This window comes from Triticum aestivum, chromosome 4B (genome assembly GCF_018294505.1).
Source record: "Triticum aestivum cultivar Chinese Spring chromosome 4B, IWGSC CS RefSeq v2.1, whole genome shotgun sequence".
Taxonomy (NCBI): Eukaryota; Viridiplantae; Streptophyta; class Magnoliopsida; order Poales; family Poaceae; genus Triticum; species Triticum aestivum.
This window is the reverse complement of record NC_057804.1, coordinates 159583372-159655460: the sequence shown is the minus strand read 5'-3', so window position 1 is coordinate 159655460 and position 72089 is coordinate 159583372. Positions and strand designations below refer to the sequence as shown.

At 44.3% G+C, this 72089-nt stretch overlaps 1 pseudogene; it reads left to right on the top strand.

The window, feature by feature from the left end:
* The first annotated feature begins 71923 nt into the window (after positions 1-71923).
* The window catches only part of LOC123091591 (sodium/hydrogen exchanger 2-like), a 6993-nt pseudogene continuing 6827 nt past the window's right edge, over positions 71924-72089 (top strand).

The window sequence follows — 72089 nt, the reverse complement described above, 5'->3', positions numbered from 1 at the left end:
CGGCTGGCTCTGCACTCTCACGAACGACACACCATACTCGATCGATTCGTTATCCTCTGGGTGCTCGACCTTCGACCTGTATGCCCACCACCTCCGCCTGACTGTCGCCTTGGGCGAATCTATCTGCCCCATCACCCAGAGGAGATACACGATGAACTCGGAGGTCTGCGGCGTGACTGCCGCCGAGGAGTACATGTACATCGCCGCCCTCATCGCTACCGTCTCGCTCTTTCGCATACATTTCCACATGGCCCGCACCGTCCCCAAAATCTCCCACTCATTGTCAAACCAAGTAAGGCCTTCAACCTGGCTAACTTTGCCTGATCGCCGCCCGCGATCTGCCTGATTCGCTGATGCATCCTCTCCATAGATGTCCTTCTGAGTGGTCCGGTGCTAGCTCTAGAAGATGGAAGGAGAGATGGTGGTCTTGCAATAGAGAAGAGGGAGAGGCGAGATGGTGGTTTTGGAATGACGATGATGGAGAGGAGAGGAGGTGGTTTTGCAATGGAGAAGATCAGAAGAGGGAGAGGCGAGACGGTGGTTTTGGAATGGAGATGATGGACAGCAGAGGAGGTTGTTTTCCAATGGACAAGAGGGAGAGGAGTGTGCGGCAGCGCTTTAGGATTGGACGAGAGGGCCGGCGCACTGTGACTAGATCAAAATCAAAATCAATTTACCCTTCAATTAAGAAAGTGACCCCACATTAACTAGTCTCCCTTTTATTTTGGGTCATAATTGACCATGATTTTCGCACATAAAATATACGTTATACGCTGCAAAAATAATATAATTTGAAAGTACATTCAGATACGAACCAAACGATACAATTTTTGGTGACATGCATTCACATTTTGCTTGTCAAATATAGTACGTGGTCAAACTTTGACCCAAAATACGCAAAACAAAAAAATACATCCAAGACCAGCACCGCTCTTCCGCTCTTCTCCTCTTAAACCACCGCCGCTCCTCTCCTATTCCAATCTAAATCCAGCGCTGCTCCTCTCCTCTTCAATTTCAAAACCACCGCCCCTCCTCTCCTGTTCCAGCCCAAAACCAGCGTCCCTCCTCTCCCGTTCTAATCCAAAACCAGCGCTGCTCCTCTCCTCTTCCATTCAAAAACCACCGCCGGCGAGTGAAGGTGCTGTGGAGAAATAGATCGATGGAGGAGTACAACCGATACGTGAGGATCGCGGACGGCGACCCTGTGAAGCTAGCTAGGATGTTGGAGATACCGTTTTGGTTTGACAACAAGGACGAACTAGCGGCGACGGTGACATCCATGGCCAAATATCTGCAACAGAGCGAAAAGGCGGCGATACTCCCGGAGGGAGTCGCGCTGGAGTACATAGAGCTGCTCCTCTGGGCCATGGAGCAAACAGATTCACCGAATCCGATCATGAGGGAGTGGTGGTGGGAGTATCGATCCCAGATGGAGCATCCACCAGAGATTGAAGGATCGAGCATCTACAAGGTGCCGTTTGTGAGGGTGTCCTGCCAGAGCAAGCCGGTGGAGTCTTCGTCAACCGAACCCAACTACAAGAGGAGAAAAGCAGTTTGCCCGACGACGCTTCCACGCCATCGTCTCCCTCGCCGTTCACATCGTCTCACGGGGCGGCTGTCTGCCGCTGAGGAATAGGAGGGGACTGCCCCCCTAGCCCAATAGTCGGGCAGGTTGTGAATTGTCAGAAGGAGCTTAGGGTTGTCAGTATTTGCAGGTTGTGAATTGTGTTTTGTGTTGTGTATTTTGAGAGTACTTTTAGATATGAATGTCTTTTGAATTTCAGATTTGCAGTATTGAGCATATGAAGTATTTTATGAATTCTAAAGATCTATTTTTAGCACTTAAAAAAATGTAGTTTCATAGGAGTATAAAAGTGCAGACAATGTGATTCTCAGAGAAGAAACTGCAAGTTTCAGTTTGAAACTGCAAGTTCAGTTTCAGATAAGAAACTGCAAGTTTCAGTTTCAGATAAGAAACTACAAGTTCAGTTTCAGATAAGAAACTACAACTTTCAGAGGCGGAGCATTTATATTAACATGGCCTTTCCAAACAGGGTTAACATCATGTTGGAAGTTTTATTCATGGTCGAAAATGGAACTAACAGCTAGTTAACATCATGCTGATCAACATTCATGCATAGCACGTCTTCATATGATGCACAGACAAAATGCCCACACAATGTCGAGTGTGCGAAACACAGGGAAAACGAGGGACGAAGTTTTGGCAAGTGTTCGACGTGGTTTTGGGCTGCCCCGTCTAGGCTTTCATTTTTAACATGCGCAGCCCATGACCTCAGATGGGAGGTCGATAGGCATGTTTGTATTTTCTTGAGGGCCGTCATGTATCGGCCGGCCTATGGACCACCCATCCGAGGTTTCATTTTTCCTGAATATCGGCAGCCCAATTTATGTAATTTTTTTGAAGAAAACGCAGAGGTCTGTTCTATTTTTCTAAATAAGAATAGGAACACCAGGTCCAACTTATGTTTCCCTTATAACTATATTATATATATTTAAATTATTTTATATGTTATTATATATTTTTTTTTGTCATCATATATTTAACAGATACTTACATATCTAAGAAAACAATATCCCACATCTTATTAACTTATAAAAATAATTTCTTAACAATAAAATCCTGGATTGTTTTGGCACGAAAATCCTAGTGATTGTGTACAAAAGCTTGGTAAGATTTAAGGATGAATGTAATAATATCACTTATTATTTAAATATATTTATAACAAAATGCTCAGCTCCTTTTTATTTTTTGATAACATTGCTGGCCCAACCCAACATTATAATTAGAATCAGCCCAGCAAAATCGTGTATTTCGAGAAAGTGCAAATGGCCTGTAATTTTTTAGGAAATAAAATAAATGGGCCGCAAGGACGCTACATAATTTGTTCACCCAGCCCGGCTAATGGCTGTAATTCAAAAAAAAGATCAAATTGACTGTAATTCTACCGTGCAAAAAAGACTATGAATTCTGAAAAAAAATGGGTTGAATACGTGCCACATTTTTGGAGGATGAAATGTGGGCCAATAGGTCAAAGCCAATGCAATTCGTTGTCAATTTAGTCAACAAATGATTCTGACATATTGGCCATTGGATTTACATCCAACGACCGGCATCCATCTTCAATCTCTCGTCTTCTTCCTCCAGCACCGTCGGGACCACCTCCCGCCTCCTACTGCTAGCAGCTCTGCTTGGCACGCCTCGCTATGAAGCACTACTCCACCGTTGGCCAGGCCATCCCTCCACCCCTCCACACCTCCTGTTCTTCTCCACCGACTGCCGAATCACACCGCACTAGAACCAATTAACCCTCGTACACCTCTCCGTCTGTGACTCTACTCCCGCATCTTCCCATCTCCGGCTTGTTATTGTGCGAGGCCTCGCCGTCGTCCACCACCTTGGATGCGCCCGGCGTGGCGTGGTCAACGTGGTCAACGAACGACACCATCGGAAGTAGATTGTGCATGGAGAGGCCGACAGCTGGGTCCACGGCCGCACACAAGGAAATGCCTCCTTATTACGCGCAAAATAATGATTCCTCCACCTGACATCTGGGACCCACCGGAAGGGTCTCTGTATTTCGCGAAAAAACATGCCCCCACTGACAGGTCGGACCCACCAGCTATCTTCGCACGCAAGGAAGTGCCACCTTATTACGCACAAAAAATGAATACTCCCCCTGCCAGCTGGAACCCAGCATAGTGGGAGGCTGACTTGTGGGCCTACATAGTTGACGGGGACAGAGGGCTTTGTCAACTTAGTCAATATAAACGATTCTAGCTCTAGTGACCGTACGATGTCCATCCAACGGCCGTAGTACTTCTTCAACCTCTGGTCTTCTTGCTCCAGCCGCCCAAAGCAGCGTCGGTCGTGTCGCATGCTCGTGCCTCCCGTGGCCGAATGTGCTGCCGAGGAGGCCTCACCGCCCCCTACTATTCCCACCGCTGGCCAGGCCCTGCGGCGATGGCAGCCTCACACCATAGTTGAACCAGTGAACCCTCGTACTCCTCTCCGCGCGGGCTTCCTCTGTCGCGTCTTCCTCGGCTCCCTGTCGTCCCCTTCCAAGGCCTCGCCTTCGTCCATCACCCTGGTGCTCTCAGCGCGGTGTGGTCAACCTGGTCAAGGAACTGCTTCCATCGGACGTGGACTGTACGTGGAGAGGCTAACAGCTGGGTCCACGGCCGCAGCAAGGAAGTGCCTCCTTATTACGCGCAAAACAATTATTCCTCCACCTCACAGCAGGGACCCACCGGACGGGCCACCGTATTTTGCGGAAAAAACGTTTCCCCTTACTGCTGGGACCCACCATCTTCGCACGCAAGGAAGTGCGTCCGGGCAAAAAAAACGATTCGCCCCCCTGACTGCTAGGACCCACCAGCTACATCTTCACACGCAAGGAAGTGCGTCCGGGCAAAAAAAACGATTCACCCCCCTGAGTGTTGGGACCCACCCGCTACATCTTCGCACGCAAGGAAGTGTCTGACAGTCGGGACCCACCTGGTCGAAGCGTACGTAGCATTGTCATTCTGGTCACAAACGTGTACATACATACTAGTCATTGTAGAGGCGCGCACGTAGCATGTACACGTACGTACGACGGCCAGGGTGCAAGAAAGAAATTAGGCAACGTATGTGTACATACGGGCGGGGTCTCGAACGCCTACTCGCGCATACGTACGGCCAGGGCTCGTGTACATGGCTGGGTCAGAACGGAGAAACAGCAACGTCGTCGTGTTCATGGGGAGCCAACCGGCTGGGTCGGAACGGAATGCGTCGTCGTGTTCATCGGGAGGGCTTGGACGAAACAGGCGATGGAAACGAGGCCTGGCGTACCGCGGAACAGAGTAAACGGCCTTGTGTTCGACCGACCACGTTCGAAACGGGATCCTGTTCATCGGGAGGGGTCTGGCGTACCGCAAAACAGAGGAAACGGACCTCCTACGGTCGAAACGGGGGTCCTGTTGATCGGGAGGGGTGTGGCGTACCGCAAAACGGAGGAAAAAGACCTCCTATGGTCAAAACGAGGGTCCTGTTGATCGGGAGGGGTGTGTCGTACCGCAAAACGGACAAAACGGACCTCCTACGGTCGAAACGGGGGTCCTGGTGATCGGGAGGGGTGTGGCGTACCGCAAAACGGATGAAACGGACTTGTGTTGGAGCGCTACGGTCGAAACAGGGGTCCTTTTCATCGGGAGGGGTGTGGCGTACCGCAAAACCGGACTCCACGGGATATTGTTCATCTCCACCATCGACCTCCTCCAGCCTCCACGGGCTACCGTCGACCTCCTCCGGCGTCCACGGGCTCCTGTTCATCCAGCCTCCACCGCACGCTACTCCACCGGCTACTGTTCAACCACCCCTCCACCATCTACTGTTCATCCAGCCCTCCACACCACGGGGTCCTGTTCACCCAGAGGCAACGCCACCGCTCACTGTTCATCCACCCCCCCCCCCCGCAACGCTCACTGTTCATCCAATCGATCGGTTTCAGTTAGCAGTAGTAGTCAAGGAATCGCTCGATCGGGTTCAGTTAACAGCCATCGATCGATCGTTCAGGTTTAGTAACGCGTAGCCTGCAGTGCAATCGCTCGGGTTCAGTTAGATCCCAACGCCTCACTCGGTTTCAGTTAGAGCCAACGCCTCGTACACACTGAAAGTGCTAATTATCGACTAGAGGGGGGGTGAATAGGCAATTTTTATCAAAGTCTTCAAAACATGGAAGTTTTGAAGAAAAACAATAGAAATAACCTAATTGATATGCAGCGGAAGATAAACTACAAGAAGCAAGCCATAGTCAAGTATGCAATAGCGTTAACGTACGAAGACTAATAGCAGCTAGGTAGTAGGATCAGGATGGAAGATAGTATGAAGGCAATCAACAATAGTAGTCAAGCGTGAAGTCAATCAGATAAGACAGATAAGCAACGACTTCACGATGACAAACTCAAGGTAAAGGAGGGAAGAGATAGAACCAGTCACTTGTTGAAGACACGGGATTTGTTGGACCAGTTCCAGTTGCTATGACAACTGTACGTCTGGTTAGGGAGGCTGAGATTCAACTCAGAAGACCGTGTCTTCACCTTATTCCCCTTGAGCTAAGGTCACTTAGTCCTCGCCCAATCACTCTGGTAAGTCTTCAAGGTAGACTTCCAAACCTTCACAGACTTTGTTCACCCGGCAATCCACAATGACTCTTGGATGCTCAGAACGCGACGCCTAACCGGCTGGAGGATACACAGTCCTCAAGTGTAATAAGTCTTCAGGTCACACAGACAGAAAGACTTCAGTGATGCCTAACACTCTTTGGCTCTGGATGTTTGGGCTTTGTCCTCGCAAGGATTTCTCTCTCTCAAATGCTTCGAGGTGGGTTGCTCTCAAACGACAAAAGCCGTATACTAACTCTGAGCAGCCACCAATTTATGGTGTAGGGGGTGGGCTATTTATAGCCACTAGGCAACCCGACCTGATTTGTCCAAAATGACCCTGGGTCACTAAGGAACTGACACGTGTTCCAACGGTCAGATTTCAAACACACGCGGCAACTTTACTTGGGCTACAAGCAAAGCTGACTCATCCAGCTCTGGATAAGGTTTGCTCTCATTGTCTTCGCTCGAAGACATAGGATTTGAGTTGAGCATCACTTCAGTCACTCTGACTTAGTTCACTTGGACCCCACTTAACAGTACGGTGGTTCCTATGACTCAACAAAGAAGAAAAGGAAGCAACGAATCCACACAGTCTTCGCGCTCCATAGTCTTCACGCAATGTCTTCTCATGTCATAGTCTTCAATATGAATATCTTCTCATACCACCATTGTCTTCAATGTCTTCATACATTTTTAGGGTCATCTCCGTAGGTAAACCGAATCAATGAGGGACACTACCTGCGTTATCCTGCAATTCTCACAAACGCATTAGTCCCTCAACCAACTTTGTCGTCAATACTCCAAAACCAACTAGGGGTGGCACTAGATGCACTTACAATCTCCCCCTTTTTGGTGATTGATGACAAACTGGTTGAAGTTTTCAACGGGGATAAATATGTGAAATTGTAAGGATAGGAAATAGTCTTCATAAGTTGCAAGGGCTCCCCCTCAAGATGTGCATGTAAGTAATTTGCTTTTGGAATGCAAATGCACATGGCAGGTTGTACTTGTGGAGATCCACTTCAACTTATGAAGATAATTTATCATGCATGAACTGATATAGCAAGTAGAATGACATGCATAATGAAAAATGGACGTCTGCAGAATGATCTAAGTGCGGAAGTTATCATCGCACATGCTCATGAACTGTCAGGCAAATAAGTAGCAGACGACCATCAAGTTTAGGTGTTACAACTCAGAGAACCAAATGTTTCAAAAGGCAAGAGTTGTAAGCACGCAACAAAATATAATGCAACCGCCCATATGAACCCGCTTGAAGACTATCAACTCATACGCTTCTCCCCCTTTTGTCAGTAAGGACCAAAAAGGTTTGAAGACATATAGCATCTACTCGTCAACATGAGTAGGTGAAGCAGCAGGGTTGTCGTCATTGGATGGCGGTGCAGATGAACTTGGTGAAGTGTCGATGCACGCAGTAGTAGGAGGTGGTGAAGTAGCATCATCTTCATCATCGATCACTCTGGCATTTACCGTTGCCGCGGAGGAAGAATATTCAGAGTCTTCAAGAGATGGAGTACGACGTAGGACAGCAGTCCATGGAGGAGTGGAGTCAAACTGGAATCTTTCATTGAAGCCATTGTCTTGAAGATCAGCTTCAGCACTGAGCAGGGTCAAACTCTTCCATGATCGTCGGCATGTTTCATGAGCAACACAGGCATTCTTGGTGGCAAGGTTGCGAATGCGATTGACATCCACCAAGAGGCTTTGCATCTGTCTGTTGAGCTAGAAATGATGCTTATCATGTTTCTGATGAAGGGCCACAAGAAGTTCTCGGTCATTGAGAACGCGAGAACGCTTCCGAGGCCTTTGTGCAATGGTGCTTTCAGTGGCTTCAGTGGGTGCTCGATGAGGCAGACGAGTGTTTCCAGCCAAAGGATAGATTCGTGTCGCTGCTTGAACACCTTCAATAGGCTGAGTGAAGCTTTGGTGCTCGGCATTCTGAAGACAAAGAGGCTTCTTGGCAGGTTCAGGGTATATAGCTTCAACTGACATATCAACCTCTGGTAGAAAAATCACATGATTGCGAGCAGAAGGTTGATAGTTGACAGATGAGTGTCGCTTGATGAGGCGCATGACCCATGGAGCATAAAACTTCAGACCAAACAGATCAGATCCAGATGCAGCCAGTTGCCTGATGAAGAAATCTTGCGCATTGAAGCTGATGCCATTGAGAATGTAGAAGACCAAAGTCTTCATAGCTCCTTCAAGCTTTGCCGCTGATGAGTGTCCTTTGATAGGCCATAGAGTTCGTCTGATGATGTGATATATGGTGCGTGGCAGATACTCAAGGTCTTCAACAAAGAACTCTGTTGGATATTCAGCATCACGTGGCAAAGGCTTCATCATGCTCAACATCTGACTCATATTGGGTTCAGGCTTATGAAAGATGCTTTCCAGAGCATTGCGGTGATTTTGACAACCAGGTTCATAGAGTTCTCCTGGAGTGGATAGGCCTGTAAGCTCAATGATGTCGAGAGCTTTGGCTTCATGATGAACATTTCCTGTCATCCACTCGAGAACCCATGTCTTGATATCTCTGTTGTAGCCGCGAATGTGTAGAGTAGCATAGAATTGAAGCAATAGCTCTTCATTCCAGTGTTCTTTATCTGTGACAAAACTGAGCAGCCCAGCATCACGAAAGCAGTCAAGTGCTTCTTCTAAGCAGGGCAGTCCAGTAATGGCTTCAGTGTCGAGACGCATATGAGGGAAAATGCGCCCTTGATCATACAGAACACAGGAGTAATAGCTTCGCTGCTGATGACTCCAGAACCGATCTGATGAAATTCTTGGCTTCGTGTAGGGGTTCTTTGAGCTGTCAAAGAATGTGTTGTGGCTCTTGAAGCCATTTGCATTGAAAGACCCTGGTGAGTTTGCAGTACCTGGAAACCTTGGCAGTCTTGGCTTGGGCTTCTGGACCAGAGGCCTATGCTCAATGTGATAGTCAAATTGAGGACCAGAGACATTAGGCGGAGGGACCAGAACGGGCCATCTTACTGTGATTAGCTCGCCATGGTTGTATGCTTGCTCGATTGTATAGGGCCGTGGTGGCGGAACAGGAGCAGTGGCAGCAACTGAGGCTTCAGGCTGCACAACAGGTGCTTCAGGAGCAGTTGCCTCATTAGCTTCAGGTGCAGTGGCCTCATTAGCTTCAGGCACACTGGTTGGTTCAAGCTCCACATTAGCTTCAGCCATGACAACGTCATTGGCTTCACTTGCGTTGGTTGTGGCAGCTTCAGGATTTTCAACCTCCACTTGAGGAGCTGGAGGGTCAGGCACAGACACGTTCACTTCATGAACTGTTTCTTCAGGCATGGGGGGAGTTTGGACACGTTCTTCTTGACGTTCCTCATCGGCTGATGCAGCCGGATTGTCTTCAGCAGCTTGTGCTTCAGACACAGAGACATTCACAGTTGGAGTGGCTTCAGAGAACACTTGACGTGCAACAGGTTGACGGTGCACTTCTCCTTCTGGAACGCTCGGAAGAGGGACTTGAGGCCTTGGTCCTTTGCGAAGCCTTTGTAGTACAGGCGACGCCTTTGGAGATGGAGTGGGCAGGTCCTCATCCTCTTCAACTTGTACGGATGGTGTGGTTTGTTGTTGTTGGGGAGTACTGGGGGAGTCTTGTTGCTGTGGGTGATCAGCCCACGATGCATCCTGAGCAATTGGCGTCAGAGGACGACCAATGCTGATGTTTTCGCTGTTCGTACGAACAGGCGATGATACCACATTATATTCGATCTGAGGAAGAACTTCATCATCTTCAACATTGTCATCATGACCAATGTCTTCAGCAGCGGTGGGTTCAGCTGCTGGTATATCTTCAGCTTCAGGAGCCTCTGTGGAAGCAGGCTCATGAACAGTCATGCGAAGTTCTTGGGATGCAGATGCAGGACGAACCACTGAGATGGGTTCAACAACAAGGGGCTCTGTGGGAGCAGCCCGACTCTTCTTGGTCTTGCGCTTCTTCTTGGAGGGAGCGGCATCAGAGGCTTCGGTGTTCTTCCTCTTTCTGGCTTCAGCCTCGGCAGCCCTCGTCTTCTTCTGTTCAGAAGCGGTTGTGGTGACCTTTGGCTTCGAGCCAGTCATGCTGCTCGGGAAGATAATGCGTGGGGCTTCTTGGCTTGAAGGTGCAGGCTGGTCAGCAGAAAGCTTCTTCTTTTTCTTTGCAGCCATCCTGGGGTCAATGCCAGGACGGCCAAGTGACTTGCGCTTCTCAGCCTCATTGTAGGCAAGCACACACTTATCAGCCAAACGCTTCATGCGCTCACGAGAGCCTTGAGCTTCTTGGCGCTTCTTCAGAAAAGCTTCTTTAAGCTCATGCAGCATGACTTTGAAGTTTCGGACGTCTTGAACACTTAGCTTGGCCACATGCTTCTTGAATTGAGCCTTCTCATAATCAATCTTGTTCTTGAGCTCAACGATTCGCTGAGCGAGAGCCAGCTCAGAAGCAATGGCACCATTGAAGGCGACACTGAGGCCAATGGGAAGCTGTAAATCTTCAAAGCTGACATTGGGGGTGTCGAACCACTCATCAATGAAATTGTGGATGATGGCCACATCAAAGAGAGGCAAGTTGTTGAAGATTTCTGCTTCTTCCTTGCTCTTTATCAGCTGCTCAAGAGCATCATCAGCAAGATCTTCATCACTTGACAGATCAATGGGTTCTTCACGCAGAATGGCGGCAGGAGTCAAGGCTTGATCAGTATGCCTGACAAGTTGCTTTTTCTTCTCCGTCTTCTTGGAGATACGGGATTGATCTTCAGACTGCACACTGGCTTCAGGAGGTGCAGTGGCCAGAGGCTTCGCGTGTAAAGCTTTTGGAGGTGCTGATTTAGAAGCCTTTAGCTTCTTTTGCTTCTGTGACTTCGAAGGAGGAGCTGGGGCTTCATCAGTGTCAGCATCATTATCAGAATGATCTACCTTGGCACCTTGGACCAAGATGTAAGTGATGAGGCCATGAAGGTTTGCAAAGGGGCCAATTCTGTTTTCTTTAGCTTCACGTGTGCCATCATCACGGGGAGCAGAGGGACCATGATTGAAGTCTAATCCCCGTGACTTCTTGTTTTCCTTTGCTGAAGCCTTAGCAAACTGGAAGTTGCGCTTGAAGAGATTGTCGTCACGACACCAGAGCAATGATGATGGGTCGGCTTCTTCAGGCTGTGGCCCATGGACCATGCAAGGATAGAATTCTTGCGCAATGGCTTCAGCTTTGTTCTTGGGGGGAAGGCCTCGATAGAGAATATCACCCCAAGGGCTCTTGATAGCATTTTTCTCTGCGTACTCCTGGGTGACGAACTTGTACTTGTACCACTGTTCAGCCCAATAGCGTCGAATCCATTGGATTCGAGTCTTGCGCTGATTGTAATCTTCTTCAGGATCTGTTTTATACATTTCTGCCAGATCATCAGGCAGATCCCTTGATGTTCCCCCACGATGATGTCTGCCACCCTTCCTTGCTGATTTTTCTGCAGCCATGAACTTCAAGCTGAATGGCTTCAATAGTTCAGAGGCTTCAGAGATTTACGCTTGCTAGTCAAGCAGGAACTGGCTTCAGGAGAATTGATATGATGCTATAAGTATTCTGCAAACGAATGCAGACTATGAGAACCAAGGGATTCTCCCACGGACATGTACCTGTGACAGCATTAGAGATGCGAGGGAAGGGGAAGAGGTCATATGCATTCTCAGAAGATTTTGAAGATAAATCAGTTTGAAGATATTGAGCTCATGATGCGAAGACATTCACTTATATAGGTGAGTTGGTTCTAGATTTGTACCAATCCGTGAATGAGTACAAGTGAGGAATCAAACTAGACAGGAAATCTAAGTGAATTGACTCGGCAGTATGAGATGCAGACAGAATGGATCTAACATTGAATAGGCAGAAACTACTTTTGGTAAACAGGATGAATCTTGAAGATCAAAAAGGTGGTAAAAAATAGAGTTATAATTACCGCACGAAGAACTGCTAGATGGGAAGAATAGGAGACCGAGCAGTTCAGCCCACTGTGCCCTAACTTGGCGACGGAGGACACCTACGGCAACGGCGGAGAGGATGATGTCCGCGACCGGCGTGAGGACGGCATCGGAGAAGTCGCGGCAGCTAAGCGCTTCGTCGCCGGCGTCGTCGCAAGCTAGCGGTGGCGCTAGGGTTTTGACGGAGGTGGAGAGGTGGAAGAAGGATTTCTTTACTGCAGGGGACAAGTATTTATAAGTAGGTGAGAGACACGGCGCAATTACGCTGGTGCCCCTGGCGGTTCACATCTGAGGGGTACGTGGCAAGCATGCAACATACTTAGAATTGTCCCACGTTCCCACGCCCGCCAGGCATGTCGGAGAGTTGTTTTGGCTTCACCAGATTTCAACAATAAAGATAAGTCATTTAAAACAGATTTAATGTTTGTCTCTTTGCCTTCTGCTGACTAGGACGCAGAGAAGACATTCGACAGTTTCAATAGAATGCATATGATTTGGACAAATAGAGTTTGAGATAGGAAGCATAGAGAGGTTAGGGTCTGATCACATTCACTTAGTTCAAAAGATCCAATCTTGAAGACATAGCTATAAGTGAATGTTGTAGAGGACAGAACACTAGTATATATATATATATATCAGAAAGCAATCAAATCATCATAGTGTAGAAGATCATGAAGACAAATTGAAATAGAAGACAAACCAAATGCGAAGTTATTGCAATATAACGCCATGAGTGAAACACTTCAAACAGAGAAAGTTGGTGGTGGTGTTACCCACCGTATAGGAAGTATTAGACCCAGACACGGCGCACAATTATTGTGGCGCTCCGAAGTCAAATTCCATGTTAATGTATTCACACTCAGAGTGTAAATCTTCATTGATTGAAGATATGCATTACTTTGTGTGTTGCACATCTAAGTCATCAACATGCATAAGTGTTAGGATGTGTGCCTGATCACAGGACATTCGAGGATTCCAAGTGTCGGTGTACTAGAGTAGGGGTACCCTAGTATCCCGAACTTGTGCACGGGCAGTTGCAGCGCCCCGCGACAAGGCTTGCCGGGTGACCGCCAAGGTCCTCCATGGTTCCTTTGGAGCCATTCAAGAACAAAGTATTTAAACCAAGGAGACAAGGCCCCGGCAAGAGGAGCTTGCCGGGAAGGCCAATCAAGACATCACAAGGAACTTGCCGCGACGCGCCGCGCGTCCCGGCAAGGCCCGGTGAGCGACAAGCTTCCGGGCGCGGCAAGACAACAACCGCGGCAAGGCGCTTGCCGCGGCAAGCGGCCACTCTGTACCCACGTTCTAGCACATCCACCAATGTGTCGCCCTGGGGGCCTTTCCAGGCACGCGTGGCGAGAGGCTGTGCAGCCAGCGGTGCGCGGTGGCATGCGACGCTGACAAGATCGCCAATGTGGCGAGCGGTGGCGTCCCTAACGGTCCCTTTTTTGCACTGTTTGGGCGACGCAGACGGGCATTTAATGCCTTTGTCCCCTGCCGTCAGGGTTAGGTAGGATACACTATGCAGCTAGCTGTACCAACCGCAACTCCTTTTCCATTTTTACCCTCGTCTGCGTTGCCACCTGTCGGTGACCCCTTGAGCGTGTAAAAGGAGGCCCATGCGCAACGTAGAAGAGGTTCGAACCCAGAAAATCACACACGCTCGGTCTCGTTAGCGGCTAGAGTGTACTGTAGCACTCAGCGCTCCCGAGCAAGAACACAATATAATCAGACAAGCAGCAGTAGGAGTGTTATCTCTCCGGAGAGCTCCGAAGCTGGGTAAATTGCTCGTGTGTTTCGCCTCGATCTTCTCTTCGTGCGATCTCCGCCCCCCATCGAACCGAAAGGGGCCCGGTCCGCCGGCCCCATAGGTGTTCGTGGATCAGTTTCCCCGACACCAAGATATTTAGCTCACACCATAACTTGCAAAACCTTTTCTCATCCAAGGGCTTTGTGAAGATATCTGCCAGTTGCTCTTCAGTGTTGACATGCATGATATCTATATCTTTGTTCATAACATGATCTCTGAGAAAGTGATGACGTATTTCAATGTGCTTTGTCTTCGAGTGCTGGACTGGATTGTTGGCTATCTTGATGGCACTTTCGTTGTCGCAGAAGAGAGGTACTTGTATCAGGTTGATGCCATAATCCTTGAGAGTTTGCTTCATCCATAGAAGCTGAGCACAACAGGATCCAGCAGCAATGTATTCAGATTCAGCAGTTGAGAGTGATACACAGTTCTGCTTCTTTGAAGACCAACAGACAAGTGATCGACCAAGAAAATGACATGTGTCTGATGTAGACTTGTGATCCACCTTGTCACCAGCATAATCAGCATCCGAGAATCCAACCAAATCAAATTTTGAGCCCTTGGGATACCATAATCCGAGTGTTGGGGTGTAAGCCAAATATCGAAGAATTCGCTTGACAGCTAAGTGATGTGATTCCTTTGGTGCCGCTTGGAATCGAGCACACATGCAAACACTAAGCATAATATCTGGCCTAGATGCACATAAATAAAGCAAAGAACCAATCATGGAGCGGTATACCTTTTGATCGAACTCTTTACCATTGTCGTCGGGACCAAGATGGTGTTTGGCTGGCATTGGCGTCATGTAGCCTTTGCAGTCTTCCATTCCAAACTTCTTCAGACAATCTTTGAGGTATTTTTCTTGAGATATGAAGATGCCATTTCGTTGCTGACGAATTTGAAGACCAAGGAAGAACTTCAGTTCACCCATCATGAACATTTGATATTGCTCTTGCATCATGTAACCAAACTCATCACTGTACTTCTGGTTGGTGCAGCCGAAGATTATGTCATCCACATATATTTGGCACACAAACAGTTCACCATCATATGTCTTCGTGAAGAGTGTGGGATCGAGGGATCCAGGTTTGAAGCCTTTGCTCTTCAGGAAGTCTTTGATTGTATCATACCAGGCACGAGGAGCTTGTCTAAGGCCATACAGTGCTTTGTTCAGCTTGTACACCATATCAGGATGTTTTGAATCTTCAAAGCCAGGTGGTTGAGCGACATATACTTCTTCTTCAATCTTGCCATTGAGAAATGCACTCTTCACATCCATTTGATATAGCAAGATGTTGTGATGATTAGCATAGGCTAGCAGTATGTGAATAGCTTCAAGCCTAGTAACAGGAGCAAATGTTTCATCGAAGTCAATTCCTTCAACTTGAGTATATCCTTGAGCCACAAGACGTGCTTTGTTTTTGACGACTTGACCATGCTCATCTTGCTTGTTTCCATATATCCATTTTGTTCCTATAATGTTATGCTTGCGAGGGTCAGGTCGCTTGACAAGTTCCCAAACATTGTTCAGCTTGAACTATTGAAGTTCTTCTTGCATGGCTTGAATCCATTCAGGTTCCATAAAAGCTTCAGCAACTTTCTTGTGTTCTGATATTGACACAAATGAAAAGTGCCCACAAAAGTTTGCTAACTGTGTTGCTCTTAAGCGAGTAAGCGGACCAGGCGCATTGATGCTGTCAATTATCTTCTCAATTTGTACTTCATTTGCAACACGAGGATGAACTAGACGAAGACCTTGCTCATGCTAATCATTGGCATCATTGGAAGTATTGTCTTCGCTCTGAGCATTGTCTTCAGGTTGGTTTGGTGCAGAAATGATAAGTTCCTCTTCAGGCTGTGCTTCAGAGGGCATGATCTCACCAGTTCCCATCAGCTTGATAGATTCACAGGAAGGAGCTTCATCAAGTGTGCTTGGCAGGAGCTCTCGTTGTGAACCATTGGTTTCATCAAATCGCACATCCACTGTTTCAATGATTTTGTAGTGGAAGAGGTTGAAGACTCCGTAAGAGTGCGAATCCTTTCCATAGCCAAGCATGAAGCCTTCGTGAGCTTTGGGTTCAAATTTTGACTTGTGATGGGGATCCTTGATCCAGCATCTAGCACCAAAGACTCTGAAGTAACTGACATTTGGCTTCTTGCCAGTAAGGAGCTCATAGGATGTTTTGCCCAGAAGCTTATGGATGTAGACACGGTTGATGATGTGACAAGCTATATCAATGGCTTCAGGCCAGAACTTTCTTGGTGTCTTGTACTCGTCAAGCATTGTTCGAGCCATCTCGATGAGGGTTCTGTTCTTGCGCTCTACAATGCCGTTTTGTTGAGGTGTGTACGGAGCAGAAAATTCATGAGTGATTCCCATTGTATCCAGATAAAGATCAAGCCCGGTGTTCTTGAATTCAGTGCCGTTATCACTTCTGATATGCTTGATCTTAATGCCATAATTGTTCATTGCTCGATTGGCGAATCGTCTGAAGACATCTTGTACTTCAGTCTTATAGAGAATTATGTGCACCCATGTATATCTTGAGTAGTCATCAACAATGACGAAGCCATAGAGACATGCCGTTGTTGTGAGGGTGGAGTAATGAGTAGGTCCAAATAAGTCCATGTGTAGCAGCTCGAAGGGTTGAGACGTTGTCATGATTGTCTTTGAGGGGTGCTTGGCCCTTGTCATCTTCCCAGCTTCGCAAGCACCACACAAATGATCTTTCTTGAACTTGACACCTTCGATGCCTATGACATGCTTCTTCTTGACGAGAGTGTGCAAGTTCCTCATGCCAGCGTGCCCCAGCCTTCGATGCCAGAGCCAGCATTCTGAAGCTTTTGCAAGAAGACATACGGCAAGCTGTGGACCTGCTGAGAAATCTACCATGTATAGATCACCTTTCCTATACCCTTCAAAGACTAGAGACTTGTCAGATTCCATTAGTACAAGGCAATGATATTTTCCAAATATCACAATCATGTTTAAGTCACAAAGCATTGAGACAGACATTAAGTTGAATCCAAGGGATTCAACAAGCATCACTTTATCCATGTGTTGATCCTTTGAGATTGCAACTCTACCTAGACCCAATACCTTGCCTTTACCAGTGTCAGCAAATGTGATTTGACTCTTGTCGGATGGACGTAAGGTTGAGTCCATGAGAAGACTTAGATCACCAGTCATATGATTAGTGCATCCGCTGTCAATAATCCATTCTGAAGCTTTTGGTGACATGCCCTACAGTGCAGTTAGGAGGATAGGCTTCACAAGGTATGTTGTGAAGCATAAGCAGTTGATGCATACTTGGATTATCACAGCATAGATGAAAGTTAGCACATAGTATGACAGGTAAGCGATTCATATGTGGAATACATAGTAAGTCATTTTATCATGCATCCCTTTGTGTTTTAGGTCCCCAGCAATTATATCGGACGCCATTGATTGCTGGCTGGAGACCACATTTTGCAAAAGAGAGTTAATTCTTCTTCACCACCCACATTTTAGGGGTGGCTTAGAAGCAATGAGTCTAAGTGCAGCATCTGAGAATTTCGGCTTTGAAGCCCTAGCAAATAGCCTTGCAGGAAATGAATGATACTCATGTGAATAAGCAGAAAAGTTCTTAGTTCTATGAACATAGCGGTTTGAAGACACATGCTCATATTCATGAGTCTGAGTATGATTTCCCTGCAAAACATTGGCGTTAGGGTGACTCAAGTGAGTCATGTGTTCGTAAGTAGCCGTTGGACCATCTGATGCCTTTGGTCTAGGGTTTGTCTTCTTTCCTGGTGGTGTCATGATGGCATTCACTGGAAGATTCTCAAGGCAGCTTTTGGGAACCCAGATCTTCTTCATAGGAGGTCCATTCCTGCAGTTAGTACCAATATACCTGGCAAACACTTTACCATTCTGTTTTTTGAACAGTTTATAGTTTGCATCAAAGGATTCATCAATGATAATAGGATTAGCACAGGTAAATCCAGATAAAGTGCATGGATCCACTGAAGCTTCCTTTGCAGCAACCCATGTGGTTTTGGGATACTGCTCAGGCTTCCAATAGGAACCATCAGCATTCATTTTCCTCTCGAACCCAACACCCTGTTTCCTAGGGTTTCGGTTCAGAATCTGCTTTTTGAGGACATCATAGAGTGTCTGATGTCCCTTCAAACTTTTGTACATCCCTGTTTCAAGCAATGTCTTCAACCTAGCATTTTCATCAGCAATACTAGTGGTATCCTCCACAGAGGGGTTAGTAACCACATCAGTAGTTGAAGACACTGAAACAGCAGGAGCAGTGGAACATTCAGCAACAGATGTAGCGTTATGACGCTCAATGCATTTTAAACATGGTGGTTCAAATCCATCCTGAGCGGGACTGATCTGTTGAGCACGAAGTGACTCATTCTCTGTTTGAAGGTCTTCATGAGTCGCTTTCAATTTCTCAAGCTCTTGCTTCCTTTGAAGATAATCATAGGAGAGCTTTTCATATGTGGTTGAGAGCGTCTCATGAAGACTTTCAAGTTCTTGGTACTTAGCATGAAGATTTTTTATGTCTTCTACTAAGGACTATGAACGTGTCATTTCCGCGTCCAACAGGTCATCGCTTTTGTCTAACAGTTTTTGAGTATGTTCCATAGCCCTTTGTTGTTCAGTAGCAATTTTAGCAAGTGTTTTGTAGCTGGGTTTAGATTCACAATCAGAGTCATCTTCACTTGATGTTTGAAAGTAAGCATCGCGCGATTTTACCTTGGCACCGCGTGCCATGAAGCAGTAGGTGGGAGCAGGATCGTCCTTGTCATCATCAGCGTTGGTGTGGGAGTCATTGTCTTCAGAGTTGAAGATGGACTTTGCGGCGTAGGCTGTGGCCAGAGCCAGACTTGCAACGCCAGAGTCGGACTCAGCTTCAGATTCCACCTCTGCCTCCTCAGAAGCAGACTCCTCCTCTGAATCCATTTCCTTGCAAACAAAAGCACGAGCCTTGCCAGATGAGCTCTTCTTATGAGATGAGGATTTTGATGTGGACTTGGAAGAAGGCTTTGATGATTTCTTCTTCTTCTTGTCATCAGAGTCATATTCCTTGCTCTTCTTCTTTTTCTTCTCGTTGTCCCACTGAGGACACTCAGAGATGTAGTGCCCAGGCTTCTTACACTTGTGACATGTTCTCTTCTTGTTGTCTTGAGTGGAAGCTTCATCATTTCTTGAACTGGATCGTGAAGACTTTCTGAAGCCCTTCTTCTTGGTGAATTTCTGAACTTCTTCACAAGCATAGCAAGCTCCCTTCCAATGTCTTCAGGATCGTCAGAACCGCAGTCAGATTCTTCTTCTTCAGATGAGGAAACAACTTTTGCCTTCAAGCACGAGTTCGGCCATAGTTGGGCCATAGATATCTCTTTTCTCAGAAAGCTGGAACTCATGTGTGTTGAGCCTCTCAAGTATATCAGACGGATCGAGTGTCTTGAAGTCAGGACGTTCTTGTATCATGAGGGCAAGGGTGTCAAAGGAGCTGTCAAGTGATCTCAGCAGTGTCTTGACGATTTCATGCTTGGTGATCTCAGTGGCGCCGAGAGCCTGAAGCTCATTTGTGATGTCGGTGAGGCGATCAAACGTGAGCTGGACATTTTCATTGTCGTTTCTCTTGAAGCGGTTGAAGAGATTGCGAAGAACACTGATCCTCTGGTCTCTCTGTGTAGAGACGCCTTCATTGACCTTGGACAGCCAGTCCCAGACTAGCTTTGACGTTTCCAGAGCACTCACACGGCCATACTGTCCTTTGGTCAGATGACCACAGATGATGTTCTTTGCAGTCGAGTCCAGTTAAATGAACTTCTTGACATCAGTAGGGGTGACACCTTCACCAGTTTTGGGAACGCCATTCTTGACGACATACCAGAGGTCGACATCAATGGCTTCAAGATGCATGTGCATCTTATTCTTCCAGTAGGGATATTCTGTTCCATCGAACACGGGGCAAGCAGCGGAGACTTTGATTATCCCTGCAGTCGACATAGCTAAACTCCAGGTGGTTAAACCGAATCACACAGAACAAGGGAGTACCTTGCTCTGATACCAATTGAAAGTGCTAGTTATCGACTAGAGGGGGGTGAATAGGCGATTTTTATCAAAGTCTTCAAAACGTGGAAGTTTCGAAGACAAACAATAGAAATAACCTAATTGATATGCAGCGGAAGATAAACTACAACAAGCAAGCCATAGTCAAGTATGGAATAGCGTTAACGTACGAAGACTAATAGCAGCTAGTTAGTAGGATCAGGATGGAAGATAGTATGAAGCCAATCAACAATAGTAGTCAAGCAATGAAGTCAATCAGATAAGACAGATAAGCAACGACTTCACGAAGACAAACTCAAGGTAAAGGAGGGAAGAGATAGAACCAGTCACTTGTTGAAGACACAGGATTTGTTGGACCAGTTCCAGTTGCTGTGACAACTGCACATCTGGTTAGGGAGGCTGAGATTCAACTCAGAAGACCGTGTCTTCACCTTATTCCCCTTGAGCTAAGGTCACTTAGTCCTCGCGCAATCACTCTGGTAAGTCTTCAAGGTAGACTTCCAAACCTTCACAGACTTCATTCACCCGGCAATCCACAATGACTCTTGGATGCTCAGAACGCGACGCCTAACCGGCTGGAGGATACACAGTCCTCAAGTGTAATAAGTCTTCAGGTCACACAGACAGAAAGACTTCAGTGATGCCTAACACTCTTTGGCTCTGGGTGTTTGGGCTTTGTCCTCGCAAGGATTTCTCTCTCTCAAATGCTTCGAGGTGGGTTGCTCTCCAACGACAAAAGCCGTATACTAACTCTGAGCAGCCACCAATTTATGGTGTAGGGGGTGGGCTCTTTATAGCCACTAGGCAACCCGACCTAATTTGTCCAAAATGACCCTGGGTTACTAAGGAACTGACACGTGTTCCAACGGTCAGATTTCAAACACACGCGACAACTTTACTTGGGCTACAAGCAAAGCTGACTCATCCAGCTCTGGATAAGGTTTGCTCTCATTGTCTTCGCTCGAAGACATAGGATTTGAGTTGAGCATCACTTCAGTCACTCTGACTTAGTTCACTTGGACCCCACTTAACAGTACGGTGGTTCCTATGACTCAACAAAGAAGAAAAGGAAGCAACGAATCCACACAGTCTTCGCACTCCATAGTTTTCACACAATGTCTTCTCATGTCATAGTCTTCAATATGAATATCTTCTCATACCACCATTGTCTTCAATGTCTTCATACATTTTTAGGGGTCATCTCCGGTAGGTAAACCGAATCAATGAGGGACACTACCTACGTTATCCCGCAATTCTCACAAACGCATTAGTTCCTCAACCAACTTTGTCGTCAATACTCCAAAACCAACTAGGGGTGGCACTAGATGCACTTACACACACGCGCGTACGTGTACGTGAGAAACGCGCATCGTTCGGCCCCCGACCTCCCACCGTAACCGGGAACTCCCCAAAATTTTCCTCGCCCTCACTTCTACCACGGTTTTTTCCGTCATGGACGGCCCAAAGAATGTCATGCAGCTGCATCTCCGGCCCGCCCAGGACGAAAATCCCATTTTCTATCATGTTTTTTTGTCATTGAAGTAGGAGCCCACCACATCTATGATGATAGCGGGTTTTGTCACAATTATCGTCATAGAAGTGTCATATGTATGACAGAAAAAAAAATTGTCCGGCCCAAAATGTCACGGATGTGTCTTTTTTTTATAGTGAACTTAATACTCTAGGTGCATGCTGGATAGCGGTCGATGTGTGGAGTAATATTAGTAGATGCAGGAAGGAGTCGGTCTACTTGTCACGGATGTGATGCCTGTATACATGATCATGCCTAGATAATCTCATAATTATTTGCTTTTCTATCAATTGCTCGACAGTAATTTGTTCACCCACCGTAATACTTATGCTATCTTGAGAGAAGCCATTAGTGAAACATATGGCCCCCGGGTCTATCTTTTATCATATAAGTTTATCATCTACTTTTATTTGCATCTTTACTTTTCCAATCTATATCATAAAAATACCAAAAATATTTATCTTATCATATTATCTCTATCAGATCTCACTTTCGCAAGTGGTCGTGAAGGGATTAACAACCCCTTTATTGTGTTGGTTGCGAGGTTCTTGTTTGTTTGTGTAGGTGCGCGGGACTTCTGAGGAGCCTCCTACTGGATTGATACCTTTGTTCTCAAAAACTGAGGGAAATACTTACGCTACTTTGCTGCATCACCCTTTCCTCTTCAAGGAAAACCAACGCAAGGTCAAGACGTAGCAAGAAGGATTTCTGGCGCCGTTGCCGGGGAGGTCTTCGCTCAAGTCAAGACATACAAAGTACCCATCACAAACTCATCTCCCTCGCATTACATTATTTGCCATTTTCCTCTCGTTTTCCTCTCCCCCACTTCACCCTTGCCATTTTATTCGCCCTCTCTTTCCCAATCTCCTTTCTCTTTTGCTTGTCTTTTGTTTGCTCATCATAATGGCTAGTCCTCCTATCCTCGTTATTTCTCCTGAACATGAAATTCTTAATTTTAAGCAAAGGGAGGGAGAAAATCTAAAATATGCTTGGCATAGAATTTGTAATGCTCAAAATAGATCTACTAGGAAGCTTTCTACTTCCGTTCTTCTTCGCAATTTTTATGTAGGCATTACTCCGTGGAATAGATGCATACTTGATACCATTACCGGAGGGAACTTTTTGGATAGCCATACCTTTGATGCTTATAATGCTATGTTAGATTTGTTTGGTCCCCCTCCTCTCTTGGTAAATGGGACTATTTTGACTCTAGAACATGTGATGCAAAGGCTTCAAATTATTGAAAATAAAGTTGCCACTGTTGAGTTAATTGAAAATTTAGATAAAAAGATTCATAACCAAATTACCCAATATGGATCTAGGGTTGGAGTTACTTTGAAAAATTTTAAAGAGAAAGAACCTATAGTTAATGAAAGAATAGATCTAGATTCTACGAGAATCGGTAAACTTGAGGATATTATTACCAACTTAGGGCCGGCCTTCTCATCCGTGAAAAACACTCCCAATCCTCCTACCAAAACTTCCAAATTTATTTATGTTCCTAAAAATAAGGGTGAATCTTCTAATAAGGGAAATGCGGATCTCAAATCAATAAGTGTTCACCCCAATTGTCTCTCTATCATTAAGGAACCTTTTGCTACAAATGAATTTCTTGAATTCTTGCCTAGGAGCTTAATCATTGCTAAAAAGGGAGAAACCCCTAGAGATTACAAGTGCTCTATTGAGGAATTGAGTGCCAAAGATGGCACTACTTAGATCTATCCTCGCTTTTATGCCTAGCTTGGGGCGTTAAACAATAGCGCTAGTTGGGAGGCAACCCAATTTTATCTTTGTTTTTTGTTTTTGCTTCTGTTTAGTAATAAATATTTCATATAGCTTCTTTTTAGATGTGTTTTCATGTTTTAGTTAGTGTTTGTGCCAAGTAGAACCTATAGGATAACCTACGGTGACAGTTAATTTGATTCTACTGAAAAACAAAAACTTTGCGCGCAAGAATTTTTTTTATTAGTTCACAGAAACGTGATTTTTTGTTGATTCTTTTTGCTGTAGATCAATAGATAAATTTACCAAGACTTCCTATTTTAGTAGGAATTTTTGAGTTCCAGAAGTATTCGAGAGTTACAGATTTCTATAGACTGTTCTGTTTTTGACAGATTCTATTTTTCGTGTGTTGTTTGCTTATTTTGATGCATCTAAGGCTAGTATTGGGGGGTATGAACCATAGAGAAGTTGGAACAATAGGTTTAACACCAATATAAATAAAGAATGAGTTCATTACACTACCTTATGTGGTGGTTTTTCTTTCTTACACTAACGGAGCTTATGAGATTTCCTGTTGAGTTTTGTGTTGTGAAGTTTTCAAGTTTTGGGTAAAGATTTGATGGACTATGGAATAAGGAGTGGCCAGAGCCTAAGCTTGGGGATGCCCATGGCACCCCAAGGTATTCAAGGATAACCAAAATCCTAAGCTTGGGGATGCCCCGGAAGGCATCCTCTCTTCCGTCTTCGTGTATCGGTAACTTTACTTGGAGCTATATTTTTATTCGTCACATGATATGTGTTTTGCTTGGAGCGTCTTGTATGATATTAGTCTTTGATTTTTAGATTACCACAATCATCCTTGTTGTACATACCTTTTGGGAGAAACCCACTTGTTTGGAATTTATTGGAATACTCTATGTGCTTCACTTATATCTTTTGAGCTAGATAGTTTTGCTCTAGTACTTCACTTATACTTTTTAGAGCACGGCGGTGGCTTGATTTTGTAGAAATTGTTGATCTCTCATATATTATTTTGAGAGTCTTTCAGAACAGCATGGTATTTTATATGATTATAAAATTGGTCCTAGAATGATGGGCATCCACGTTGGGTATAATAAAAACTATCATATGAAGTGAATTGGATGCCATGATCAATTTGATACTTGATAATTGTTTTGAGATATGAAGGTGGTGATATAGGAGTCATGCTAGTTGGGTAATTGTGAATTTAAAGAATGCTTGTGTTGAAGTTGGCAAGTCCCGTAGCATGCACGTATGGTAACCGTTGTGTAACAAATTTGAAACATGAGGTGTTCTTAGATTGTCATCCTTATGAGTGGCAGTTGGGGATGAGCGATGGTCTTTTCCTACCAATCTACCCCCTAGGAGCATGCGCGTAGTGCTTGGTTTTTGATGACTTGTAGATTTTTGCAATAATTATATGAGTTCTTTATGACTAATGTTGAGTCAATGGATTATACGCACTCTCACCCTTCCATCATTGCTAGCCTCTTCGGTACCGTGCATTGCCCTTTCTCACCTTGAGAGTTGGTGCAAACTTCGCCGGTGCATCCAAACCCCGTGATACGTTACACTCTATCACACATAAACCTCCTTATATCTTCCTCAAAACAGCCACCATACCTACCTATTATGGCATTTCCATAGCCCTTCCGAGATATATTGCCATGCAACATTCCACCATTCCGTTCATCATCATGACACGCATCATCATTGTCATTTTGCCTTGCATGATCATGTAGTTGACATCGTATTTGTGGCAAAGCCACCATGCATAATTTTTCATACATGTCACTCTTGATTCATTGCCCATCCCGGTACACCGCCGGAGGCATTCATATGGAGTCATATCTTGTTCTAGTTTTGAGTTGTAATTCATGAGTTGTAAATAAATAGAAGTGTGATGATCATCATTATTAGAGCATTGTCCCCAAATAAAAAAAGGTCAAAGAAAAAAGGGCCAAAGAAAAAAAAGGAAGGCCCAAAATAAAAAAAAATAAAAAAGAAAAAAGGGGGCAATGTTACTATCCTTTTCCACACTTGTGCTTCAAAGTAGCACCATGTTCTTCATATAGAGAGTCTCATTTGTTGTCACCTTTATATACTAGTGGGAATTTTTCATTATAGGACTTGGCTTGTATATTCCAATGATGGGCTTCCTCAAAATGCCCTAGGTCTTCGTGAGCAAGCAAGTTGGATGCATACCCACTAGTTTCTTTTGTTGAACTTTCATACATTTATAGCTCTAGTGCATCCATTGCATGGCAATCCCTACTCCTCATGTTGACATCAATTGATGGGCATCTCCATAGCCCGTTGATTAGCCTCGTTAACATGAGACTTTCTCCTTTTTTTTCTTCTCCACACAACCTCCATCATCATATTCTATTCCACCATAGTGCTATATCCATGGCTCACGCTCACATATTGCGTGGAAGTTGAAAAAAGTTTGAGATTACTAAAGTATGAAACAATTGCTTGGCTTGTCATCGGGGGTGTGCAAGATGAGAGCATTCTTGTGTGACGAAAATGGAGCATGACCAAACTATATGATTTTGTAGTGATAAACTTTCTTTAGCCATGTTATTTTGAGAAGACATGATTGCTTTAGTTAGTATGCTTGAAGTATTACTATTTCTTATGTCAATATGAACTTGTGTTTTGAATCATTTGGATCTGAACATTCATGCCACAATAAAGAAAGTTACATTGAGAATTCAAAAATTCTATTTTTATCATTTACCTACTCAAGGACGAGCAGGAATTAAGTTTGCGGATGCTTGATACATCTCCAACGTATCTATATTTTTGATTGTTCCATGCTATTATATTACCTGTTTTGGATGTTTATGTGCTTTACTTTACACTTTTATATCATTTTTGGGACTAACCTACTAACCGAAGGCCCAGCCCAAATTGATGTTTTTTGCCTATTTCAATGTTTCGAAGGAAAGGAATATCAAACGGAGTCCAAATGGAATGAAACCTTCGGGAGCGATCTTTTGGGAACAAACGTGATCCAGGGGACTTGGAGTGGACGTCAAGCAACAGAAGAGGCGGCCACGAGGGTGCCCGGCGCGCCCCCTAGGGGTGGGCACACCCCCCACCCTCGTGGGCCCCTCGAGCATCCACCGACCTACTTCTTCCTCATATATATACCCATGTACCCCGAAAACATCCAGGAGAACCACGAAAAACTATTTCCACTGCCGCAACCTTCTGTATCCACGAGATCCCATCTTGGAGCCTTCGTCGGCGCTCCTCCGAAGGGGGAATCGACGAAGGGGGGCCTCTACATCATCTCCAAGGCCTCTCCGGTGAGTTGTGAGTAGTTTACCGCAGACCTTCGGGTCCATAGTTATTAGCTAGATGGCTTCTTCTCTCTCTTTGAATCTCAATACAAAGTTCTCCTCGATCTTCTTGGAGATCTGTTCGATGTAACTCTTTTTGCGGTGTGTTTGTCGAGATCCGATGAATTGTGGGTTTATGATCAAGTTTATCTATGAGAAATATTTGAATCTCCTCTGAGTTCTTTTATGTGTGATTAAGTTATCTTTGCAAGTCTTTTAGAATTATCAGTTTGGTTTGGCCTACTAGATTGATCTTTCTTGCAATGGGAGAAGTGCTTAGCTTTGGGTTCAATCTTGCGGTCCTTTCCCAGTGACAGCAGAGGCAGCAAGGCACGTATTTTATTGTTTCCATCGAGGATAAAAAGATGGGGGTTATATCATATTGCATGAGTTTATCCCTCTACATCATGTCATCTTTCTTAATGTGTTACTTTGTTCTTTATGACCTTAATACTCTAGATGCATGCTGGATAGCGGTCGATGTGTGAGTAATAGTAGTAGATGCAGGCAAGAGTCGGTCTACTTGTCACGAACGTGATTCCTATATACATGATCATGCCTAGATAATCTCATAATTATTCGCTTTTCTATCAATTGCTCGACAGTAATTTGTTCACCCACCGTAATACTTATGCTATCTTGAGAGAAGCCACTAGTGAAACCTATGGCCCCCGGGTCTATCTTTTATGATATAAGTTTATCATCTACTTTTATTTGCATCTTTACTTTTCCAATCTATATCATAAAAATACCAAAATTATTTATCTTATCATATTATCTCTATCAGATCTCACTTTCGCAAGTGGCCATGAAGGGATTGACAACCCCTTTATTGTGTTAGGTTCGAGGTTCTTGTTTGTTTATGTAGGTGCGTGGGACTTCTGAGGAGCCTCCTACTGGATTGATACCTTGGTTCTCAAAAACTGAGGGAAATACTTACGCTATTGTGCTGATCACCCTTTACTCTTCAAGGAAAACCAACGCAAGCTCAAGACGTAGCACTGATGAGCTGAATTTCATTTCTAATATCAGTTTGAACCTTGTAATCTTTGAATTTAAGCCATATAACCTTGGAATTTGAACCTTGTAATATTTCAAGCTTTTGTGGTACTGTCGTTGAAATGGCATCGTATTAGACTCGTATATTGGTAGCACTATTTTGACCTTAATTTGCAATGGACTTAGATTTTATTAACCATTCTCGAATTTGTCTACCTTGTCGATCTCATAGCACACGATCTGTATAGCTAACTCAACTACGATCTTCGACATTATTGCACATAGTTGGTTTCTTCAACCGTAAGCCCTATAGAGCGCAAAATTAATTATCACACTCGAGTGTCCATCATCACCCTTCTGTGTAACTTTGACCTCATTACCCACGGGTAAACTTATGATCCAAGTCATTCTACACACTTTGTTTTTACAAAGCTTTTTGCCAATAAACGCCCATGATTTGTCCCTATTCTAGCTGACGCGTGGCCAAACTAGCCGGGCAGGAAGCTTCACGGTAAACTGCATGGTAGCGTAGGAACAGGCTCACCCACGATACATTTGGCGCCTCTTCGAGCCCACACGTGGTCAAACGAAATGTGTGTGGTGCGGTGTTGTCAAGCATGCACTGGAATCCTCCGCTATGAACGTCGTGACAAGACGTGACGATTACAGGCCGGACACCCCCATTTATTACAGTGGCCATTTAACCCTTATGTCTCTTCAACCTTTCGATTGTACCCGACCATTGCAAGAAGCACACACACCATGACAAATTCTTAGAGGGTATCCGAGCGGCTGCCGACGACGAGCAACAGTTCACCATGCATGCCGTGGTGGGCAACCATAGAAGGTTTATAGAGCTCTCGGGGGTGCACACCAACAACCCGGTCTGGGTGGAGCACTACATCCACATCACAGTGTTGTTGCTTGCCGAGCAGAAATACAAGGTGGTCGGGTTCGACTTCGAGTACACCTGACCTCGAGACATGAAGGATTCCTGCAACAAGGACAAGCGTGCGTGGCACTCGCCCTGGATGGAGAAACTCGACATAGCTCACGTCGTGTACACGGCAAAGGAGGCGTACACGAGCTACGACATGTGTTGGCGGATCATTGACATGAGGAAGTGCCTCCTTCCACAAAATGGCCAGGGATCTAGCCGGAAGCAGAGCAATGGCAAGCGTCGTCGCAACAATAAGTAGATGATTAGATCCTCGTTTCTCCTAGTTTAGTATGCATGTAATTGCTTACTTTGGTGTGTGGAAATGTTAAGTGTGTAGTCACTTGTGTAATTGTATGCTTAATTTGGTTATGCAATGCTGTCCTTTTAAGTATATACGTTGATGCTCCATAGACAGAGCATAGATGTTGTGCGGACAGAGCAAATCACATCGCAAACAGACTAAACAATGGAACCCGTCGATGACGTTTTCATCAGTCACTCACAATTGTATACCAGCAATCATTTGCTCACAACACACACGGCTTGTTAATAGGACTCGTCTATGTTGTTATCGATCTTCCCACACGTTTCCGATTACAGACCTGTTTGCCGCGTATCACACACATCTTGTTAAGTTGAACCGTTTCTGTTCTCTTGGCTCAACGCAAACAGTTCATCCGAGTGAACTGTATGCCGTATATCGCACACACCTTCATCTGGTTGCCCGTTTCTATTGTTCTGACTCATTACAAATAGTTTATCCAAGTGAACTATATGCCATATATCACACACGCCTTCATCTGGCTGCCCGCTTTTGTTCTGCCTCATCGCAAATAGTTAATTGAACAGAACTATATGCCCAGCATCGCACACGCAACTAAAATCTGAATAGTGTTTGATGTATCCTTCATCGCAAATGTTTTGCATCTTTTTTGACGGTTATTTTACATCACCATTTGCGAGTAATGCATCGCACACAGTTTCATCAAAGGGTCTCTGATCATAGTGTTGCATTAGCAGCATCCTGCAGTAGTGGAAGCCTAGTGTGGTTCTAATCTCCTCCCTGTAGTTCACCACCACCATCACCACGCCGTCGTGCTATTGGAACTCATCTACTACTTCTCCCCTCTTGCTGGATCAAGAAGGCGAGGATGTCATCGAGTTGAACTTGTGCTGAACACGGAGGTGTCGTACGGTCGGTGCTTGACCGGAACAGATCATGAAGGAGTACGACTACACCAACCGTGTTGATAAATGCTTCCAATTAGTGATCTACAAGGGTATGTAGATGATCTACCCTCTCGTAGCTATGCATCTCCATGGATAGATTTTGCATGTGCGTAGAAATATTTCTGTTTTCCATGCAATGTTTCCCAACAGTAGCATCATGAGCCAGGTCTATGCTTAGATGATATGCATGAGTAGAATACAAAGGATTTGTTGGTGATGATGTTAATATTGCTAACCATCTATGTCTTATTTTGATTCGGCGGTATTGTGGGATGAAGGCGTCTCGGACCAACCTTACATGTCCACGTACATGAGACCGGTTCCACCGATTAACATGCAACTTGTTTTGCATAAAGGTGGCTGGCGGGTGTCTATTTCTCCCACTTTAGGTGAATCTAATTGACTACGGCGCTCCTTGTAGAAGGTTTAATAGCAACTTGATAATCACCATTGTGGTTTTGCGTAGGTAAGAACGGTTCTTGCTAGTTGCCCGTAGCAGCCACTTAAAACTTGCACCAACAAAGTAGAAGACGTCTAACTAGTTTTTGCAGGGCATGTTGTGATGTGATATGGTCAAGATGTGATATGATATATGTTGATGTATGAGATGATGATGTTTTGTAATAAGTTCACGACTTGCATTTCGGTGAGTACGACAACCGGCAGGAGCCTTAGGGTTGTCTTTAATTATTGTATGACTTGCATGTCAATCACTAAGGGCCATGTAATTGCTTTAATTTATCACTAAGAGTTAGCAATAGTTGTATAAGCAATATTTGGCGAGACGACCCCGACGCAATGATGGAGATCAAGGTGTCGCGCCGGTGATGATGGAGATCATGCCGTTGCTTTGGAGATGGAGATCAAAAAGCACAAGATGATGATGGCCATATCATGTCACGTATTTTGATTGCATGTGATGTTTATCCTTTATGCATCTTATTTTGCTTAGAATGGCAGTAGCATTATAAGATGATCCCTTCACTTAATTTCAAGATAAAGTGTTCTCCCCGAGTATGCACCATTGCCAAAGTTTGTCGTTTCGAAGCACCTCGTGATGATCAGGTGTGATAGATTCTACGTTCACATACAACAGGTGTAAGACAGTTTTGCACATGCAGAATACTTGATTAAACTTGACGAGCCTAGCATGTACAGGCATGGTCTTGGAAAACTGGAGACCGAAAGGTTGAACATGAGTCATATAGTAGATATGATCAACATGGAGATGTTGACCATTGAAGACTACCCCATCTCATGTGATGATTGGACATGGGTTAGTTGATTTGGATCATGTTTCACTTAGACAACTTGAGGGATGTTGATTTAAGTGGGTGTTCATTAGTAATTTGCTTAATTGAACTAAAATTTATCATGAACTTAGTCCTGATAGTTTTTACAAACCTATGTTGTAGATCAATGGCCCGTGCTACTGTTCCCTTGAATTTTAATGCGTTCCTAGAGCAAGCTAAGTTGAAAGATGATGGTAGAAACTACACGGACTGGGTTCGTAACTTGAGGATTATCCTCATTGCTGCACAGAAGAATTATGTCCTTGATGCACTGCTAGGTGACAGACCTGCTACAAGAGCTGATGCACACGTTATGAACGCCTGGCAGGCTCGACCTGATGACTACTCGATAGTTCAATCTGCCGTGCTTTAGGGCTTGGAACCGGGACTTCAAAAGTGTTTTGAATGCCATAGAGCATATGAGATGTTCCAAGAGCTGAAATTGATATTTCAAGCTAATGCCCGGGTTGAGAGATATGAAGTCTCCAACAAGTTCTTTAGTTGTAAGATGGAGGAGAATAGTTCTATCAGTGAACACATACTTAAAATGTCTGGGTACCACAACCGCTTGACTCAGCTCGGAATTGATCTTCCAGTTGAGAGTGTTATTGATAGAGTTCTTTAGTCACTGCCACCAAGCTACAGAGGCTTCGTGTGCTGCAATACGCCAAATTGCGTGGCCACGCGCTGTGGTAGGTGCCATTTGACGATGTACACGTGAAAGTGCAACTATCCCTAGGTGGTTTTGGTAATTCATAACAACATATAGCTCATTGAGCTAATGCTATTCCAAGACTATTATTTCAGGAAAGCTCAATGAATGGCATGGCATGGATGATGAAAGTGGAACCCTCAAAATATCAAGGACAAAGGATTGGCTCAAGCTCAAAAGCTCAGGACTCTTCATTTTACATTTTAGTGATCCAAGATCACATTGAGTCTATAGGAAAAGCCAATACTATCAAGGAGGGATGAGGTGTTGCTTAATGAGCCTATTGCTTCATGTGCTTAGTGATATGCTCCAAATACCCTCAACTACTTTCTCACATCCTCATATGACCTAAACCTAAAGACAAAATCGGTCACACCTATTCTTTCTATCCGGCGCCAGCGAGTTCATATGTCATAGCCACTGCCACAAACCCTAGGCAAATCGGTCTTACTGATAGGGATCTCGGTCTCACCGAGATGGGATTGTAATCTCTCTGTTTCCCTTCGTAACGTTTCGGTCTAACCGAAGTGAGCGATCGGTCCCACTGAGATTGCAATGTAAACTCTCTGTTTCCCTTTTGTAACATTTCGGTCTCACCGAAAAGAGCAAATCGGTCCCACCGAGTTTACCTGACCAACTCTCTGGTTAGCTAATTACCAAAATCGGTCTCACCAAGTTTGTGTAATCGGTCTCACCAAGATTACGTTATGCCCTAACCCTAACCATATCGGTCCTACCGAGTTGCATGTCGGTCCCACCGAAAACCCTAACGGTCACTAGGTTTACTAAATCGGTCTGACCGAGTTTGTTGATTCGGTCCCACCGAGATTGGTAAATTGTGTGTAATGGTTAGATTTTGTGTGGAGGCTATATATACCCCTCCACCTCCTCTTCATTCGTGGAGAGAGCCATCAGAACAAACCTACACTTCCAACTTACCATTTCTAAGAGAGAACCACCTACTCATGTGTTGAGGCCAAGATATTCCATTCCTACCATATGAATCTTGATCTCTAGCCTTCCCCAAGTTGCTTTCCACTCAAATCTTCTTTCCACCAGATCCAAATCCTATGAGATAGAGTTGAGTGTTGGGGAGACTATCATTTGAAGCACAAGAGCAAGGAGTTCATCATCAACGCACCATTTGTTACTTCTTGGAGAGTGGTGTCTCCTAGATTGGCTAGGTGTCACTTGGGAGCCTCCGACAAGATTGTGGAGTTGAACCAAGGAGTTTGTAAGGGCAAGGAGATCGCCTACTTCGTGAAGATCTACCGCTAATGAGGCAAGTCCTTCGTGGGCGACGGCCATGGTGGGATAGACAAGGTTGCTTCTTCGTGGACCCTTCGTGGGTGGAGCCCTCCGTGGACTCGCGCAACCGTTACCCTTAGTGGGTTGAAGTCTCCATCAACGTGGATGTACGATAGCACCACCTATCGGAACCACGCCAAAAACATTTGTGTCTCCAACTGCGTTTGAATCCTCCAAACCCTTCCCTTTACTTTCTGGCAAGTTGTATGCTTTAATTTCCGCTGCCTATATACTCTTTGCATGCTTGCTTCATTTGAGTGATGATTGCTTGACTTGTCCAAAGGTTGCTAAAATCTGCCAAACTCTAAAATTGGGAAAAGGTTAAGTTTTTAATTGGTCAAGTAGTCTATTCACCCCCCCCCCTAGACATACTTCAAGGTCCTACAAGTGGTATCAGAGCTTTGGTCTCCATTTGCTTTGATTCCCATAGCTTTTGGTGGTCATAGCCTTGGTTTCACAACCTAGGAGAGTATGGCGTCTAGCGAGGGAAATTATCACCGTAGAGGCCCTTACTTTGATGGCACTAATTTTGCTAGTTGGAAACATAAGATGAAAATGCACAGACATAACCCCGTCGTTTGGGCTATTATTTCTATTGGCTTGCAAGGTGAATTCTTTGATGGGAGAGAGCCGAACCGTGAAGCTAATGCGGAAGAATTGAAGATGATGCAATACAACGCTCAAGCTTGTGATATCATCTTCAACGGATTCTGCCCCGAAGAATTCAACAAAGCCGTCTTGAGAATGCAAAGGAAATTTGGGATACTTTGACTGATATGCATGAAGGTACTGATTCCGTCAAGGAATCCAAGTTGGATGTGCTCCAAAGTCAGCTTGACAAGTTCAAAATGAAGGATGGTGAAGGTGTCGCTGAAATGTACTCTAGGCTTGCACTTATCACAAATGAGATTTCCGGCTTAGGGAGTGAAGAGATGACTGACAGATTCATCATCAAGAAGATCCTAAGAGCATTGGATGGAAAGTATGATACCGTGTGCACATTGATCCAAATGATGCCAAACTACAAAGATCTCAAGCCAACGGAAGTCATTGGAAGAATTGTTGCTCATGAGATGTCACTCAAGGATAAGGAAGAACTTCACAACAAGTCAAGTGGTGCTTACAAAGCCTCATGTGAAGCCCCCACATCATCAAGTGAGAAACAAACCTTCAATGAAGAATTGGGCTTAATGGTGAAGAACTTCAACAAATTCTACAAGAGTAGAAGCAAAGAAAGAAGCTCCAAGTCAAGGTCATACAATGACAAAAGATCCTCTAGTCGAGAGCGCAATTGCTACAATTGTGGGAGACCCGGACACTACTCCAATGAGTGTACGGCACCCTACAAAAGAAGAGAAGATTCTCCAAAAAGAAGAAGCAAAAGAGAAGAATCACCACCAAGAGAGAGGAGTAGAGATGATCGTTATGAACGAAGACCCTCACAGAGAAGCAAGGATTCGGAAAGGAAGGACAAGTCATCAAGGAGCTACACAAAACAAAGACATCAAGCTCATGTTGGTGAATGGGTATCCGGCTCCGACTCCGACCATCACTCCGGGAGAAGCTATCACTCCAACTCTGAATATACTCAAGATGAAGGTGTTGCCGGTCTAGAACTTGTGTCAACCAACTCCTTCGACATATTTGACTCACCAAATGAAGGAATTGGAAGATGCTTCATGGCCAAAGGTCCAAAGGTAACACATCCCGAGTATGTTGATTTCAATAGTGATGAAGATGACTTGCTAGGTGATGATGATTTACTTGTTAACAACTCTAGTGATGAATACTATGATGAAACGTCAATTAATCATGCTAATCAATATAAAACGAATGACAATGATAAGGAGAAGATTGAGCTTCTAACTAAAGAACTAAACACTCTTAAGTTAGCTCATGAAACTATCTTCGAAGATCATCGAGAACTTTTAAGGGTCATGAGAAGTTACGCTTTGAAAAGCTCAATCTTGAGCAAGAACATGAGTTCTTAAAAGCAATCAACGATGATCTCCGTAAGAAAAGTTCTTCTTACATTGCCAAGCGTTTACTCTTATCCACTTACATGCCTCAAGTCAAGTCTAGTAACAAGTTCAAGAAAGATCCTTCCTCTAGTAGTAACAATAATTATGCTAAATCAAATATTGTTGCTTCTAGTAGTTCTCTTGATTACACTAATGATTCTCTTAGCCAAGTTACACTTGAGCAAGAAAATAGCTTATTGAAGGGAATTATAGAGAAAGGTCTATACAAGAGCCTTGCCGGGAGTAAGCAATTCGAGGAAATTGTACGCAAGCAAGGAAGGCACCGGAAGAATCAAGGTGTTGGTTTTGAACGAAAGTTCAATGCCAATGGAGTTGAGTGGGAGGAAGATCAATACCCCAAGACGAAGTTTGTTCCTCAACAAGAGAAGTATGATCCTACTTCCTTCAAGGGAACACAAGCACAAGATGATCTCCACCACAAGACCACAAGAACAAAGGCAAGGACAAGCTTCAAGAGGAGATTGATGCATTTGAAGAAGCACCCAAGGCCTTGGTCAAGTGGGTTCCCAAGACTACGTCAAGTTCTACTTCATCAAGTACAACTACAACTCCCAGGATTCCCATCAAGATGATGTGGATCCCGAAGAAGAAGAACTAGAGAGTTCTTGAGGGTGACTCCGCCAACATTCTTCACTCATATCATTATGGCGAGGACAAGTGCAATCAACTTCCACATCTTGCACTAGTTCAAGGAGTCACAAACCCTTATGCTGGTAAGGCAAGGGACAAGGTAACCTAATGATTTCATGGACATCATCTTGTGTGTGCATCACTCTGTGTCTATGGATATTCTTGTTTGTTCCTGGTGGGACTAACACATGTAGGCATGTTGAAAGTGCAACTCACTCCAAAGGATTGCCCCAAATGATCTACATCAACATTGAGCATCCACATCTTCAACACCTACATGAAGTCATCATTGACAAAACCCAAGGTTAGTTCATCCCTCTAAAAGGGGATCTCACATCTAGGGGGATCTTAACTCTAAGAAATGAGTCAAAGCAACTCTAATGGTGTGAACACATCAATGCATTATGTAAAAGTGGTAACCCCACTTCAGCTTAAACGATGAGTATGACCTATGACCAAATGTTCTCATTTGACTCCTAAGTCAATATACTCATATATAGATGACCTAGTCATTGCCAATTGTTTGATAGATGCTAGAATTGGTTGTGCATGCTTTGCCACATATTTCATTTGCCATTCTATTGTGTGAGCATGTTGGTTGCATACTTTACTCATTCAAGGACATCCACTTGTTGCTTTGATTGTTTGGGTTCTTTTTCTTTTGCCAAGTGGATGAACAAGAATGCCTAAGAACCTTCTCTAGCTATCTATGCTTTTCTCGTCTCAAACTCTATTCATGCTACATCACAAAATTTGATCAAGTCAGATTCGAACCACTCTATGTGAGGAGCACTCGGAGTCCCCGATTCGTCATAGACTTAAACTTCCAAAACTTCTTTGTGATTCTCGGTCTGACCGATTCCTCCATTTCGGTCCTACCGAGATCACTAAGTCGATCTAGGTTTTCAATCTCGGTGCAACCGATTTGAACTTTTCGGTCACACCGAGTTGCTGTAACTGTATACAGTTATGCATCTCGGTGCCACCGAGTTGTTCCACTCGGTCACACCGACAGGGTCGGGCTATATATACTCACGGGCAAAATTTTGGAAATTTCTCCGAACCTCTTCGCCCGTGCAATAGCTTGCTCTGCCACCAGGGTCTCCGGATCGTCACCTCGTCGCCAGCCGCCTCATGTCGCTGGTCTCCGCCGCCGTCAACGGATTTCACCCTCGTCGTTGCCGTCGTAGCGGGTTCATCGCCAAGCTAGGGTATGGACTCAATCACAGTGCTATCCTCGTCTGATTCCTAGCACATTGTGTTCATCATGTATCTTGCCACGATTGCAACACTCCTATCCAATCAGAACAATCCTTAGAGTAGGTGTGATTTGAGAATTTAGGGTTAGGTTTCCGCCAAAACCATCTCGGACCCACCGAGTTGAAAAACTCGGTCCCACCGATTTGGCTAACGCCATTGCACTAGTAACTCTCGGTCTGACCAAGAATTACAAATCGGTGTGACCGATTTTAGGACTCTGTGAAACCCTAGTAGTCTCGGTGCCACCGAACTGTGACTCGGTCCCACCGAGTTCACCAGTTTAGGTTCCAAAACTACTTCGGTATCACCGATTTTGAAAATCGTTGATCCGAAATGCTTTCCGTGGAAAACTAAAACTGAATTTTTAATCATTCTTTTGCAAAAATCTCTGCATTTTGTGATGCTCATCCATTCTATCTCATCTATAACTATTCACAGGGTCAGCAGTCAGTGATTTGCAGCATGTCAGACCAAAGTGATAGTCAAAACAAGTCAGAAGAGCACATGCACATGAGTGAGGGCACTAGTCCCTCTAGCAGCTCAGATGAAGGGAGCAGAAGCACCCCAAGCAATCTGCCTAAAGCTGCCACCAGGTTAAGGAAGAAGAGAACCTCAGAATCTGAGGATGAGGATTATTTGGCAGAAGAAGATGAGGCTACTTCCAAGAAGGTAGTGCTCAAAAAGGAGTATGGCTCGGCAAAGACCCCTAAGCCTGGACTTAATAGGAAGGTCCCTGCCAAGAGGACACCTATGCTGAAGGTCAGAGGGTCAACTCAAATACCTGAAAAGCCTGATTCCAAAGAGCCTGCTGCTGAAGGAAAGAAAAGGAAGGAAAGGGTCAAAAAGACCATAGCCAGAGTTGTTGGGCAACCTTCCATGTTGGAAGAGGAAGAAGAGGTTGGTGCACCAGCACCCAAGGCACAAAAGCTGATGGGTGATGCTATAAGATCAGGGGCTGCAACATCAAAGCCCAAAGAAGCACCCAAAGTTGCCCCCAAGCCCAAGAATGTACCAAAGAGGAATACCAGGAGTATTCCAGCTGCTGAGAAGAACAAGGCCCCAGTGCCTGAAGTTGCTGATGAGGAAGATGAAGAAGGACAAGTCATGAGGAAGCTAAAGCCCAAGATTCCAGACCACAATGATACTCATCCTGTGGCTGAGTACATGAATATCAGGAGAGACTCAGGGTTGAGGCTATGGAGAATGACAGATCCAGATGCCACCAAGAGAAGGACTGATGTTGGTTACAGGTTCCATACAAAGGAACAACAGGACTTCTATGAGACAATCTTGTTGGACAAGAAGCCCATAGTGTGTGATATGAGGTGGGTCAACTGGACCTACATGAAGGAAAATGAAGAACACTATCTTGGAGTGTATGACAGTTTTGAAGCTTGTGGAGTTGCAGATTTTGTTGGGCAGAAGCTCACCAACTGGAATGATGAACTCATTATGCAATTCTACTCCACAGCACACTTCTATCCAGATGGCAGGATAGTGTGGATGTCAGAAGGTACGAGGTACCAGTCAACCATAGAGGAATGGGCTAGTCTGATCAATGCCCCCAAGGAGAGTGAAGATGACTTGGATGTCTATGCCAAGAAGAAAATGGGACACAATACTATATCACAGATGTACAAGGAGATCCCAAACAAAGCTCTAGAGACTTTCAAGTTTGGATCAGTCCACTTTCTTCTGTCAAGGCTGCCTACGATCAACTGGATTCTAAGGCACACTCTTTTGCCCAAGTCAGGTGACCAAAACATGATTAGAGGGCATGCTATCAACTTGCTGCACTTGTTTGATGTGCCATAGAAATTCAAGGTCATGAGCCTTATGGTTGAGAACATTAAGAGGACTGCAGCAGACCAGAAGAGAAGTTGTGGATATGCCCCACAGATTCAGGAGTTAATTAACTCAAAGATGGGCACAGGGAAATATCTGTTGGATAAGGAACATTTTGCTCTTTATCCAGACTTTGAGGACAATCAGGTGGTCATGAATGAGGATGAACCATCATCAGTGCAAGCTCAAGAGCAGAAGGAGAAAGCAAAGAGAGAGAAGGCTGCCAAGATGCCAACTCAAGAGGAGGCATCTGAGTACTTTTTGAAGAACAAGCAGGAGCAGCTTGGTTACTTGATAGCATCAACACTGAGGATTGAGAAGGGGTTGGCCACCCTAAATCAAAACCAGGAGAGCTTGGAAAGAATCATGGAACAAAAATTCTATGATCTAGATGTCAAAGTAACTGAGATTCAGTCAGTTGTGGAGCAGCTTCGGGAAGACATGCAGGAGAGGAAGGGCAAGACAACCACTGATGCATTTGCCAGAGTGCCTAGAGCTCAGAGGTCAGCTGCCGTGCCTGTGACAGACACCAGAGCCACATCATCTGCACCAGCTACAGCTCTAGGGCAACCAGCTCTAGCACCAACTCCTCCAGCTCCCTCTACATCAACTGAAGCCTTCGTTCTTGGAGTTCTCCGGACACCACCACCTGAAGATCAAGCCTGAGAGTCGATCTAGCACTATGCATTTTCTATGAACTTTTTGGTAACTTGTTGCCAAAGGGGGAGAAAAATGTATAGATCGTAGGCTTCAAGAGAGAGAGTGTTGCTTTTGTTCTCTCTTGCTTTGGTGGTTAAACTTTGTTTGCTTTTGATTGCTTGAGATACTATGCTATTATCTGTGAGACATTGATGATCATGTGTTTGATCATAAGCTACACTTATGCATGTTTGATGATATTTTCTTACATATTCTTATATGATCATTCACTTTTCTTGGTGATGAGTGCATGTATTCAATCTTTATTATTTTGAGCGCTCCACCAAGATGTATGTGACATGGAAGAGTAACCCATGAGCCTAATTCCTTGTGCATTTGCAGTCCAAAGCAAATCCTAAACTATGCACAAATTTAGGGGGAGCTCTTGCTTATCACATACTTCTCAAAGCGACGATGTTTTTCAATATTATTATCATTTGTCGAAGCTTTGATCTATATGTTGTCATCAATTACCAAAAAGGGGGAGATTGAAAGTGCAACTATCCCTAGGTGGTTTTGGTAATTCATAACAACATATAGTTCATTGAGCTAATGCTATTCCAAGACTATTATTTCAGGAAAGCTCAATGAATGGCATGGCATGGATGATGAAAGTGGAACCCTCAAAATATCAAGGACAAAGGATTGGCTCAAGCTCAAAAGCTCAAGACTCTTCATTTTACATTTTTTTGATCCAAGATCACATTGAGTCTATAGGAAAAGCCAATACTATCAAGGAGGGATGAGGTGTTGCTTAATGAGCCTCTTGCTTCATGTGCTTAGTGATATGCTCCAAATACCCTCAACTACTTTCTCACATCCTCATATGACTTAAACATAAAGCCAAAATCGGTCACAACGATTCTTTCTATCCGGCGCCACCGAGTTCATATGTCATAGCCACTGCCACAAACCCTAGGCAAATCGGTCTTACTGATAGGGATCTCGGTCTCATCGAGATGGGATTGTAATCTCTCTGTTTCCCTTCGTAACATTTCGGTCTAACCGAAGTGAGCGATCGGTCCCACTGAGATTGCAATGTAAACTCTCTGTTTCCCTTTTGTAACATTTCGGTCTCACCGAAAAGAGCAAATCAGTCCCACCGAGTTTACCTGACCAACTCTCTGGTTAGCTAATTACCATAATCGGTCTCACCGAGTTTGTGTAATCGGTCTCACCGAGATTACGTTATGCCCTAACCCTAACCATATCGGTCCTACCGAGTTGCATCTCGGTCCCACCGAAAACCCTAACGATCACTAGGTTTACTAAATCGGTCTGACCGAGTTTGTTGATTCGGTCCCACCGAGATTGGTAAATTGTGTGTAACGGTTAGATTTTGTGTGGAGGCTATATATACCCCTCCACCTCCTCTTCATTCATGGAGAGAGCCATCAGAACAAACCGACACTTCCAACTTACCATATCTGAGAGAGAACCACCTACTCATGTGTTGAGGCCAAGATATTCCATTCCTACCGTATGAATCTTGATCTCTAGCCTTCCCCAAGTTGCTTTCCACTCAAATCTTCTTTCCACCAGATCCAAATCCTATGAGAGAGAGTTGAGTGTTGGGGAGACTATCATTTGAAGCACAAGAGCAAGGAGTTCATCATCAACGCACCATTTGTTACTTCTTGGAGAGTGGTGTCTCCTAGATTGGCTAGGTGTCACTTGGGAGCCTCCGACAAGATTGTGGAGTTGAACCAAGGAGTTTGTAAGGGCAAGGAGATCGCCTACTTCGTGAAGATCTACCGCTAGTGAGGCAAGTCCTTCGTGGGTGACGGCCATGGTGGGATAGACAAGGTTGCTTCTTCGTGGACCCTTCGTGGGTGGAGCCCTCCGTGGACTCGCGCAACCGTTACCCTTCATGGGTTGAAGTCTCCGTCAACGTGGATGTACGATAGCACCACCTATCGGAACCACGCCAAAAACATCCGTGTCTCCAAATGCGTTTGAATCCTCGAAACCCATCCCTTTACTTTCTTGCAAGTTGCATGCTTTAATTTCCGCTGCCTATATACTCTTTGCATGCTTGCTTGATTTGAGTGATGATTGCTTGACTTGTCCAAAGGTTGCTAAAATCTGCCAAACTCTAAAATTGGGAAAAGGTTAAGTTTTTAATTGGTCAAGTAGTCTAATCACCCCCCGCCCTCTAGACAAACTTCAAGGTCCTACAACACGCATATCAGTGGCGCAATGCATCGGAAGAGAAGGAGGTCCCGATCGCACATCTCTTTCAGCTCGAAACCCCAAGCTCTATCGTGGTACGACCATCAGTTAACCTATAGAAAGACTATTTAGTAACCATGGAAGTGGTTACATTAAAAACTAGCTCGCTCATTGGTATGCCTGAAAAGATGTCAGGTTGCCCAGCTCGTTTGTGAAGGCCTAGTACATCGCATAGCCCTTGCCCGAGAAGACTTTAACTGCGTCCCAAGAGTACGCAGGGCATCGAGCAGTATTGCCATCTTTGCCATACTCCGTCCACTTTGTCTGTTGCAGTTTCTCAGGACGACCAACTGGGAGCCGCTCCCAACTCCAAATCAAGAGGGCCCAGACACACGCACACATCCTAGACGTTTTCTCTGTCCTCTGCATTGTGCTACGTCTTGAGCTTGCGTTGGTTTTCCTTGAAGAGGAAAGGGTGATGCAGCAATAGTAGCATAAGTATTTCCCTCAGTTTTTGAGAACCAAGGTATCAATCCAGTAGGAGGCTCCCCAAAAGTCCCACGCACCTACACAAACAAACAAAGAACTCGCAACCAATGCAATAAAGGGGTTGTCAATCCCTTCACGGCCACTTGCGAAAGTAAGATCTGATAGAGATAGTATGATAAGATAAATATATTTTTGGTATTTTATAATATAGATGCAAAAAGTAAAGATGCAAATAAAAGTAGATTGAAAGCAAATATGATAAAAGATAGACCCGGGGGCCATAGGTTTCATTGGAGGCTTCTCTCAAGATAGCATAAGTATTACGGTGGGTGAACAAATTACTGTCGAGCAATTGATAGAAAAGCGAATAATATGAGATTATCTAGGTATGATCATGTATATAGGCATCACGTCCGCAACAAGTAGACCGACTCCTGCTTGCATCTACTACTATTACTCCACACATCGACGACTCCTGCCTGCATCTAGAGTATTAAGTTCATAACGAACAGAGTAACGCATTAAGCAAGATGACATGATGTAGAGGGATAAACTCATGCAATATGATATAAACCCCATCTTGATATCCTCGATGGCAACAATATAATATGTGCCTTGCAACCCATTCTGTCACTGGGTAAGGACACCGCAAGATTGAACCCAAAGCTAAGCACTTCTCCCATGGCAAGAAAGATCAATCTAGTAGGCCAAACCAAACTGATAATTCGAAGAGACTTGCAAAGATAACTCAATCATACATAAAAGAATTCAGAGGAGATTCAAATATTTCTCATAGATAAACTTGATCATAAACCCACAATTCATCAGATCTCGACAAACACACCGCAAAAAGAGTTTACATCGAATAGATCTCCACAAGAGAGGGGGAGAACATTGTATTGAGATCCAAAAAGAGAGAAGAAGCCATCTAGCTAATAACTATGGACCCGAAGGTCTGTGGTAAACTACTCACAACACATCGGAGGGGCTATGGTGTTGATATAGAAGCCCTCCGTGGTCGATTCCCCCTCCGGCAGAGCGCCGGCGAAGGCTCCAAGATGGGATCTCGCGGATACAGAAGGTTACGGCGGTGGAAATTGTGTTTCGTTGGCTCCCTGGATGTTTTCGGGGTATGTAGGCTTATATAGGAGGAAGAAGGACGTTGGTGGCCGCCCGAGGGGCACACGAGACAGGGGGCGTGCCCTATAGGGGTGGGCACGCCCTCCCCTCTCGTGGCCGCCTCGGCTGCTTCTTGACTTGCACTCCAAGTCCTATGGATCACGTTCGTTCCAAAAATCATGCTCCCGAAGGTTTCATTCCGTTTGGACTCCATTTGATATTCCTTTTCTTCGAAATACTGAAATAGGCAAAAAAACAGCAATACGGGTTGGGCCTCCGGTTAGTAGGTTAGTCCCAAAAATGATACTAATGTGTAAAATAAAGCCCATAAACATCCAAAAGGGGTAATATAATAGCATGGAACAATCAAAAATTATAGATACATTGGAGACATATCAAGCTTCCCCAAGCTTAATTCCTGCTCGTCCTTGAGTAGTTAAATGATAAAAACAGAATTTTTGATGTGGAATGCTACCTAGCATAATTCTCAATGTAATTTTCTTTATTGTGGCATGAATGTTCAGATCCAAATGATTCAAAATAAAAGTTCATATTGATAAAAGAAATAGTAACACTTCAAGCATACTAATCAAAGTAATCATGTCTTCTCAAAAGAACATGGCAAAAGAAAGTTCATCCCTACAAAATCATATAGTTAGGCTATGCTTCATTTTCATCACACAAAGATGTTCCCAACTTCTATACCCCCGATGACAAGCCAAGCAATTGTTTCATACTTAGATAATCGCAAAGTTTTTAAACCTTCACGCAATACATGAGCGTGAGCTATGGATACAGCACTATCGGTGGAATAGAATATGATGATGGGGATTGTGTGGAGAAGACAAAAAAGGAGAAAGTCTCATATTGACGAGGATAATCAACGGGCTATGGAGATTGTGACGCCCGGATAATTAAGCTACAGTAAAACTTCTCTAATGATGCCACGTCATCCCGTTTACTGTTGGCATTCGTGTGTTAGATCAAAGCACTCTAAATTCAAATTTAAATTTAGCAAACAGTCAAAGTTTTCAAAACATTAAAACAAAAATGTTCAGTGTGTGTCAAATATTGCTATGGTAATTATAGTGAAGAAAACATAACTTTACAAAGTGCCTAAGTGCTTTAAACTAATATAACAGAAAAGGAAAATAAATAAAAGAAAAGAAATTACAAAAAAAAAGAGAAAACCCCCTGGGCCGTGGCCCAACTGGGCCAACCCATCAGGCCCAGCCGGCCACCCACTCCCCCCCCCCACTTATCCACTCACCATCCCCCACCCGCATCACCACCGACACTCCACATTCCCCCGCAAAATATCTCTGCCCCCCTCTCTCCCGATTGGATTGGGATCGAGAGGAGGAGGCCACCCACGTCGTCGCCCGCTGCCGCCAGGAGCACGCGCCGCCTCGCCGGACTTCCCCACCGGTCTGCTTCCCCGTTGCACGTCGTCCCCGGCATCCTCCCCGTGCCCCACTGCCCTATCCCTATGGCCCCCGTGAGCACCTTCCCTCTTCCCTCCCTGTCCCTGTCGTGCGTAGTCGCCACACTCACCACATCGCCGTCCCACCACAGCCCGCCGTCCTGCGCCAGTCCCCGCGGCCTTGCACGGCCCCACGACGCACGCACGCGCAACGCCTTGCTCCGCCTGCTGCCCCGCCGTGCTCCCCGCAGCCTTGCCGAAACCGCTGCTCTGCCTCCGTCGCCACGGCCCTGCTCCGCCTGCTCGCGCCGCCTGGCTCTCTGCCGCCGTGATGGCCATCCTTCGCCCGCCCCGCTCTCCGGCGTCTGGCCGCGTCGGCTGCGCCCACCGTGGCCTCGCCCTCCTCGCCTCGCGCAGCCCCGCTCCCGCGCCATTGCGCCCTACTGGTCCCACCCCGCTCTCCCTCGCCGACTCCCTGCGCCTGCCCCGCCCAGCGGCCGTGGCCGGCCGGTGAGTCGTGCCGCCGAGCGCGCCCCCAACCCTGATGCCCTGATAACCCACAAGTATAGGGGATCAGAACAGCTTTCGAGGGTAGAGTATTCAACCCAAATTTATTGATTCGACACAAGGGGAGCCAAAGAATATTCTTGAGTATTAGCAGTTGAGTTGTCAATTCAACCACACCTGGATAACTTAGTATCTGCAGCTAAGTGTTTAGTAGCAAAAGTGGTATGATAATAAAGGTAGCGATAGCAAAAGTAAAGATAAATGTTTTTGGGTTTTTGTAGTAGTTGTAACAGTAGCAACGGAAAAGTAAATAAGCGAAGAACAATATATGAAAAGCTCGTAGGCAATGGATCAGTGATGGATAATTATGCCGGATGCGATTCCTCATGCAATAGTTATAACATAGGGTGATATAGAACTAGCTCCAATTCATCAATGTAATGTAGGCATGTATTCCGTAAATAGTCATACGTGCTTATGGAAAAGAACTTGTATGACATCTTTTGTCCTACCCTCCCGTTGAAGCGGGGTCCTAGCGGAAACTAAGGGATATTAAGGCCTCCTTTTAATAGAGAACCGGAACAAAGCATTAGCACATAGTGAATACATGAACTCCTCAAACTACGGTCATCACCGAGAAGTATCCCGATTATTGTCACTTCGGGGTTGTCGGATCATAACACATAATAGGTGACTATAGACTTGCAAGATAGGATCAAGAACACACATATATTCATGAAAACATAATAGGTTCAGATCTGAAATCATGGCACTCGGGCCCTAGTGACAAGCATTAAGCATAGCAAAGTCATAGCAACATCAATCTCAGAACATAGTGGATACTAGGGATCAAACCCTAACAAAACTAACTTGATTACATGGTAAATCTCATCCAACCCATCACCGTCCAGCAAGCCTACGATGGAATTACTCACGCACGGCGGTGAGCATCATGAAATTGGTGATGGAGGATGGTTGATGATGACGACGGCGACGAATCCCCCTCTCCGGAGCCCCGAACAGACTCCAGATCAGCCCTCCCGAGAGAGATTAGGGCTTGGCGGCGGCTCCGTGTCGTAAAACGCGATGAAACTTTCTCTCTGATTTTTTTCTCCCCGAGACGGAATATATGGAGTTGGAGTTGAGGTCGGAGGAGGTCCAGGGGGCCCACGAGATAGGGGGCCGCGCCCTAGGGGGGGCGCCCCCTGTCTCGTGGACAGGCTGTGGGCCCCCTGGCATTAATTCTTTCGCCAAAAATTCTTATTAATTCCAAAAAGTGCCTCCGTGGATTTCCAGGACATTCCGAGAACTTTTCTTTTCTACACATAAAACAACATCATGGCAGTTCTGCTGAAAACAGCGTCAGTCCGGGTTAGTTTCATTCAAATCATGCAAGTTAGAGTCCAAAACAAGGGCAAAAGTGTTTGGAAAAGTAGATACGTTGGAGACGTATCAACTCCCCCAAGCTTAAACCTTTGCTTGTCCTCAAGCAATTCAGTTGATAAACTGAAAGTGATAAAGAAAAACTTTTACAAACTCTGTTTGCTCTTGTTGTTGTAACATGAAAAGCCAGCATTCAAGTTTCAGCAAATATTATGAACTAACCATACTCACAATAACACATAGGTCTCACAATTACTCATATCAATAGCATAATCAGCTAGCGAGCCATAATAATAAAACTCGGATGACAACACTTTCTCAAAATAATCATAACATGATATAACAAAATGGTATCTCGCTAGCCCTTTCTGAGACCGCAAAACATAAATGCAGAGCACCTTTAAAGATCAAGGACTGACTAAACATTGTAATTCATGGTAAAAGAGATCCAGTCAAGTCATACCCAATATAAACCAATAATAATGAATGCAAATGACAGTGTGCTCTCCAGCGGGTGCTTTTAATAAGAAGGGTGATGACTCAACATAAAAGTAAATAGATAGGCCCTTCGCAGAGGGAAGCAGGGATTTGTAGAGGTGCCAGAGCTCGATTTTAAAATAGAGATTGAATAACATTTTGAGCGGCATACTTTCGCTGTCAACGCAACAACTATGAGATGGTTGTATCTTCCATACTACATGCATTATAGGCAGTTCCCAAACAGAATGGTAAAGGTTTATACTCCCCCAACCACCAACAAGCATCAATCCATGGCTTGCTCGAAACAACGAGTGCCTCCAACATACAACAGCCCTGGGGGAGTTTTGTTTAATTATTTTGATTTGCTTTGATCTTTTTGGATCATGGGACTGGGCATCCCGGTTACCGGCCCTTTCTCGTGAATGAGGAGCGGAGTCCACTCCTCTTGAGAATAACCCACCTAGCATGGAAGATATAGGCAGCCCTAGTTGTAACATGAGCTGCTCGAGCATACAAAACAGAATTTCATTTGAAGGTTTGGAGTTTGGCACATACAAATTTACTTGGAACGGCAGGTAAATACCGCATATAGGAAGGTATAGTGGACTCATATGGAACAACTTTGGGGTTTAAGGAGTTTGGATGCACAAGCAGTATTCCCGCTTAGTACAGGTGAAGGCTAGCAAAAGACTGGGAAGCGACCAACTGAGAGAGCGACAACAGTCGTAAACATGCATTAAAATTAATTCACACCGAGTACAAGCATGAGTAGGATATAATCCACCATGAACATAAATATCATGAAGGCTATGTTGATTTGATTCAACTACATGCGTGAACATGTGCCAAGTCGAGTCACTCAATTCATTCAAAGGAGGATACCATCCCATCATATCACATCATAATCATTCTAATAGCATGTTGGCACGCAAGGTAAACCATTATAACTCATAGCTAATCAAGCATGGCACAAGTAACTATAATCTCTAAATGTCATTGCAAATATGTTTACTTCATAATAGCTGACTCAGGAACGATGAACTCATCATATTTACAAAAACAAGAGAGGTCGAGTTCATACCAGCTTTTCTCATCCCAATAAGTCCATCATATATCGTCATTATTGCCTTTCACTTGCACGACCGAACGATGTGTATAATAATAAGAGTGCACGTGCATTGGACTAAGCTGGAATCTGCAAGCATTCAACTCAAGAGAGAAGACAAGGTAATATGGGCTCTAAATTAAATAAACAATCATGCATATAAGAGCCACTAAGCATTTTCAATATGGTCTTCTCGACCCCCAAAAGAAAGAAAAGAAAATAAAACTATTTACACGGGAAAGCTCCCAACAAGTAAAAGAAGAACGAGAAATCTTTTTGGGTTTTCATTTTAATTTCTACTACAAGCATGGAAATTAAACTAACTAATTTTTTTGGTTTTTCATAAGGTTTATCAAACACACAAGAAGAAAACTAGAAAAAGAAATTTAAACTAACATGGATAATACAATGAAAGAGTATGAGCACCGACGACTAGTGTGTGAACATGAATGTAAAGTCGGTGAGAAATACGTACTCCCCCAAGCTTAGGCTTTTGGCCTAAGTTGGTTTAATACCAAGGACCGCCGCTACTCTCCCCGGTGTAGTGGGAGGTGTAATCAGGATACCACTGGCTGGTCATCTCCGGATCCCACTGGACAGATGATGCACAATAAGGGTCCAGTTCAGGTTCAGGTTCCGGAGTAAAAGCTTGGGCTAGATGGTTGTTCACCGCTTCCGGCGTGACAAGGCGATTTTCTGCAAGCAAATCAAATAACCGAGGTGCAGGCAAAATAATAAACTCAAAGTGTTTCTTATTGAATCTAAGTCTATACAGGAGCATCTTCTCTTTGTTGTCAACAATAAACTTGTGTGCTACCATGCTCTTGTAATCTAAAATGTGAGGAGCTAATTTTGTCTCCTCCTCCTCATAGTGCCTAATGGGTATCTGAAAATGTTCAGCAAGACGTGCAGCATAGATACCTCCAAATATGGGGCCTTTTGTACGATTCAGGGCTAGCCGTTTAGCAACGATGGCACCCATACTAAAAGTATTGTCTCCCAGCAAAGCATGTTGAAGAATAATAATATCTAGAATGCTCAAATTTCCACTATTTCCACGACCAATCAAGCATCTACTAGCAAATATGGCAAAGTAGCGTAAAACAGGAAAGTGTATGCTAGAGACCTTCGCCTCGGAGCCCTTCTTTGTCTCCTCTACAGCAATAGTATTAACAAAGCCACCCACATCATCACGATGGGGTTCATCTAATTCTCCCTCATAAGGTATCCTACATACCGCACAAAAATGACGTAGAGACATTTCTTTGAATTCATCATATAAATGAAATGATACTGCACGCGGTGATTTCTTAGGATAATAATAAAAGTTTTGCACGAAAGTATTGGTGAGTAAGAGATACTGATCGATTCGGTCGTTCATGAAACCGGTGAGGCCTGCAGTCTCGATTAAAGCATAAAAGTCTTCATGAATTCCGGCTTCTTTCAAGAAATCCTCACATGGCCATTCGCACGACCGTACTTCCGCTAAGCGAGGAAGATTATACTTGGCTTTTTCCTTCTCTTTGTCTTGTTTTTCCTTAGAGCTTTGGCTAGAAGAGCCTTTAAAGAGCCTCCTTAACATTTTCTGAAAATTTCTGAAATTTTAGTAACTTCAAAATAAAAGTGAATAAAACTAAACAAGATTGATAGCAACTACTCCTACAAGTGCCTAGAGCCTATATCATGCATTGGAATTGCTTGGGACCTCAAAAATTTAACATGCAAGCTCAAGAACATGGTCACCTATGCAGCAAAAATTTGCAATGAATAAAGCACTAGAACAAAAACTAATTGGACCAATGGAGGAGTCACATACCAAGCAACAATCTCCCAAAGCAGTTTTGTGAATGGAGCTTTGAGCTAAGAGATCGAAAATCGCAGCAAAACGAGCTAGAACTCGTGCTTGAGCTGGATGGGGATTTTTTTGGGTAGAAGATGAAGTGTGTGGGTGCTGGCATAAGTGGAGGGGAGCCACCAGGGGCCCACGAGACAGGGGGCGCGCCCTACAGGGGGGCGCCCTCCTCTCTCGTGGCCTGGTGCTTGCCCCTCCTGCAGTGTTTTCAGTGCCTAAAATCCTCAAATATTCCAGAAAAAATCATACTAAATTTGCAGGGCATTTGGAGCACTTTTATTTTCGGACTATTTTTTAATGCACGGATAATTCAGAAAACAGACGGATAATACTATTTTTGCTTTATTTATTCTAAATAACAGAAAGTAAAAAGAGGGTACAGAAGGTTGTGCCTTCTAGTTTCATCCATCTCGTGATCATCAAAATGAACCCACTAACAAGGTTGATCAAGTCTTGTTAACAAACTCATTCCGAATAACACGGAACCGGAGAAATTTCGAATAACACTAAGTTACCTCAACGGGGATATGAAAATCCCCAACAATAAGAATATCATACTTTTTCTTGACAGTAGGGAGAGGAAATTCAAAACCTCCAAAAATGATAGTTGGAACTTTTTCAATAGAATTGATGCTATGAACTTGAGATTGTTTCCTCGGAAAGTGTACCGTATGCTCATTACCATTAACATGAAAAGTGACATTGCCTTTGTTGCAATCAATAACAGCCCCTGCAGTATTAAGAAAAGGTCTACCAAGGATAATAGACATACTATCGTCCTCGGGAATATCAAGAATAACAAAGTCCGTTAAGATAGTGACATTTGCAACCACAACAGGCACATCCTCACAAATACCGACAGGTATAGCAGTTGATTTATCAGCCATTTGCAAAGATATTTCAGTAGGTGTCAACTTATTCAATTCAAGTCTACGATATAAAGAGAGAGGCATAACACTAACACCGGCTCCAAGATCACATAAAGCAGTTCTAACATAATTTCTTTTAATAGAGCATGGTATAGTTGGTACACCCGGATCTCCAAGTTTCTTTGGTATTCCACCCTTAAAAGTGTAATTAGCAAGCATGGTGGAAATTTCAGCTTCCGGTATCTTTCTTTTATTTGTGATGATATCCTTCATATACTTAGCATAAGGATTTACTTTAAGCATATCAGTTAAGCGCATACGTAAGAAAATAGGTCTAATCATTTCAGCAAAGCGCTCAAAATCCTCATCATCCTTTGACTTGGATGGTTTAGGAGGAAAGGGCATGGGTTTCTGAACCCATGGTTCTCTTTCTTTACCGTGCTTCCTAGCAACAAAATCTCTCTTATCATAACGTTGATTCTTTGATTGTGGGTTATCAAGATCAACAGCAGGTTCAATCTCTACATCATTGTCTTTGCTAGGTTGAGCATCAACATGAACATTATCATTAACATTATCACTAGGTTCATGTTCATCACCTGATTGTGTTTCAGCATCAGAAATAGAAATATCATTGGGATTCTCAGGTGTGTCTACAGTAGGTTCACTAGAAGCATGCAAAGTTCTATCATTTTTCTTCTTCTTCTTTTTAGAAGAACTAGGTGCCTCTAAATTATTTCTCTGAGAATCTTGCTCGATTCTCTTAGGGTGGCCTTCAGGATACAAAGGTTCCTGAGTCATTCTACCAGTTCTAGTAGCCACTCTAACAGCAAAGTCATTTTTATTATTTAATTCATCAAGCAAATCATTTTGAGCTTTAAGTACTTGCTCAGCTTGAGTAGCAACCATAGAAGCATATTTGCTAACGCGGTGAAGTTCATCTTTAACTCTAGCCAGATTATCACCTACGCGTCCTATCTCGAAAGCATTATTCTTTAACTCTCTACCAACATAAGCATTAAAACTTTCTTGTCTAGCCATAAAGTCATCAAATTCATCTAAGCATGGGCTATGAAATTTAGTAGAGGGTATTTCAACTTTATCATATCTATAGAGAGAATTTACCTTTACTACCTGTGTCGGGTTATCAAGACAATGTGGTTCTTCAGGCGGTAAATTAAGACCATGTATTTCTTCAATAGGTGGTAAATTCTTAACATCTTCAGCTTTAATACCTTTTTCTTTCATTGATTTCTTTGCCTCTTGCATATCTTCAGGACTGAGAAATAAAACACCTCTCTTCTTCGGAGTGGGTTTAGGAATAGGCTCAGGAGTTGGCTCAATTGGTTCAGGAATTACTTCAGGAACTGGCTCGGGAAGAGTCCAATTATTTTCATTAGTCAACATATTATTCAATAATATTTCAGCTTCGTCGACTGTTCTTTCCCTGAAAACACAACCAGCACAACTATCCAAGTAGTCCTTGGAAGCATCGGTTAGTCCATTATAAAAGATATCAAGTATTTCATTTTTCTTAAGAGGATGATCAGGCAAAGCATTAAGTAACCGGAGAAGCCTCCCCCAAGCTTGTGGGAGACTCTCTTCTTTGATTTGCACAAAATTATATATTTCCCGCAAGGCAGCTTGTTTCTTATGAGCAGGGAAATATTTAGCAGAGAAGTAATAAATCATATCCTGGGGACTACGCACACAACCAGGAGCAAGAGAATTATACCAAGTATTAGCATCACCCTTTAATGAGAACAGAAATATCTTAAGGATATATAAATAGCGAGACTTCTCATCATTAGTAAACAGGGTGGCTATATCATTCAACTTGGTAAGATGTGCCACGACAGTTTCAGATTCAAGGCCATAAAAAGGATCAGATTCAACTAAAGTAATAATATCAGGATCAACAGAGAATTCATAATCCTTATCAGTAACACAGATAGGTGAAGTAGCAAAAGCAGGATCGGGTTTCATTCTAGCATTAAGAGACTGCTGCTTCCATTTAGCTAATAATTTCTTAAGATCATTTCTATCATTGCAAGCAAGAATTTCCATAGCAGCTTTTTCATTCATAACATAACCCTTAGGAACAATAGGTAATACATAATCATTGGGGGAACCTTCATCATCACTATCATCAATAATAGGTTCTTCAATATTTTCATTCCCCCTAACTCTAGCAAGTTGTTCATCTAGAAATTCACCTAATGGCAAAGTAGTATCACGCACAGAAGTAGTTTCATCATGCATAGCAGAAGTGGCATCATCAATAACATGCGACATATCAGAATTCATAGCAGTAGTAGGTTTAGGTGTCGCAAGCCTACTAATAACGGAAGGAGAATCTAGTGCAGAGCTAGATGGCAGTTCCTTACCTCCCCTCGTAGTTGAGGGCAAAATAGTAGTTCGATCGTCTTTCAAGTTCTTCATAGTGATCAACAGATATAAATCCCAAGTGACTCAGAGAATAGAGCTATGCTCCCCGGCAACGGCGCCAGAAATTAGTCTTGATAACCCACAAGTATAGGGGATCGCAACAGCTTTCGAGGGTAGAGTATTCAACCCAAATTTATTGATTCGACACAAGGGGAGCCAAAGAATATTCTTGAGTATTAGCAGTTGAGTTGTCAATTCAACCACACCTGGATAACTTAGTATCTGCAGCAAAGTGTTTAGTAGCAAAAGTGGTATGATAATAAAGGTAACGGTAGCAAAAGTAAAGATAAATGTTTTTGGGTTTTTGTAGTAGTTGTAACAGTAGCAACGGAAAAGTAAATAAGCGAAGAACAATATATGAAAAGCTCGTAGGCAATGGATCAGTGATGGATAATTATGCCGGATGCGATTCCTCATGCAATAGTTATAACATAGGGTGATATAGAACTAGCTCCAATTCATCAATGTAATGTAGGCATGTATTCCGTAAATAGTCATACGTGCTTATGGAAAAGAACTTGCATGACATCTTTTGTCCTACCCTCCCGTTGAAGCGGGGTCCTAGCGGAAACTAAGGGATATTAAGGCCTCCTTTTAATAGAGAACCGGAACAAAGCATTAGCACATAGTGAATACATGAACTCCTCAAACTACGGTCATCACCGAGAAGTATCCCGATTATTGTCACTTCGGGGTTGTCGGATCATAACACATAATAGGTGACTATAGACTTGCAAGATAGGATCAAGAACACACATATATTCATGAAAACATAATAGGTTCAGATCTGAAATCATGGCACTCGGGCCCTAGTGACAAGCATTAAGCATAGCAAAGTCATAGCAACATCAATCTCAGAACATAGTGGATACTAGGGATCAAACCCTAACAAAACTAACTTGATTACATGGTAAATCTCATCCAACCCATCACCGTCCAGCAAGCCTACGATGGAATTACTCACGCACGGCGGTGAGCATCATGAAATTGGTGATGGAGGATGGTTGATGATGACGACGCGACGAATCCCCCTCTCCGGAGCCCCGAACGGACTCCAGATCAGCCCTCCCGAGAGAGATTAGGGCTTGGCGGCGGCTCCGTGTCGTAAAACGCGATGAAACTTTCTCTCTGATTTTTTTTCTCCCCGAGACGGAATATATGGAGTTGGAGTTGAGGTCGGAGGAGGTCCAGGGGGCCCACGAGATAGGGGGCCGCGCCCTAGGGGGGCGCGCCCCCTGTCTCGTGGACAGGCTGTGGGCCCCCTGGCATTAATTCTTTCGCCAAAAATTCTTATTAATTCCAAAAAGTGCCTCCGTGGATTTCCAGGACATTCCAAGAACTTTTCTTTTCTACACATAAAACAACATCATGTCAGTTCTGCTGAAAACAGCGTCAGTCCGGGTTAGTTTCATTCAAATCATGCAAGTTAGAGTCCAAAACAAGGGCAAAAGTGTTTGGAAAAGTAGATACGTTGGAGACGTATCATGCCCCGCCGGCCGTCGCCCCACGCCTGTTCGCCGGTGCCACGGCCCTCCTCGCCCCGGCGATCTGGGTCAATGCCCAGTCGGGCGCCGCAACGCCCGACCTGCCCTGTTAGTGCCCAGCGCCCGATAGGCCCCCTGGGCCACTGACCAAATGGCCCCACAGCCCAGAACGGTTTATAAAAAAAGGGAATTATAATAATAATAGTAATAATAATTAAATTAATCAAATTATTAATTAATTAATTAAAGAATTGATTAACTTAATTAATTATGTTAACTAACTATTAAACCAAATTACCCTGCTAATTAATCTAACTAAATAGTTAGTTGGTTAGTTAGGCAATGACATGCGGGACCCACATGTCAGGTTGACCAGGTCAACTTCTGACGTCATGATGACGTCAACATACACTATTCTAGATAATGTTGAATTAAATTAATTAAATAAATTTTAAAAATGATTTAAATCTTTTAAAAATCATATAAAATAAACCATAGCTCGGATGGAAAAACTTTGTACATGAAAGTTTCTCAGAACGACGAGACGAATCCGAATACGTAGTCTGTTCGCGCGCCACACATCCCTAGCATAGAAAACATGCAACCTTTCCCCTCCGGTTCATTTGTCTGACAGATGTCCGGAACCGGGAAGACTTTCCCGGATGTTTTCACCCTTCGCCAGTATCGCCTAATGCTATGTTAGATCACCTCTAGCACTATTTATTGTCATGTTATGCATATGTTTGCGTGTATTTACTGTTTCTTCCCCCTCTTCTCTCCGGTAGACCCCGAGACCGCTACTGATGCCACTGTGATCGACTACGTCGACGACGACCCTCCTTCTTGTCTGAGCAACCAGGCAAGCCCCCCTTTGATCATCCTGATATCGCCCATTCTATACTCTCATGCTTGCATTAGATTTTGCTACTGTTATTGTTTGCTCCTATTCTGATGCATAGCATGCTTTTGTACCTGCTTATTGTTACCTACCTACTTATCCTAAACTGCTTAGTATAGGTTGGCTAGTGATCCATCAGTGACCCCCACTTGTCCTTGTTGCCCCTGCTTCATCATCGACGCCTTGATCGACGTGATTGACGACCAAAGACTGACACCTCACATCACATCACGCCCCTTTGTTGCTCGACCCTGCAGAGCTACTATCGAGTGCCGAGGGTGATCCCTCATAACACACTCCTGATGATAATTTTGTAGTGTAGCTATTCGGTCGTGGTCATCGAGGGTGATTTCCTCTTTCACCATTCCTGATACGGCTCTGTCGTCCAACACCTCAAGTGTGAACCTTGAGGGTGGTCCCTCTTACATTCACCTTGATGATTACATTGAGTGGAATCCACTGGGGGTGATTCCTCGGGTTTTCCCTTTGATGTCTGGACACACTATTATATTGACTTTACTTGAGACCTTGGTGAAAGTCGGGCGGGCCCGGAGAGCACCCGCAAGATAATGGCGTGGCACGGTCGGGCATTCTGAGCCCTTGTCGTAAGTCCATGAGACGGGGCAATGGGGCCACTTTCAATCGTGAGTCTCTGCTCGTCTCCGCAAGCTAATAATACACTATGGTTTGGGTATTTGTTCTGAGTTGGCCTCTGGCCTTTACGCACCAACCACCACGCGAGAATAGATATGGGCCTCGGCGTCGTGGTATCAGTCGAAGCTTTGTCAGACGTCCAGTTTAGCAGTGCGGCACGGCTGGACGGCACCATCCTGTAGTGGTGGAGCCTGGACCCGCCCTGCGCGCAACGACCTAGAGTGCAACGGGCGATGGGCCCAGACCCCGGAGTGCTTAGGAGGTAGACCGACAGGGACCTCTCTGCTGAGCCTAGGTAGGGCTGCGACGTGTTGATCTTCCGAGGCCGGGCATTGACCCTAGAAAGGTGTGTCCGGCCAACGTGATCGAGCGTGTTGGAAAACGTGGTGCACCCCTGCAGGGAAGATTATCTATTAATAGTCGTGTCCACGGTAACGGACGTTCAAACTTATATCCTGATCTTATACAACTACAAATGGATACTTGAATATGTGGCTCCGTGATTGCTTTCTCGCAGGGAGTCGAGGAAGGATCTCTGGGCATTAATGTTACAACATGCTTGTTAAATATTATAAACTGTTATTCTTTACTCTTCTACATGCTGCAAGATGCTCGGAGTTGTGCGAAGATGCTAGTCTTCGTAGGCTAGGCTTTCCCCCTCTATTCTGGCATTCTGCAGTTCGGTCCACAGATACAACCCTTCCATTTGATACAAATGCATACTTAGTATAGATCTGATGCTTGCGAGTACTTTGGATGAGTACTCACGGTTGCTTTGCTACCCCTTTCCCCCCTTCTTTCTTCTTTCCGGTTGATGCAACCAGATGGTGGATCCTTGGAGCCAGATGCCACCACCGATGGATGCTACTACGTGAAGACCGCCGACATCCAGGAGTAGTTAGGAGGTTCCAGGCAGGAGGCCTTGCCTCTTCGATCGTGTTGCTTTTGTGCTAGCCTTCTTAAGGCAGTCTTGTTTAAATTATGTCTATACTCAGATATTGTTGCTTCTGCTGACTCTTGTGTATCGAGCTTGTATTCGAGACCTCGAGGCCCCTGGCTTGTAATATAAAGCTTGTATTATTTTATTTGTGTCTAGAGTTGTGTTGTGATATCTTCCCGTGAGTCCCTGATCTTGATCGTACACATTTGCGTGTATGATTAGTGTATGATTGAATCGGGGGCGTCACAAGTTGGTATCAGAGCCGACTGCCTGTAGGATCCCCCTTTCCAACTCCTTGGCCAAAGTTGAGTCTAGGCTTTAAAAAACTGATTTTACTAACATGGCTGTGCGGCTTACGGGCCCACGTCGCCATTGGGTGGTACTAGGATCTTTTACTCCTCGTCTATACTCTGGGACTCTGATATCTCTTCTATTCAGGTTAAATAATTTTGTTAACTCTAACTCTAGGATCTCGTAAATACTTTCTCCCAGAGAGCCCCTCACTTCAGAGGATTGCTTGGTGCACCAGAAGATTCTGAAGATAGTATCCGATGTTTTACCGAGACCCTTGTGCCCTTCGTCGTTGCGATCCCTACGGCCGATAAGTCCTTATGAGTAACTACCTACATTGTCGTTCATACCTTCATCCCCAGTTGCCCTTATTATTACAAGATGCCCCGAATTACTCTCTGTTGTCCTGAGAATCCATTGAGCCTACTACCTTGCAGTTCTTTGCCACATGAATATTCCCCTATGGATAATTACACGCGCTTGCCGAGTATCTGTTCATCCACTGTTGTTCATGTGATTCACAAGATACTTTGGGATACTATCCGATCTTCCAATAATCCTCTCCAGCTATTGCTCTGCAAATACTTGTCTGCTTGCATTATGGATACTTTCCATATGTCTGGCAATATTCAGTAGTATCCTTTGTCATCTTTATTTTGAACATTTGATTCTATATGTTTGTGAATTCTTGCAATCATCAATCACAGCTAGAATTCGTCCCTTTGGCTCAGACGTCACCCTGGACATGAGCTGGTGTTTGACAAATCAAACCTTGATTGATTGTCGATCTATGCCTATTCAACTTGTCTTTGATTAGAGCCTCTGCTTCTGATCCCCCGTTTTGGAATCATAATTCCTTTGCATTTTTGAGTTTGAATTAGTCAGTTGTTTCTATAATCGGATACCCTTACAGTCGTTCTTCTTTTGTTGAAGTACCGATACTCACATCAGATTCCTTGTCGACCACCAGATCCTTTGTTGGATTTTATCCGACATCGTCTTCAATTTCAATAACCTGGTGATCCTTTCCTCGGATACATAATGCCTTTGGTAAATTGTATCTTCTGCTTTCTCAACCATACTCTGCTTTCGGGCTTGAGTTATTTACTCGTGAAGTTTGTGGTATATGTTCCTAAGATGCCCTATGGGTTGAATCTATGTCTTCCCTAAATCCGTGTGAACCCGAAGATTATGTGGGTTATATCTACTAGCGTGTCTATGAATAACATTTCAACGCTACAACTTCTTCAAATGCGAGAAGTGAATGAAAGGTTATGCATTGGAGAAGTGGGAGTCGACCTTGAGCCTTTGTGTTCATGCCCATGGACCCGATGTGGAACTTATCATGGAAGCTTCTTGTAATAATAATAATCCCCTTGTGATAAGTTCATCTTGTAACTCTGTTTGGTCCTTTGCAACCGTGATTCCACCCATATAGTTCTTCTTTGATTCCATCTCTCGGACAAGTTGAAGTACTTGTCCTCTACAGATCTTTTCACCTGTCCAACCTCTATCTTGTGCTACCTTCAAGTATTACCCTTTGGTATCTCGAGAATATCACGGAACTACATAACTTCTTATGAGTTCTTCATCAACTAGTATTTCTCGCTGGTTCCAATTTTCCATGGGTTCTGAGTTGTTAGGCACTCGAGAACACCGATAACTGATTCGAGTCTACCCTTTTCTCTCCATTGTTCTGATTAACCTTTCTTGTAACCTAACATATTTGAGCAGTGATAATTCCTTGCTTATGTATACACCTCGGTGTACAAGCTCTGTCTGTAAGACCTTGATACTATTGTTGATGACATTCCGGTAGCTGCCGATGGACGAGAACTTTGCCTATTGGTCTGCCTCGTCTTAACGAGCAGGAAAATGGTTCTCTTCGTCCCTCGCCCTTGGTACTAGTGTTGTTGCCAACATAACTGACAGGCTATCCTGTGACCTGCCTTGCTATCATGACCGTACAAAATGTTAGCACCCTTCTTGCTTTTAACCCACATGGTGGGCCCATAATCCACAGGTCCTAGGATCGAAACCTGACTCTCCTATACATCCATGTTTTTCGAAGTTATTCCTTGCACTTGGCTTTGTATGTAAATCATGAGCCATCTTCCTAGTGATCTATTCTGGTATCAGACGCAATACTTTCCCATTGCTCTGAACTCCTTTCATCCTCTGTTTCAGACATCGAACGATTTCTATCCGCTTGAAACTTCTTATGGTACCTTCTTGCTCTCGATGACTTTCTTGAATTTCAACTCAAGAGATGCCTCTATGCCATGTTCCATCAGATAGCCTCCAGGTACCTATCTTGCATTGAGCTCCGTCCTTCCCGAGTCTTTCCCCCTTACTCTACCTCCTAAATCTCGGGACGAGATTTCTTGTAGTGGAGGAGAATTGTGACGCCCGGATAATTAAGCTACAGTAAAACTTCTCTAATGATGCCACATCATCCCGCTTACTGTTGGTATTTGTGTGTTAGATCAAAGCACTCTAAATTCAAATTTAAATTTAGCAAACAGTCAAAGTTTTCAAAACATTAAAACAAAAATGTTCGGTGTGTGTCAAATATTGCTATGGTAATTATAGTGAAGAAAACATAACTTTACAAAGTGCCAAAGTGCTTTAAACTAATATAACAGAAAAGGAAAAGAAATAAAAGAAAAGAAATTACAAAAAAAAAAGAGAAAACCCCCTGGGTCGTGGCCCAACTGGGCCAACCCATCAGGCCTAGCCGGCCACCCACTCCCCCCCCCTTATCCACTCACCATCCCCCACCCGAACCGCCACCGACACTCCACTTCCCCCCGCAAAATATCTCTGCCCCCCTCTCTCCTGATTGGATCAGGATCGAGAGGAGGACATCGCCGCCGTCGCCTGCCGCCGCCAGGAGCACGCGCCGCCTCGCCGAACTTCCCCACCGGTCTGCTTCCCCGTCGCACGTTGTCCCCGGCATCCTCCCCGCGCCCCACTGCCCTATCCCTACGGCCCTCGTGAGCACCTTCCCTCTTCCCTCCCCGTCCCCATCATGCATAGTCACCACACTCACCACACCGCCGTCCCGCCACAGCCCGCCGTCCTGCGCCAGTCCCTGTGGCCTCGCACGGCCCCACGCACGCGCATGCACCGCCTTGCTCCACCTGCTGCCCCGCCGTGCTCCCCACAGCCTTGCCGAGCCCGCTGCTCTGCCTCCATCGCCACGGCCCTGCTCCGCCTGCTCGCGCCGCCCGGCTCTCCGCCGTCGTGCTGGCCATCCTTCGCCCGCCCCGCTCTCCGGCGTCTGGCCGAGTCGGCTGCGCCCACCGCGGCCTCGCCCTCCTGGCCTCGCGCGGCCCCGTTCCCGCACCGTTGCGCCCTGTTGGTCCCGCCCCGCTCTCCTTCGCCGACTCCCTGCGCCTGCCCCGCCCAGCGGCCGTGGCCGGCCGGTGCGCCGCGCCACCGAGCGCGCCCCCAACACCGGCGCCCCGCCGGCCGTCACCCCGCGCCTGTTCACCGGTGCCTCGGCCCTCCTCGCCTCGGCGATTTGGGCGAACGCCCAGTCGGGCGCCGCAACGCCCGACCCGCCCCGTTAGTGCCCAGCGCCCAATAGGCCCCCTGGGCCACTGACCAAATGGCCCCATGGCCCAGAACGGTTTATAAAAAAAGGGAATTATAATAATAATAGTAATAATAATTAAATTAATTAAAATATTAATTAACTAATTAAAGAATTGATTAACTTAATTAATTATGTTAACTAACTATTAAACCAAATAAACCTGCTAATTAATCTAACTAAACAGTTAGTTGGTTAGTTAGGCAATGACATGCGGGACCCATATGTCAGGTTAACCAGGTCAGCTACTGACGTCATGATGACGTCAGCATAAACTATTCTGGATAAGGTTGAATTAAATTAATTAAATAAATTCTAAAAATGATTTAAATCTTTTAAAAATCATATAAAATAAACCGTAGCTCGGATGGAAAAACTTTGTACATGAAAGTTGCTCAGAACGACGAGACGAATTCGAATACGCGGTCTGTTCGCCCGCCGCACATCCCTAGCATACCAAACATGCAACCTATCCCCTTTGGTTCATCTATCTGATAGACGTCCGGAACCAGGAAAGCTTTCCCGGATGTTTTCACCCTTCACCGGTATCGCCTAACGCTACGTTAGATCACCTCAAGCATTGCTTATTTTCATGTTATGCATATGTTTGCATGTATTTACTGTTTCTTCCCCCTCTTCTCTATGGTAGACCTCGAGACCGCTGCTGATGCCACTGTGATCGACTACGTCGACGACGGCCCTCCTTCTTGTCTGAGCAACCAGGTAAGCCCTCCCTTTGATCATCCTGATATCACCCATTCTATACTCTCATGCTTGCTCTAGATTTTGCTACTGTTATTGTTTGCTCCTATTCTGATGCATAGCCTGCTTTTGTACCTGCTTATTGTTTCCTACCTACTTATCCTAAACTGCTTAGTATAGGTTGGCTAGTGATCCATCAGTGACCCCCACTTGTCCTTGTTGCCCCTGCTTCATCATCGACGCCTCGATCGACGTGATTGACGACCAGAGACCGACACCTCACATCACATCACGCCCCTTTTGTTGCTCGACTCTGCAGAGCTACTATCGAGTGCCGAGGGTGATCCCTCATAATGCACTCCTGATGATAATTTTGTAGTGTAGCTATTCGGTCATGGTCATCGAGGGTGATTTCCTCTTTCACCATTCCCGATACGGCTCTGTCGTTGAAAACCTCAAGTGTGAACCTTGAGGGTGGTCCCTCTTACGTTCACCTTGATGATTATATTGAGTGGAATCCACCGGGGGTGATTCCTCGGGTTTTCCCCTTGATGTCTAGACACACGGTTACATTGACTTTACTTGAGACCTTGGTGAAAGTCGGGCGGGACCGGAGAGCACCCGCAAGATAATGACGTGGCACGGTCGGGCATTTTGAGCCCTTGTCGTAAGTCCACGAGACGGGGCGACGGGGTCACTTTCGATCGTGAGTCTCTGCTCGTCTCCGCAAGCTAATAATACACTATGGTTTGGGTATTCGTTCTGAGTTGGCCTCTGGCCTTTACGCACCAACCACCACGCGAGAATAAATATGGGCCTCGGCGTCGTGGTATCAGCCGAAGCTTTGTCAGACGCCCAGTTCAGCAGTGCGGCACAGCTGGGCCGGCACCATCCTATAGTGGTGGACCCTGGACCCGCCCTGCGCGCAACGACCCGAAGTGCAATGGGTGATGGGCCCAGACCCCGGAGTGCTTAGGAGGTAGACCGGCGGGGACCTCTCTGCTGAGCCTAGGTAGGGCTGCGACGTGTTGATCTTCCGAGGCCGGGCATTGACCCCAGAAAGGTGTGTCCGGCCAACGTGATCGAGCGTGTTGGAAAACGGTGCACCCCTGCAGGGAAGATTATCTATTAATAGTCGTGTCCACGGTAACAGAAGTTCAGACTTATATCCTGATCTTATACAACTACAAATGGATACTTGAATATGTGGCTCCGTGATTGCTTTCTCGCAGGGAGTCGAGGAAGGATCTCTGGGCATTAATGTTACAACATGCTTGTTATATAGTATAAACTGTTATTCTTTACTCTTCTACATGCTGCAAGATGCTCGGAGCTGCGTGAAGATGCTAGTCTTCGATAGGCTAGGATTTCCCCCTCTATTCTGGCATTCTGCAGTTCAGTCCACAGATACAACCCTTCCATTTGATACAAATGCATACTTAGTATAGATCTGATGCTTGCGAGTACTTTGGATGAGTACTCACAGTTGCTTTGCTACCCCTTTCCCACATTCTTTCTTCTTTCCGGTTGATGCAACTAGATAGTGGATCCTTGGAGCCAGATGCCACCGCCGATGGATGCTACTACGTGAAGACCGCCGACATCCAGGAGTAGTTAGGAGGTCCCAGGCAGGAGGCCTTGCCTCTTCGATCGTGTTGCTTTTGTGCTAGCCTTCTTAAGGCAGTCTTGTTTAACTTATGTCTGTACTCAGATATTGTTGCTTCCGCTGACTCTTGTTTGTCGAGCTTGTATTCGAGCTCTCGAGTCCCCTGGCTTGTAATATAAAGCTTGTATTATTTTATTTGTGTCTAGAGTTGTGTTGTGATATCTTCCTGTGAGTCCCTGATCTTGATCGTACACATTTGCATGTATGATTAGTGTAGGATTGAATCGGGGGCTTCATAGAGATGCCCATCAATTGATGTCAACATGAGGAGTAGGGATTGCCATGCAACGGATGCACTAGAGCTATAAATGAATGCTCAACAAAAAGAAACTAGTGGGTGTGCATCCAACTTGCTTGCTCACGAAGACCTATGGCATTTGAGGAAGCCCATTGTAGGAATATACAAGCCAAGTTCTATAATGAAAAATTCCCACTAGTATGAAAAAGACAACCTATGAGACTCACTATATGAAAAACATGGTGCTACTTTGAAGCACAAGTGTGGAAAAAGAGATAGTAACATTGCCCCTTTTATTTATTTTTTATTTTTTTTATTTTTCCTTTTTTGGGGGGGGGGCCTTTTTTTGCCTTTCTTTCTTCCTTTTTTTCTTTTTTTCTTTTTGGGCAATGCTCTAATCATGATGATCATCACACTTTTATTGATTACAACATATGAATTACAACTCGAAACTAGAACAAGATATGACTCTATATGAATGCCTCCGGCGGTGTACCAGGATGGTGCAATGAATCAAGAGTGACATGTATGAAAAATTATGCATGGTGGCTTTGCCACAAATACGATGTCAACTACATGATCATGCAATGGCAATATGACAAAAGTAAAGTATGTCATGATGATGATGAACGAAACGGTGGAAAGTTGCATGGCAAATATATCTCGGAGTGGCTATGGAAATGTCGTAATAGGTAGGTATGGTGGCTATTTTGAGGAAGATATAAGGAGGTTTATGTGTGATAGAGTGTATCGTATCACGGGGTTTGGATGCATCGGCGAAGTTTGCACCAACTCTCAAGGTGAGAAAGGGCAATGCACGGTACCGAAGAGGCTAGCAATGGCGGAAAGGTAAAAGTGCGTATAATCCATGGACTCAACATTAGTCAAAAGAACTCATATACTTACTGCAAAAATTTAGAAGTCATCAAAAATCAAGCACTACGCGCATGCTCCTAGGGGAATAGATTGGTAGGAAAAGACCATCGCTCGTCCCCGACCGCCACTCATAAGGATGCACAAGCCAGGTACACTTCATGTTTCAAATTTGTTACACAACTTTAACCATACGTGCATGCTACGGGACTTGCTAACTTCAACACAAGCATTCTTTAAATTCAGAATCACCCAACTAGTATGACTTTAATATCACTACCTCCCTATCTCAAAACAATTATCAAGTATCAAATTGATCATAGCATCCAATTCACTTCCTATGATAGTTTTTATTATACCCAACTTGGATGCCTACCATTCTAGGACCAATTTTATAACCATATCAAATACCATGATGTTCTAAAAGACTCTCAAAATAATATAAGTGAAGCATGAGAGACTAGCAATTTCTACAAAAATAAGCCACCGCCGTGCTCTAAAAGATATAAGTGAAGCACTAGAGCAAAAACTATCAAGCTCAAAAGATATAAGTGAAGCACATAGAGTATTCTAGCAAATTCTAATCAAGTAGGCTTCTACCAAAAGGTGTGTACAGCAAGTATTATTATGGTAAACTAAAAAGCAAAGACTAATATAATACACGACGCTCGAAGCAAAACACATATCGTGTGGCAAATAAAAATATAGCTCCAAGTAAAGTTACCAATGAACGAAAACGAAAGAGGGGATGCCTTCCCGGGGCATCCCCAAGCTTAGGATTTTGGCTATCTTTGAATATCTTGGGGTGCCATGGGCATCCCCAAGCTTAGACTTTTGCCACTCCTTATTCCATAGTCCATCAAAACTTTACCCAAAACTTGAAAACTTCACAACACAAAACTCAACAGGAAATCTTATAAGCTCCGTTAGTGAAAGAAAACAAAACCACCACATAAGGTACTGTAATAAACTCATTATTTATTTATTTTGGTGTTAAACCTACTTTATTACAACTTCTCTATGGTTTATAAACTATTTTACTAGCCATAGATGCATCAAAATAAGCAAACAACACACGAAAAACAGAATATGTCAAAAACAGAACAGTCTGTAGCAATCTGTAACTAACGCAAATTTCTGGAACTCTAAAAATCCTAACAAAATTGGAAGTCCTGGAAAATTTGTATATTGATCAGAAGAAAAAAGAATAAACGCAAAAGCACGTTTCTGTGATTTAACAAAACTAAATTCGTGCGCGCAAAGTTTCTGTTTTTCAGCAGAATCAAATCAACTATCATCATAGGTTATCCTATAGGTTCTACTTGGCACAAACACTAATTAAAAGATAAAAACACATCTAAACAGAAAGTAGATGCAAGATTTATTACAAACATGAAAAAAACAAAAAACACAAAGAAAATTGGGTTGCCTCCCAACTAGCGCTATCATTTAACGCCCCTAGCTAGGCATAAAAGCGAAGATAGATCTAAGTAGTGCCATCTTTGGCACTAAATTCATAAGTAGCTTGCATGATAAATTCATAAGGTAATTTGACTTTCTTTCTTGGAAAGTGATCCATGCCTTTCTTTAATGGAAATTGGAATCTAATATTCCCTTCCTTCATATCAATAATCGTGCCAATCGTTCTAAGGAAAGGTCTACCAAGAATAATAGGGCAAGAAAGATTGCAATCTCTATCAAGAACGATAAAATCCACGGGCACCAAATTTCTATTTGCAACAATGAGAACATCATTGATCCTTCCCATTGGCTTTTTAATGGTGGAATTTGCAAGGTGCAAATTTAAAGAGCAATCATCAAGATCATGGAAACCTATAATATCACATAAAGTTTTCGGAATCGTGGAAACACTAGCAGCCAAATCACACAAAGCAAAACACTCATGATCTTTAATTCGAATCTTTATAGTAGGTTCCCACTCATCATTAAGCTATCTAGGTATAGAAACTCCCAAATTAAGTTTTTCATCATAAGATTGCATCAAGGCATCAACAATATGTTTGGTAAAAGCTTTATTTTGACTATAAGCATGAGGAGAATTAACAACGGATTGCAACAAGGAAATACAACCTTCTAAAGAATAATTATCATAATCAAATTCCTTGAAATCCGAGATAGTGGGTTCAATATTATTTAAAGTCATGACCTCTCAAATCCCACTTTTACCAAATTTAGCATCAAGATCTAAAAACTCCAAATTCTTGGGACGCCTTCTAGGTAAAGTTAACTCATCTTCAGTCCCATAATTATCAAGATTCATATTGCAAAACAAAGATCTAATAGGGGAAACATCAATAACTTTAAGATCTTCGTCATTATTTTCATGTAACTTTTCTGGTTTGGCGGTCATCTTATTGACTAAGGTGGCTTGCTTATCAGAAATTTTGGCTATAGCATTTTCAAGACGAGTAATTTGAGAGTTCACACCATAAAATTCTTTATTCATATCATCAAGCTCTTTGTTCATAAACCCCAAAAAACCTTTTTGTTCCTTAAGCTCTTTTCTGAAGAAATTATTATGCTCAAATTGCAAATTCACAAAGCTTCTAATATTCAATTCAATCTCTTCCAACCTTATAAGAAGGTGGTCGGTACTCTTAGGCAAAGCCATAAGGACAAACAAGCACACGAGCAAACAGAAAAAGGCAAGCGAAAAGAAGAGAGAGAGAGAGATTGGGAAAGAGAGGGCAAATAAAATGGCAAGGGTGAAGTGGGGGAGAGGAAAACGAGAGGCAAATGGCAAATAATGTAAATGCGAGGGAGATGAGTTTGTGATGGGTACTTGGTATGTCTTGACTTGAGCGAAGACCTCCCCGACAACGGCGCCAGAAATCCTTCTTGCTACGTCTTGAGCTTGCGTTGGTTTTTCTTGAAGAGGAAAGGGTGATGCATCAATAGTAGCGTAAGTATTTCCCTTAGTTTTTGAGAACCAAGGTATCAATCCAGTAGGAGGCTCCTCAAAAGTCCGACGCACCTACACAAACAAACAAAGAACTGCAACCAACACAATAAAGGGGTTGCCAATCCCTTCACGGCCACTTACGAAAGTAAGATCTGATAGAGATAGTATGATAAGATAAATAAATTTTTGGTATTTTATAATATAGATGCAATAAGTAAAGATGCAAATAAAAGTAGATTGAAAGCAAATATGATAAAAGATAGACCCGGGGGCCATATGTTTCACTAGAGGCTTCTCTCAAGATAGCATAAGTGTTATGGTGGGTGAACAAATTACTGTCGAGCAATTGATAGAAAAGCGAATAATTATGAGATTATCTAGGCATGATCATGTATATAGGCATCACGTCCACAACAAGTAGACCGACTCCTGCCTGCATCTACTACTATTACTCCACACATCAACCGACTCCTGCCTGCATCTAGAGTATTAAGTTCATAAAGAACAGAGTAATGCATTAAGCAAGATGACATGATGTAGAGGGATAAACTCATGCAATATGATATAAACCCCATCTTTTTATCCTCGATGGCAACAATACAATACGTGCCTTGCAACCCTTTCTGTCACTGGGTAAGGACACCGCAAGATTGAACCCAAAGCTAAGCACTTCTCCCATGGCAAGAAAGATCAATCTAGTAGGATAAAACAAACTGATAATTCGAAGAGACTTGCAAAGATAACTCAATCATACATAAAATAATTCAGAGGAGATTCAAATATTTCTCATAGATAAACTTGATCATAAACCCACAATTCATCGGATCTCGACAAACACACTGAAAAGAGAGTTTACATCGAATAGATCTCCACAAGAGAGGGGGAGAACATTGTGTTGAGATCCAAAAATAGAGAAGAAGCCATCTAGCTAATAACTTTGGACTCGAAGGTCTGTGGTAAACTACTCACAACTCATCGGAGGGGCTATGGTGTTGATGTAGAAGCCCTCCATGGTCAATTCCGCCTCCGGCAGAGCGCCGGCGAAGGCTCCAAGATGGGATCTCGCGGATACAGAAGGTTACGGCGGTGGAAATTGTGTTTCGTTGGCTGCCTGGATGTTTTCGGGGTACGTAGGCTTATATAGGAGGAAGAAGTACGTCACTGGCCGCCCGACGGGCCCACGAGACAGGGGGGCGCGCCCTGTAGGGGTGGGCGCGCCCTTCCCTCTCATGGCCGCCTCGGCTGCTTCTTGACTTGCACTCCAAGTCCTCTGGATCACGTTCGTACCAAAAATCACGCTCCCAAAGGTTTCATTCCATTTGGACTCTATTTGATATTCCTTTTCTTCGAAATACTGAAATAGGCAAAAAAACAACAATACGGGCTGAGCCTCCGGTTAGTAGGTTAGTCCCAAAAATGATATAAATGTGTAAAATAAAGCCCATAAAAATCCAAAAGGGGTAATATAATAGCATGGAACAATAAAAACTTATAGATACGTTGGAGACGTATCATGTTGCATCGTCCAACTACAAACAACAATTGATGATCAGATGACACAGTTTAAAGCAGCACACACATACGTGAGATATATGATGTATTACCGAATGGTAGAGGTACGCGAGGCCAGCTGACCCCAGTTGTACCCCGCATCCCGGTTGGCCAGGAAGTCCAGTTACATCCATATGGCGTTGTCCCTCGAGCAGTCTGGGAAGACCACCTCTATGAGAAGAAACCACAAGTAGGCCCTCGCATACTGCTCCACGGTCCTCGGATCCGCATCTTGCGGGCATTTAGCCCGATGGGTTAGGAGCCAGGGCAGTGGTACACCGTACGTTTAGTTACTCTTAATGGCAGGGCAGTCGCCGATGAGGGCGGTAACCTAGTCCGGACAGTTCTTCCTATCCACATGCCCAATGAGAGCATGACCCTTGATCGGTAGGGCTGTAATCATGGCAAAGTCCTCGAGCGTCATCGTCATCTCACCACATGGGAGATGGAAAGAGTGCGTCTCGGGCCGTCAACGGCCCACCAACACTGTGAGAGCCATGTGGACAAGCATCGGCGGCATACGCTTGAACCAGAGCACGAAACCCAACAGTCTGGCTCTCCTTTAATACGGGTCGTAGCGGTTGTCGTACTTCATCTCAAAGACCTTGGTGCGGCCCCTCATACGTAATGGCGGAAGCATCTGTCAATGTCCACACAAAAAAAGTTAGTAAAAACTTTTGGGAAGGCAATTTTTTATGCAAGACATTGATCATTGTTATTTACCACTCCGTTCTTGATGTAACGAGCGGATGACCATTATCGAATGTCGGGTTAAGCATAGTGTAATAACTGCCGATTGTCGGACCAATGGGGGGCCTCCTGAAACAACAACGTTTTGTTATCAACATATAATCATCATATCATATTAAACCGTTCAACTAACATCAATCATATCATATCCAACAATTGTAAAAAAAAATACTATGAACATGAACTAGGGTTCATCTTCAAACTAGTTAATCAATCTTTTCAATCCATCATATCACATTGACCAATCATATCATATTCAACTAACATAAGCATAACATAAACAAAATGTAACATCCACATGATTAATTCATTCATATAAATTTCTCCAACAACATCCACTATACATCATGCATCACATCATATTAACATGCATCATAGCAAAACAAACATACGACTTAACCATCCAACATGCATCATATCATATTTTTTTCAAAAACAAAAAAACATGAAATAGGGTTCATCTTAAGCATATTTCCTCAAACAACATCAACTACACATCATGCATCATATCATATCAACATGCATCATATCAAAACAAATTCCCCCAACATGCATCATATAAAAAAATACCTTCAAAAAATATATGAACTAGGGTTCATCTTTACACTACCATCCCAACTAGTGATTAGAGTTCATATCCAACACAATAGAACATCTAGAATCAACCTAAGACAATCCTAGGGTTCGATTTTTTAAAATATAGTTCAAAAATAGGGGTGATTTGAATCAAATAATGCGGCGAATCGGAAGCTATTTGACTAAATCTAATTGGAGGGGTCAGAGTAGCTTACTTTTCTCGTTTCGGGGCCATCTCGATCCGCAAAATGGCAAAGAAACGAAGAAGAACCGAGGGGGGAGGAGTGGAGGGGATGAGAGAGAGGGGGTGAGAGAGAAGAACTCTCTGTTCTTGGGGGCGGCTAGGGTGGGGGAGATGGGGGTGGGCGGGTGGCCTGCAACGTATAACTGTCCAAACCCTACCACCGGGGTCCCTGACGGTAGGATAATATAGGCTACCGCCAGGACCAGCGGCGGTAGGGTGGGACGGAGGGGGACGGCGACCGTTTACGGTGCTGACGTGGATTAGTTTTGTATTGCCGAAGGCCCTGACAGTAGTCTGTGTAATCCTACCGTCGAGCCCCCTGACGGTAGGAAAAAGAGTGAGATTTAAAAAAAAGACCGAACCGGGATCAGATCCTACTAAAGTAGCCCAAAAGGGTCAAAAACACGAAATTTGGCGCAAAAACCACCGAGAGGAAGAAGAATCCCGAATAAATCACCACCACGGTGGGTCCCTACAGGCTGACAGGAGCTGGAGCCTGAAGCCTGGAGCCTTCGAGTCATACGGGATGGCCCCCAACGAGAGGACTCGCTCATTCATTCATTCATCTGTGGTGTCCTGCAGCGGGGGGACAACCCGCTCCTTGGTGGGCCTACGCCACCCTCGCGCCATCATCACTTCAAATCAAATTGAAAAAGGCGATTATTATTGCCGTTATTAGGACCCCGATAAAATCCGAACGTTCAGATTTTAAGCATTTCATCCCGAACGTTTTCACATGGCAACTTTAGTTGACGCGGGTGGCAACTTTAGTTGTTAAGACATGACAACTTTATCCCAATTCGTTTTTTTTTGTCAGAAAATTACAATATTTGCCAACCTCATGTGAACTAAAGTTGCCATAAAAAACGTGCAGGTTGCCATGCTTAAAATCCGAACGTTGAGGATTTATCATTGACGTTATTATTAGATAGAAGAAGAAGAAAAAAAAGACAAGCTAATGAAATCGTCCCGTGTTCCTCTTCCTGCTCCAACAAGAGGAAAACAGAAGAGGAGTTCGTTGGCCGCACGTGGCGCCACTGAGAGACGGCCCATAAAAATCCCCAAACCAACTTCCTGGATCCCCTCCTCCACCTGCCTTGGCCGCGAATCTTTCTTTCTCTCCTCCACCTGCCTTGGCCGCGAAGGCGCCACCTTTCCCCAGACCCGCCGGCCGACCTCTGCCTCTGCGCCGCTCGTCTCGCTCCTCTCTTGTCTTGTCGTGTAACAC